Source organism: Camelus dromedarius, chromosome X (genome assembly GCF_036321535.1).
Source record: "Camelus dromedarius isolate mCamDro1 chromosome X, mCamDro1.pat, whole genome shotgun sequence".
NCBI lineage: Eukaryota > Metazoa > Chordata > Mammalia > Artiodactyla > Camelidae > Camelus > Camelus dromedarius.
Genome location: NC_087472.1, coordinates 6,658,673 through 6,730,761, shown reverse-complemented (window position 1 = coordinate 6,730,761; position 72,089 = coordinate 6,658,673).

The window sequence follows — 72,089 nt, the reverse complement described above, 5'->3', positions numbered from 1 at the left end:
GAACCCAAAACAAATAATTAAAAAATAACACACCCAACAAAACCAAAATTAAAACATTCACTAAGCAAGTCAAAATTCTAGCAAAAAAAAAACCAATTCCTTCAAGCATACAAATAATACCAACCCAAAATGCCATGCATACTGAAACAGAAACAAAAAACACTAACTTTGCACACAGACTTCAAATGAAAGCATAACAAACAGAATAATCACAAAAATAAATAAAAAATCGGGTACCAAAGTCTAAATAAAAAATATTACTAAGCAAAAACAATCTGAAAGCTCTAACCAAGTTCAAACAATATAATATGTACATGAACAAAATAATGAATTCATGAACACCAACACACACTCATAAACTCTCACACCTTCTCAAAAATAAGCACACAATCCAATCTAAGAACAATCTACAATCTACAATAGCATCACTGTCACTGACTGGGACAAATCTGGGAATGTAAGAGTTTCTGCTCAGGGAAATCTATAGAGCTCATGAGAGGGTAACACACCTTTTAAGCAGTAGACATTGATTGTACATAGGTAGTAATGTAGTAATACTGGGACATAAAATAGAGGAATTCCTTTCCTCTTGGTCACACTATAAATTTCCCCCAAGATTTGTAGTGAGGTAATACATGTAACTGATTTGAAATGACGGCAAAATTCTAGAAATTTCTACTTGTCCGTTCAATGCACTAATGTGATGTGGGTTATATGAGCTCATCTGGGAGGAGGCATCAGGATGACAGTTCCCCACTCCCATTTCCCAGAACTATAGTGTATTCAACCTGCTTCTCAGTCACTGCTCCAGTCCTGCAGAAGGTCTCCAGGGGTCTGGTGTCATCTATCTTCTCTGATTCTTGATTTTTCTTTCTTTGCAAAGACTCTGGCTAAGAAGGAACACCTCAAGGAATACGAAAGGGAAAAGACAAAGTGCCATTCTCATTCTCAGGAGGTCTGAGATGAGTACCTTCCCTTTTCTTCATCCTTTCACAGAATTCAAAAATCAAAATGTTAAATAGAGTAAAAGGAACTACCAAATTAAATGTTCTAGGCATCTTCTTAACCCCTATGGTTATGGTGACTTCAAAAAGAATTGATATAGATATACAAAAACATGAATTTAAAATAAATACTTAAATATATGAACATATTGACATACATATGCTTTAGAAGAAAGTTTTCCAAGTAATGAAGTGCATCCAAATCCCTGAGGAACAACTTATCTTCAATCTTGAGAGAGTAAAGAGCTTTGGGATATGGAAGGAAAGCAGGAAGGAATTTGAAAAGCCCCAAAGTAAAAGGGAAAAGCTTGGGAAATATAAAGAATGCAGCTAGGAAAGAACAGATTAGAGGTTTGGAGGGGCGTAAAGAGTACTTGGGTTCTGCAAACAGTAGAAGCTCTGAATGCACAGAGGGAAAGCCACATCCTCACTACAAATTTTATGCCCATGTGGGCACATCTCCTTTGGACAAGGATATACAAATCCTTGGAAAAACTCCATGGGCGACTTTTCCAAGGAGCCCTCAGTCCCTAAGCCTTACTCCTCAAAACCTGCTTATGAGAGTCAATTAAAGTAGCCTAGCAAAGGGAGATGCTTCTTGGACTCAAGGGAGGGCAGCTATGCATATGCAGCTATACACATATACTCACCTCCAGAGCCACCACGTATTTCACATATGATGTGCATTACTCTACTCCAAAAAGTGACAATCATGTTGTAGTGTATGTGAATGACACTCTCTGGAGTAGGGCACTACACTCAGCTGAAGTTGGTGGCGCTGCCCAAATACACACATGTGATTTGCATCCAATGTTGAATTTCCAGCATGTGACTGACTGCCTCACTGTCCCTCTCCCACCCTTCCTGAGTGAGTGTCCCCTTTCTTCAAGAAAATGAAAATAAGATTACCATATGATCCAGCGATTCCACTTCTGGATATATACTCAAAACAACCGAAAACAGACTGGAACAAATATTTGTACATCAACATTCATAGCAGCATTATTATTCACAATAGCCAAAAGGTGGAAACATCCCAGATGTCCATAGGTGGATGAATGTATATACGAGACATGGTATACAATACAATGGAATATTATTCAGCCTTTAAAAGGAAGGAAATTCTAACACATGCTATAACATGGATAAACCTTGAAGACATTATGCCAAGCAAAGTATGTCAATCACAAAGAGACAATGTATTATTCTAATTATACGACGTACCTAGAATAGGTAGATTCATAAAGACAGAAAGTAGAATAAAGTTATCAATGGCTAGGGGTAAGGGGTCAACAGAGAGTTACTGTTTAATGGGAACACAGTTTTAGTTTGGGTAGATGAAAAAGTTCTGGATCTGGATGGTAGTGATGGTTGCACAGCAATGTGAATGTACTTAATCCCAATGAATTGTACTCTTAAAAAGGGTTAAAATTTGTTATATATATTTAACCACAATTTTCAAAAATTCCCCTCCCAAAATCCCAAATATATAACACCCAGAAAAATATAAGCACCTCATCAAAAAAAAAAAAAACCCAAACTAAAACAAGAAATAATAAAGAAAAAAAATCACACATCCTCAATACAAAGTAAAACCATCCTAAGTACACACATGCTGTTCAGAGTTAGCAATGCTCATAGATGAAATAGAGGAGTTTTCCTCTTCTTTCCCCTTTAACCTAAATTCCTCTGTTTAAGGTAGGCAGCAAATTTCCCTAAAAAGAAGTTGTCAAGTCAATCTCTAGTGTGGATTAAAAGAGAGGAGAATCCGGAAGCCCTTATGTAGAGATGTAAAATGTACAGCTTGATTTTCATGCACTGCTCCACTCCCAAGGCTGACAGCACTCTCTCACTCTCTGAAGCTCTCTCCCCAACTAGGTTAAGAAGAGACATCAAAAGTGGGATATAAAAACCAACTTAATATTTCATCGTAGAAGGCTATCTGAGCACTGGTTCCTTCTTGCCCTTCTCCCTTCACATATACATTTGAGGGGAAAAAATGACAAGAGTCTAAAGAGGGAAATTTTGGATCATTTGGTAATATCATCTATAATTTAAAAGCATATCTAAAAGAATGGAAATATTTAGGTCCATGAAGAAAAAAGTGGCTTCAGTTTCTGAGATTCAATAATGTTTTGGTCCAACTGTGGGGAAACTGAGAAGCAGGAGAGAATTTAGAGAGTAACAAAGAAAAAGTTTTGAAAACAGTGAAGGGAATTGATAGGTTAAAAAAAAAAAGTTAAGAGTTTGGGGAGAAGGAGAAAATTGGGTTCTACAGAGTGGAAAAAGAGTGATAAGACAGAAAGGAAGGTTATGCTATTCTAGCAAGTCTTCTTTCCATTTGGTCAGGCCACTTTCAGACAAAGGAATTTAAATCACTGAATAACCTATGTGGGAAGCTTCTCCCATGGAATCTTAGCCTGTAGGTTTTAACCTTAGGAGGCACTTAAGAAAGTTTTCTGAAGTAGCCCAGTATTGAAGTGGGGAAAGAGTACCTAGGCTCTAAAGAAAGGAGCTCTCTGAACGCTGATAAACACCTGCCAGTCTTAGGGCCACCACCTATTTGTGTGTGATTTGCCAAGACGATGTTACAGGGAACTAATTTATCCTCCCACCTGAAACAATGGAAAAACTGCCAAAATGTAGGAAACAGTTTATAAGATACCAGAAATCAGGCAGTGAAGGACAATGATCCCTGAGACATGGGCAGCAAACTGTAAATGACATTTTGATCTACTAGGAATGAACAATTTTGATTTAAATATTTAAAATAGCACCATTTAGTGTAGAGTAAAAATTATAAATGTAGCTATAAACAAATGGAGACATATTGTGCTCATGGATTGGAAGAGTTAGTGTTGTAAGATGTCAAATCTTTCTACATGGATCAGTGAATTCAACTTAAAACTAATCAAAAATCTCATCAGGAATTTTTATAAATATCAACAATTTAATTCTAAAATTTATAAGGAAGTACAAAAGAACCAGAATAGCCAAACCAATTTTAAAAATAGATATAAAGTTGGAAGACTAACACTGTCTGATTTCAACACTTACTATAAAGCTACAGTAATCAGAGTATTAGTGAAAGAATAGATAAATAGATCAATGGTATAGAACAGACAGCCCAGAAATAGATCCTCATAAAAATTAAGAAGTAGGATGTGGATCAACTGGAGATATCACACATTTCTGGCAGTAGTTCAAAATGGTACATTGACTTTAAATGTTTAGCAGCTTCTTATAAGTTAAACATTCACATATGGCTCAGTGATCCCACTCCAAGATATTTACTCTAGAGAAATTAAAATTTGTGTTTACACAAAAAGATATACTTACTTATAGCAGTTATATTCTTAATTGCCCCAAATTAGGAACAACTCATATGTCCTTCAATAGCTAAATGGGAAAAAAACAAAACAAAACACTGTGGTACATCCATACCATGGAATACTACTTAGCAATAAAAAGGAGCACACACAACAACTTCAGGGCTACTAAGTGCATTATGCTAAGTGAAAGTAGCCTAACATATTCGGTATGATTTCACTTATCCAAGATTATGAAAACACAAAACTACAATGACAGAATGCAGATTCATTGTTTCCAGAGTCCAAAAGTGAGGGAAAGGGATTAATTGCAAATGGACAGGAAGGATTTTGGAGGCTGATAGAAATGTGTGGGTGTTAACTACATTATTGAATATATTTGTAAAAGCTCATTAATATGTGTGATATGAGGTGAAGTGAGATAAGTGGCTGTTTGGAGACAGAGAGCAATATTGACAAACATCAGTTGCCAACGATTCAAAGGCTGGGGGAATCAGGGTATACTAATTCTCTATCATAAAATGTACAATATACAAAGTGTTTCCCATGAATTGCTGCAGTACTGAAATGGTCTCCAGGGCTGTGATGCTTGCCATCTTTTACTTTCTCTGTTTGTCTCTTTTAGTCTCTCTTTGAAGAAGCTGGATTAAGATAGGATCCATTAAGAACAGAGAGAAAAGTCTATGCAATATGTCTTTAGTTCTAAAGGCATGAAAAGTGAAAGCTCTCACCACTTCAACAAATCTTTATATTTCACACTAACAAAACAAAAAAATTAAAATAAAATGTGCAAAGAGACTAACTGAATGAAAAGTTCTGGTCCCATCTGAACTGCTGCTGATATAGTGATATCATAGAGGATATTAAAGAAGAAGGAGCTTCTAGGTTCTTTAGAAGAGAAGTGGCATTAGTACAGAAGAGGGAAAAGGATGAAAGAGGAGAATGATGGGCCCAACCCAGATCTTGTTCCAATGTCTCAGGTCCTTTTTGGACAAACATATGTAAATGTTTGAAGAACCTGGATGGGAAGATTTTCCAAGTGCCCTCAGATCCTAGGTCTAGTCTTTTCAGCGGCACTTAAGAGTCTTTTGAGAGATTGGTGATTTGGCCAGAGTGCAGCTGTGCACAGACAACCACACCATCTTCCCACAGGGACACCACATGTGGTTGTACATGTTGTGAATTACGACACTCAAAAAAGTGCCAATCATATTTTAGTATACTTGAATGGCACTCTTTGGAGTGGGGCACTTCACAAAGTATGGTTAAATGTGGTGACTCTGCCCAGATCTTCCCAGCCATGCTGCTTTCATAGTCACCTGATGCTTCCATGTGTGGCCCCCAGGATTTATAAAAAAGGTATAAGAAACACCCACTCCAATGCCCTCCTTCTTGCATCTCTCCCTGCATTAGTATCCCCTCACCTGCTGCACGCTTGATTTGCAGGTTTTCAGGCTGAGAGAGAATGATCCTTTCTTCTCTCACTTGGATAAGATATAGCCTCATCTATGAATGAATGGTGAATATTGAATTTAAAGTCATTACAAGTTATGGTTTATATATGATTTGTTTTCCTCCAAAGTTGAAGTTCCCCTCAATACATCCTTTTACATCCCAAACTTCAACCTCAGATTTCCACGTCCCTTAGTGGAAGGCAGAATTCTTGGTCTCCACAAGATGAATCCCCATGGACATGCCCTGCATAAGTTTCTCCCTTTCTGTGTGAGCAGGACTTTTTAATTTTATGGGTTGTCATTCACATGATTATGTTATGTTTTATAGCAAAATGGATGTTACAGATGTAATTAAGGTTATTAATCTTTTGAAGTGATTTACTCTAAAGGTAGATTATCCTGAGGGAACCTGATCTAATTAAGTAAGCTCTTTAAAATAGGATATAGTATCTTCTCACTATCATCTCTCTCTGAACATATTCATTACAACTAGGATATTCTGCGTAGCTGGTATGGTTCACGTAAGTGGGGACAAGAACTTGCCAATATGTTATTAATGTCTTTAGCTTGAAAATACATGTCTGGATTTTCACCAGAGTAAATATTTGTGTCTAATCCTCCCCTTTCCACTTCCTTTTTGATGAAAGGATCTAATGAGTTGTCTGAATGTTTTTCCCAGCCTTGTTGGAAACAATTGAGGTGTTGGCTTGAATAAGAGGGAGAATGAGAAGAAGGAGAAGAAGAAGGAGAAGAGGAGGAAGAAGGAGGTGAAGGAGGAGGAGAAAGAGGAGAAGAGGAGGAGGAGGAAGAACGGGGGAAGGAGAGGAGGAGGAAGAGGAAGAAATAGAAGAAGGAGGAGGATAAGAAAAAGAAGATGATGGATGATGATACAGAGACAAGAGACAAGAGAGAGCAGCCTTGAGAAGCAAACTGCCATGTTGTAGACAGAACCACATGGCAAGGAACAGCAGGGGATCTCCAGAAAATGAGATCCTTAGTTCTATGGGTAAAAGGAAGTAAATTTTGCCAGTTTAGGAAGAGGACCTTGAGCTCAGATGATTTCACAACTCCAGCTGAGACCTTTATTTCAGTCTTGTGAGAGAGACCTTGAGCTGAGGACCCAGTTACATACACACTTCTGACCCACAGAAACTATGGGATAGTAAGTGTGCATTTTTAAGTTGTTAATGTGGATTAATTTGTTATGTAGCAATTGAACAATAAATACACCCTTGTTTGGAGTTTCAAACCTTAATGACAAAACCACAAAAGAAGCAGAGAAATTGTGCATAAATGCCAAGTGAGACAAGGAGGGAGGAATTGGTAGTTGACAAGAAGTAGAAAGCAGAAATTTCTTTTCTTCCCCCTTCCCCAGAGAAGAAACAAAATATAAAATTTACCTGGGTTGATTTCCAAGAAAGAAAATGGGCTTACTACATAGAAATGCCCTGTTCTTCCTCTCATCCCTGAAATTATCAGCCTTCTATCAGAGAGGATCTTTTTCTAAACTTTCCATTCTGAGCCACAGGCCTCCAAGTGTATATATTTTTCTGGCCTGGACAAACACTCTAAGATAACATGGGAGGAAGTAGGCAAATAGATTCCAAGACCAAAAAAATTCTTGTTTTAAAAGCATGAAAACCAGGTTATGGAAAAGCTTATGGATTAGGGAGTTGGAAAATTTGTGAAAACGCATACCTGTCCATGTTACTCACAATGAGGTTAGAAAGCAAGTTAAGAGGTCAGGAACACTTAAACTGAATTTCCCCAAGCCCTCCTGAATTCAGGGTCTTATCTTGGCTTCATTAGCCTAAAATGAGTTAACTCTGCAGCTTACAGAAATGTAGGAAGTCCCACATTATCCATAAATATAGAAGACTCAAAGTATTTATATTCACCCAATCATCATTTGCCCTGAAGTTGGCTGCTATGTGTGGTCATAGCCCCTTCTTCTTTATTCATGATAGGAATATTATCAGATGAAACAGAGTAGACAAGAAATTTTCCCAGTATCTATAGACTCTGAAGGTCTTAGAGAACTGTTAAGCAGAAAATTTGATCTCAGTCTCCCCCACCCACGTCCTCAATCTTTCTTTACATTCATATGTTGGTCTGGCTTAGTTATCTAATTCACCAGGAAGAGGATTTAACAAAAAAGCCAGATTTATCCACTGTTTATATATAAACAATGAGATTATGGTGGCTTCAGTAATTTATACCTATTTATAGCTACCATTATCCACTGTAAAAGGAAAGAGGCAGGGTCAAAGGTAGGCCTCCCTCTCTAGCAAGCCAGGGAAAAGTGAGGGCTTTCTATTTGTTGAGATCCAAACTGCCATGGCCTGAATGTCAGACAACAAGAAGAATGGTATTCTAGTTCGAACCCACATAAAAATGTAACTAAGTAAAAATGGGAACATATATCAGCTTCAAATCTAGATGTATCTCTATTCTTCTTAACTACAATTTCCCAAAGGATTAAGGTAGGGTATCCATACAATTTATTCCTTATATTTGTCACAAAATGTTGCAAAGAGTTGTTTCTAATTCAACTCCCTGACCAAACTTAGAGGGAGGCACTAGATCACCTCCCTCTGTACAACATAAGAATGTGAAATTAGTTTCTTATTCCTAAAATGTTTCTCCAGTTCACACGATGGCACTCAGGCATATGATGCTTATCATCTCCAAGCCTCCCCTCTCCAGAAAAGCAAAAGATACTTAATTTTTAAAATAAACTAAATAAAATAATACCAAAGAATAAAATTGGGTGCTATGTACAATCCTTGATGAAGTGATGACTTAGACCAGATTTAAACATATTTTTATAAGAATGGGTATCTTCTAGTCCTGTGAAAAAATAAGGTCCTTCAATACCCAAGAGAAAAAAAAAGTAAGCCTCAACAGGCTAGGGACCTGAGAAGCAGAACGTAATTTTCCATTGTCTAAAGTAAAGTCTTGAAAATGGGAAGGGGAGAAATGGGTAAGAACACTTTACCATTTTGGGGATTTGGGGTAGGATATAGGTACTAAAAAACTAAAACCTACAAGTAGTGAGGAACACCATGAAAGTGCTGAAAGGTTTTGTTCTCATTTCAGTCACACTACTTTGGTAAAAGGGATAGGAACTCCAGACGAAACTCAATGGGAAGCTTTTTCCAGGACCTTCAGTTCCTAGGACTTGCCTCTGAGCTAGTCCCACAGACGAGAGAGTGTTAAGGGAAACGTTTGCTGTTTGCAACTGAACACTCCCAATACACCCACAGTGCCACCATCTGCGTTGTACATGTCATGTATTACTCTACTCACAGAGGTATCAATCACATCTAATTATACGTGATTGCTGCTCTCTGGAGTAGAGTACCACAAAAAGAACATCTAATGATGGTAACACAGCCTAATCACCCATTCATGCTCCTTTTGCAAACCCCTCAGTGTTTTTAGGCTGTGAGTGGCCACTGGCATTTGTACTAAGGACCACTATAGCACTCGCTCAACTGTCTTTCCCCATCCATCCTTCTCTAAGTGTTAACTACTCATAGTTCAGAGTTTTCTCAAGACACTTTTTAGAACTAAGAACCATTAAGCCCTCCAGTTAGGTTCTTCTCTTACTCATGGAAGAAATAACTTTGGATGCCTTAGCTGGTTTGTTTTCTCAGTGTTATATATAAAGCATTAACAAGTAGTTTGTATTATCCAAATCCAATCATTTATCAAAAAATACACTGTGTATCACCAACCCATGCTTATCACCCAAAGATCTGAATCTTTCCACCTGAATACATATCTCAACTATTGAACCACAGAATAAGCAGGGAAAATACACAGGATCATAGAAGCAGAGAATGGGAGAATAATCATGGTAGGTATGACGGAGAGAGTAGAAATCCCCTTTCCTCCTCAGATCCAGGAGTGAAAAAAGACCACTTACCAAGAATTATCTCCTTCTCTCTCCCTTTTCTGCCTTCGCTTTTTCTCTCTCCTCACTGCAGTAGGAAGGGACATGAAAAGAAAAGTAAGAGAAAGATTAAAGATACATGAATTTTTTAAAGACTGACAACAAAAAATAATATCAAAGAGTACAAGTTTCTCAGTATGATTAACAAACCCTAATAAGTTGGTGACTTACATAGGATTGAAACATTCTTTTTTAAAACCAAGCATGTTTTAGACAAGGAAGGAAGAAATACAGACAGAAAATTATCACTATACCTGAGATAGGTAATATTTTGAGCCTCAGAGGGTTAAGGAGAAGCCTTAAAAATGGGGAGGGAAGCTAATAGATAGAACAATTGAACAGATTTGTTCCTTAGGGTAGAGAATAGGCTCTGCAGAATGGGACAGCACAACAGCACAAAAAGCCTTCTTATTTCAGTCAAGCAACTTTAGAAAACTGGATATGAATATCAGAAGAAGTCAGTGGGATGCTTTTAGGGAATCTTATGTTCTTAGGCCTTGCCTCTGATAAGGCGCCTGAAAGAGTTCTCTGAAGTAATCCACTACAGGCATGGAAGGCCGCTCTTATGCGGAAATTAGCCCCCTGCAAGTAACCAAACAGCCCCGGTGCACCTACAGTGTCATCACATAAGCCACACATGTCATGTATTTCTCCACTAGCAGAGATGTCAGCCATTTTTAATTATATATGATTGTCACTCCCTGCAGTCGAGTACCACACACAGCATGTCCAGGGATGGCAGCCCCGCCTAAACAACAACTAATGTGCCTTCGAAGCAGTCCCTTAGTATTTTCAGTGATCAGTGGAATTTGTACATAGGACCTGTACCAGCTCCACTGTCCTTCCTCATACCCTCTCCTGCGTGCTGGCCACTTACATAGTAGACATTCCATATGGCAGTTTTTCAGAACTGATAAATATTAATTCTTATTGTTAGGTTCTGCTGCTTATGGAAGAAATATCCTTGCATGCCTTATCCTATTCCTTTTCCCACTGTTGTATATAAAGCATTAACAAGCAGTTTGTATTCCCCAGATCCATTAATTAAGCAGTAAATTTACTTCATGCCACCAATCCATGCTTGACTTACGTGGTATGAGTCCCTATACCTGAGTTACCTACCTCAGCTCCAGAGAAACAGAATAATCAGGGAAAGTACACACAATCTTAGATGTAAAGAAAAAGACAATAAACAGTAGGTGGTAGGATGGAGAAAAGTAGAAATCGTTTTTCTTCCTCAGACCCCAGAGTGTAAAAAGCCCATGCACTTAAAAGGAGTGATCTGCAAGATGTAAAATGTACCTGACACCGGAGGACACCCTTACATTCCTTTAGCTCTTGGGATTTCTGGGTCATTATCTGAAACGAGATTGTTTAAAACATGTAATTGCATTATTTTCATTCTGAGATATCCTATATGGTGCCTGCATTTCCCTGGAAAATCAGAGTCCAAAACACCACCATATAGGTACACAGATATGGTAAATGGAGACCAGAGGCTGGGGTTTTAGTCTTTAAGGTGACTATGGCGTAAAAATTAGATTGTCTCTATCTCTAGCTCCCTATCAAGAGCTACAGTGTACTCACGGAAGTTGCAATCCTCCAGCATTTCTCTAAACACACGTGGTGAGAACTTCGGGGCACTGTCCCACCACTCCACTTACTATCATAGACTGGAGGTTCTATTGCAGGTACAGTGTCTAAGAGTACTGGATCTCTGATATACTTTGCAGTAGACTGATTATTGTGCTTTGGCTCCACATCAGGTGAGGCAAGTGGAGAAGAACAAGATCTACTGCCACTGACAAGCGCCCTACTTGCATAGCAGAAATGTCACCCTGAGAGAAGCAGTCCTGCCTTTAGTGACAGCTCCAGATTAGTGATTCTACTATTTTTGCCCAGTGTGAGAGGCTGCCCTGAATAACAGAGAATATTAATGTTCTCTCTAAAAAATAAGACTTTATTTGTAACAGAGTGTAGGCTATGTTAAACCCACCACAAACAAGACAGATTTTGATGATCAGTCAATAAAATGAGGTTGTAGCACTCTGCGAGGAATAAGCTGAGAAACAGTTCAGCTTGCTCGCCAGAGAGAACCAGGGGGAGAGAGAACTACTAAGAGCCCTCGTGGTATCTAAACAAACCTCAAAGACTTGCCTCAAAACTACCTGTGCAAAAGGGACGGAATTATTTAGAACAAACTCTGGAGCACTTTTTGCCTATAGCATTTTGAAAACTACGTAATAATCAGCTTGCAGTTAGGAAGTCTAAGGGCTAGGTGCGATACACATGGAGGCAGATAGATTGACAGAGAGATCATTAAGAAAAGGAGTCGAAGAGAACTCCACCAAAACCACTGTCTTCTCAGAATGACTGTGTGCATAACAAAGCCTGTGTCCCAAAAGGAAAAGCACAAAACAGCTTCATGCCACAGACAAAACTTCACTGATATAGAATTGCCAAGACAATAAACAAACTAGCAGAAAACAACAACAACAAAATAATCCCACGGAGGGGAAATCATCATCCAGAGTTGCTACAATTAGTCATATAAGATGTCCAGCTTTAACTGAAATCATGAGACATGCAAAAGGAAAGAAAAATGCATCCCATACACAGGAGAAAAGCAGACAAAAGAAACTTCATGTGACAGTTTCCAAATAGCATACTAGCAGATAAAGAATTTAAAGTCAACATATTTTCAAAGAAATACATAAACCGTTATTTAAGAAGCAAAGGAAGTTACGATGACAGGTATACCAGGATGTACATCTCATCAAACTGCATATCAAAAATTGGTACCAGTTTTTCCAAAAAGACTTTAACTCTTCTCAACATTATTAGCCTCAATACTCCTCCTTCTAACTGAATGTCTTAAGTTCCACTGATCACCTTATGCCTCTTTTTACTCTGTGCAGATTATCCCAAAATGAGGAAATATCACTTTCCCCACTATTTCCCATGGGAAATAAAGTAAATTATAATAGAGGGGGTTCAATCTCCTAATTGACGCTGCAGATGTGATGAGCTCCATTATCAGAGAGTTTGACTGCAATATATTGTCCAATTCAACCTTCTCTTTTACCACCATGTTTCTTGTGCTAGATCATTCTCAACTTAATCTAGCAGGAATGCAGAAGCACAAGCATTAGCCATCATAGCCACGTACTAGTTTTAGGTTGGTAGTGTAGCAAGTTAGTTTAATACTCCCAGACATACCTGTGCACACGCATCACCAATGTAATAGGCAGCTGCAACTCTTTTAAGCCAAGAAACTGATGTCTCAGTCACTGATCTGGATTTCTCACGTTCGAGGATAATCAGTACAGGCAAAACCATCACATAAAATAGCCTTGGTGGGGAGGGTATAGCTCAAGTGGTAGAGTGCATGCTTAGCATGCAAGACGGCCTGGGTTCAATCCCCACTGCCTCTTCTTAAAAAAATCAATCAATCAATCTAATTACCTACCCCCCCCAAAAAGGAAACTAAAATATAAAAAGAAATTCCAAATGATAAAAAAAAAACCAAAACAAAACAAAGGGGCTATCAAAAAAAAGTCCTCAATTTATTTTTCTTTCCTTATATCATTTTTTAAAAATACACTCAATTTCTTACTGGTGATTTCTGGAAACCTCCCAGGGAAGAGAAATCTCCTCTACATAAAGCATCATGGCAATAGATTTTTTTTTTCTTATTTCCATCAACTCCTATTCTCCTGTCTCGGGGATACATTACAGAGCTTGACAGCCAATTTGTGAGATCCCCTTTCCTTTTCACTTCTTAAACCAAAGTGTCTCAATATTTCCATGAATTTGCATCACAAAATCCCTTGGAACTATTTGGGCTGGAGGTGGTTATAGACAGTAAGAAAAGGTCAACAGGAAAAGCTGGGATGGCTTTCCATTGCCAAGGGAGAAGGAAGCCTTGGAACATTGACAAACTGGAGATTCATTCCATCCCTTACCTAACATAGGACTTTACTCAAATAGTGCCTTCTCAGAGAAGCTTTCTCTGACCACTCTATTTGAAATTGTCACATCCCCTCCTTTCTGGAGCACTGCCCAACTCTCAATATATTTTATTGTTTCTCCACAGTACTTTGGGCTGTTGTGCACAGTTCACATTCTACTCATTTACTAGCTATTGCATATTTGTACCAACAGCTTCTTGAAGTTTTGCCTCTCCTATTGTCCTACTATATTTGCGGCATCTCACGTATGGGCTGGCGTACTGTATGTAAACTTCGTAATTTTTCAATTGAAAAATCAGCGGATATTCCATCTAGTCTCAGCTGCCACATCCATGCCCAATATGGGGTTTTCAGATGTCCTGTGCTATATAAGACCTGTGTAAAACCATGTTGGAATTCTAACAAAGGGCCCACCAGGGAACCCTGTTGCTTCTGTGAAGATGGAGTGACATTATATTGCTAAGTATAGAGAGCACCATTTTGACAGAGTCTCGGTATTAGCTAAATAGGGAATTTTATTTAGCAGAATTTAGGTACAGCTATATCCCCAGTGCATGCCTCCTTCTCAGGGGCCATATCTCTTTGTAATAAAGGGGTATAGACCACTTAATGACGCATTTTGGACAAATTTTCCTTAGGGAATTTAGTGACCAACAAAGTTGTACTTTTGAGCATTACCCTACTCAGAAAGGCTCACTTCATAACATAGTGGATGTGAATAGCGTCTTCCTAAATAGGGCACTGCATACAGCATGGCTCAAGGTGGCTTCTCTGCCGAATCCACTCTACATTAACGTAGCTCTACTCAGACCTGCCCAATCCCCACAGCCATGGCATGACATTCATCATTTTTTTTGTAAGAATTTGGCATTGCCCACCCTAGTGCCCTCTAAATTCCATCTCTAAGTTTCCCCCCAACTGCTCTATGTATCCTTGGATGTTTTTCACGCCCAAGAGAGAATAAGCCACTTCCTGGTCTTCCTTCCTCATTTAAGAAATATCTTTATTCCTTCAAGCTGTTAGGAACTAAGTATTGAAAATATCTACTTTCACCTAAAGTAAACCTAGTCAAACCCCAATAAAACAACAGTAATTAAATACTTACAATACCCCCACACTCCACGGTACCCCCAAATCCCTTCATTCTAAATCCATATAATATTAGTGAAAACACACTAAAACCCTTAGGAAGGAAAGGGAAAATCAGCCAAAGGTGCAAATAATGAGACAGCAGAAATCCCATTTCTTGCATCTCTTGAGAGGAAACTAACCATTTAATATATCACTGTTCAATTCCAAGAGAGAGATGAGCTAAAATCCTAGAGATATCCTTTTCCTACTCTCAGCTCTAGATTATCTTGGCCCTTGATCAAAGATGTGGTTGTTGATAATATATTTTCCCAATTTTCCATTCTGTGACACAGGTGCCTGGCACTCTTAATTTCCGATGACCAACTGAACCTGATAGAAGATGAGAGTATGTAAAGGTAACAGGAGACCACAAACCAGTCAAAGTCTAAGAGCCATGTTATTAGAGCCATGTTATACCAACCCTACAGACAGAGAGGAAGTAGGATTTGGAAACACACTTTTAGCTAAGCTACTTTCTATATATAGAGAAAAAAAGGTCTTAGGAAAGGGGCATTTAAATTGGATTTTCCCAAGTCTTTTTTTTCCTATAGATTTTCAATAGTTCCCAGTTCACAAAACTGTTAGAACTTTCACATCTTCAATAAATATATCTGAGCCATCTGTGATCCAAGTATCTGGTCTGTGATAAGAAGTTTGTTATGGACAAAATCCCCATGGCCTCTTTTAGCTCTGACAGTCTTTTGCCTGGTACTTATTTCTACCTCAGCTATGCCCTGCAGCTGATTATCATTATATAAGGGAAGTATAATGGAACACAGAGGATGTTTCCATCTGGTGAACAAAGAAACAACACCTGCATCCCTTTGTGTTTGTCTTTAGGCTGCAGAGTAAGAATTCAGAGTTCTTTGAAGTGGGCAGTTTAGTACTGAACACAACTGTATAGTAAACTTTAGTATATTGGTTCTGCTAAAGACTAGAATAAAGATGAAAATAATATATTCCCAGGTTGCCAAGCCCCTGGGCTGACTGGTCCTCTTTTCTTTGTGAGACAAGGGGCACCTACTCTGACATCCCAACCCTACTGCTGAACCTAACTTTCATCTTTGACCCTTCTCAAATGGTGTCTACAAGAACCAGACTATGTCTATTATATTTGTCATTTGTGGGTTAAAGTACTTATGATCCATGACAAAGCCCCAAAGCAGCAGTAACATTTTCATATTCCATGGAACATATTACTTCTATTTAGAAGCTGTACCGTAGCTATGTTTGAAATTGATCATTTGTATTAGCTTTCTCCACATATCTTCTCCCAAAAACCATCCAGGGCCACCTCAGCATCAAACAAGAATCCCTACATATTCCAGAACAATTATACAGAGATATACTCACATATAAACTCTCACAACTTCTCAAAAATAAACACACAATTAAATCTGAGAACAAACTTCAATGGTGTCACAGTCACTGACTATACATATCTGGAATAATGAGACTTTCTGTGTAAAGAAACCCTTAGATCATGTGAAGGAGGAAAGAAGATACCATAAGTAGTAGACACATGTTGTACATGGGTAATAATGCTAGTAGACAAATAGAGAAATCCCCTTCATTTGGATCACAACCTAATTTTTTTGCCAAGGTTTCAAGTGGGAGTGAGGCCTGTGGCTGTTTGAGATGTAGGAATACCTAAACTCTAGTTTTCAATAACCACTGATTTGGTTAAAGAGGGCTTACCTTTGTACATCATCAAGATTCTGTTTCCCGCATAAGAACGTAAAATGTATAACTGGCTTCCCGTGCACTGCTCCAGTTCTGCAGATGATCTCCAACTGCTGGCTATCTTCTTTCTCTCCTTCAGTGCACAGGGGGTTGAGAATAGAAATCCAAAGGTGAATAAGAGGGGGAAAAAGGTAATATTTTATCATTATCCAGAGTTCTACAGTGTAGTTCCTCCTTGACCATCCATCACATAATAACTAAAAAATAAGTGAACAAGTATACACATAATAAATCAATAAATAAGGCTTGAGAACTATACATCAGATTGACAGAGCTTCAGCTAACTTAGCTATAGTTAACCCCTAGTACTTTGGTGGCTTCAAATATTACTGAAGGCAAATCCAAGAAAGAGGAAATTTGGTTTTGCAGAGAGAAATATCAATGGGAAGACAGAGGAGTGTCATAACTATACCTAATGCTGTGGTCTCATATGCACAGCCCCTTTTAACAAACTTTTAAATCCCTGAAGAATATACATATGAAGATTTTCCTAGAGGCCCCTAATTCCCTATGTCTTACTCCTTAGAAGGCACATACAAGGGTCACATAATGTGGCCTAGCACTGAAAACATGGTGCCTTGGCTCAAGGGAAGACCCAGGTAGCCATTCCTCCTCCTCTAGGACCACCACCTATGTTGTACCTGTTGTGCATTACTTCACTCCAAGACATGCCAATCATATTGTTTTAGCCACATGAATGACACTTCCTGGAATGGGGTACTACACACAGAATGGCTGAAGCTGGCAACATACCCATACTCAAATATCATGCCATTTCAATCAGTACCCCAACACTCTTAGTCCATTACGGATCAGAATAATATACTGAAAAGCATGGAAAACAATCACTTAACAATTCCCCTCTCTCTTTCACCCATCTCTGAGTGTATATCCCTTCACCTACAGTGCCTCTAATATGACAAATTCTAGGACTGAGAGAAAATAAATTTTCCTCCCTTTACCTCTACCTCTGGGACTTAGAATATTTGCCTGCATTATTCTGCTGAGTTTCAACTTAATATAGCTGGCCATGAAAAACTAGTTTGCATTCCCCAAAAGTGAGTTGCTAAGTGGAAAGGATCACTCTACTCACCCATCACATCTAGATATTGCCTGCCAGATAAAGCTCTAATTGGAAGAGAGCTGGAAAGAACTCTCTCCTTCTTCCCAGCTTGAATATTTCTTTATACTAGCACATGAGGCTGACTTGGGCATCCTCTGGTCAAGAACAGAGAACTGCAGTAGCAGAAGAAACAGCCATGTACTTCATTTAGGAGAACAAGGCAGTTTCTTCCTCTTAGTCTTTCTTGTGTCCAGCCCCAGTCTGTCTACCAGGCTGTTTTGATATTTTCATCACAGTTCTTAGTCTTGGAAGTGGATCATGGTCAAGGAAACATTGTTTACCCAACAAAACTATTCAAAATATCTCAAATCTTTCTATTTAATTTATTGAGGTCAATGAAAGAGGCTACAGCTATATTCTTCTACAATATTTACACATACAACCTTCCCTTTCTATGTATTTCTCTCATACCCTAAAGTTTTCCCCTGGACTGCTACTTCAGTCACCACAATGGAAACCAAATACCTTACAATAAAACAAACATACCTATTTATCAACCACTAGGCATAGTGCCATTTCTTTTCCTCTTCCTCTGTCTCCTCTTTCACAATAACTTCAAAGAAGGCATGGCCACAGCCAGACACATCAGGGATAGTTGAACCTAAAAGCTCAGAGAAGGGTGAAACTCAACAATTCTCCACCTCTTTCATACTTAAGGTCCAATTAGAAGGAAGAAGCAACAGTAATTTGAACAATAAATATACAATATAATGAGTTGGTAAGTAAACTAGGAGATTCAAGTAAGGAGGATTGGATAGTATAAAGTAAAGAGAACTTTAAACGATGTAGTAACACCAGATACATAATAGCAGATGTGGCATTATAGCACTATATAAAATTATATAGAGCAGCCACTAACCCTCAGGCAACACCTGATTTATCTCAGTGTTGGTGTCTGGTCAATTTGTTGCTTGCCTTTTCACATTCATGTTGTTATTTACTGGTTCTTGGTATGTCAAGTGATTTCCTGTTAAACACAAAATGGACATTTGGAATATTACTTATATACTGTGATGCCTTATCATATTTACTCTTTTTTGTTAAGCAAACAGTCTCTCCATTGAGGGGCATGTAAAGTGTGTATGTTCAGCTTCCTTCTGGGCCCTGCTGACAACACACTAGCAAAAGTGGGATACTGATTCCTTGAAGACAGGTGGGGCAGAAGTACCACTCCCCCACCTCAGCCCCACTGACACTATTCCAGAAAAAATTGGGGCACCAACCTGCGTGGCCTAATTACCTCAATCTGGGAATGTAAAATCAGATCCCTATCAGGCCCTGCTTTCACTAGACAGAAAGGAAATGGGTGCTAACTCCCCTGCTTTACTGCCGTTTTGTGAGGGTGGACACTCAGCTCCTCACTGGGCCCTATTGCTCTAAGGAGCAGAGGAGAGCAGAGTGCCAACTAGCACTGCCTCCCTCCACCTCTTTCTGCCTCTTTGATGTGAAGACGGGGCAAATACTCAGTTCCCCATTAGACTCTTGATATTCTCCAATAAAAGGGACCAGGGCTCCTTGGATAAATGGCTAAATTTGTGTGGATAGGGCAAGGAAATGACAAGAGAAGCCTGGAGCATCTTATAGTGCCAGAAAGTTATGGAGAGCTCAAAAAACAGAAAAATGGGGCCATATCAAGAGGATACAGGAGCCAACCTGAAAGAGTTCCCAAAGGCCAAATCTGGAACAATATTAGCAATAAAATGAATATTGCAGTGTTTGATTATAACTCCAAATACAAAGTAAATACATTTAAGTCCATACTGATACAAAAAAAACTTAATAAATAAATTGAGAAGATAGAATCTTTTTTATAAAATAATTCCAAATAATATACATAGTGCCCCTCCCAGAGGTGGGACTTAATCCCACTTTTCCCCTACCCCTACAATCCTGTAGTATAGGCTTTACTTAGTAACTAACTTTCAAATAATAAAGAATGAAAAAATATTAACTTTTCAGTGGAGATATCTGACAAACACTAATATAAAAAAGCGATAGAGGCTGATGTCATCAGTGATGTCATGTATATGTCATGGACCCCCTGATGTGATGTGATGGGAAGGGCACTTCACCTCTGTAGCATCTTTCCTTAAACTCAACATTCTGAGTCTAATCTTGAGGGGAAAAAACTCACATGACCAATTCAAGTTGGAGGACAGTCAATGGATAAAGAAGTTGTGGTATATTTATGCAATGGAATACTACTCAGCCATAAAAAGAATGAAATAATGCCAATTGCAGTAACATGGATGGGCCTGGAGATCGTTATTCTAAGTGAAGTAAGCCAGAAAGAGAAATAAAAATACCATATGATATCACCTATATGTGGAATATTTAAAAAAAATAGAATAGTTCTTTACAAAACAGAAACAGATTCACAAGACATAGTAAACAATCTTACAGTTACCAGGGAAAGGATAAATTCGGGAGTTTGAGATTTATAAATGTTAGCCACTATATATAAAAATTGATTTTAAAAAGTTTCTTCTGTACAGCACAGGGAACTATGTTCAGTATCTTGTACTAACCTTTAATGAAAAGGAATATGAAAACAAATAAATGCGTGTATATGCATGACTGGGACATCATGCTGTACACCAGAAATTCACACATTGTAAACTGACTGTACTTCAATAAAAAAGTAAAAAACAAATTGGAGGACAGTCAAGATGGGACCTTACTAGTATTCCTCAATACTATGAAGGTCACAAAAAACAAGGAAAGATGGAGAAATTGTCACAGCTTGGAGGATATGGGATATATGAAGGCTAAATACAATGTGATATGCTGTATTGGATCTTGGGAAAGAAAGAGGACATTAACAGGGCGGTGAAACGAAAAAACGAAACTAAGCTAGTGAAATTAGAATAAATTCTGGACTGTAGTTAATAACAATATACTAATGTTGGTTTCTTAGTTTTGAATAATGTATCACAGTAATGTAAACTGGTAACATTAAAAGGAAATTGAAGTTGGGTGAAGGACATATGGGAGTTCTCTGTACTACCTTGAAACTTCTCTGTAAATTTAAAATTACTCCAAAATAAACATCTGTTTTTAAAAAATTAAGTGGTATATTCTGAACTAAGATTGGAAGACTCAATATTGTTTAGATACCAATTTTCCCCCAATTTTAGATCTGCAGAAATGTAAATTAAATTTGCCAGCTATTATTTTTTGGTAGTAATTCTCCAGTTGACTCTTAAATTTCTATGGAAATCAATCTAATTTGTATGAAAATAAAATATAACCAAAATAATCTTTAAAAAATGTATTTGTAGGTGTCACACTATTCAGTTTCAAGATTTACAATAAAGCCAAAGTATTCAAGAAGAATACAGAGTTCATCAATGGAACAGCATAGAAGAGTTTAGGTTTACTTCTATGTATATTTAACCGTATGCCCAATTGGTTTCGACAAAGGTAGCAAGGCAACCTAATGGTGAAGTCTTTACAATAGATGTTAAAGTGAGATCTGGATATTCTCAATAATATAAACCTTGTCTTCTTGGAAGATCAATCATAAACCTAAACCTTAAAGTAAAACAATAAAGCCTCAAAAAGAAAACATAGCAAATATCCTTGTGACCTTGGGGTAGGCAAATGTTTCTTAGAGAGTACATAAAAGCACCAAATATAAGATAAAATATTGATTTTAAATGTTCATTAAATTAAATTCTGTGCTCATCAGAAGATATCGTTAGGAAATAAATGGTTAGACCAAGTATTAGGATAAAATATTTTGAGTGTACACAGAATACATACAGCATTCTTGCAACTCAAATAAAAAGATCAACACCTCAATAAAAATTTGCAACATATTTGCACTGTTATTAAACAAATAGTCAGCAATCACTTTAAAAGATGCTCAGAACCATCAATTATCACAGAAATGCATATTATAGCCATAATTAGATACTACTGCATGTGCATTAGAAAACCTAAAATTAAACAGACTGACAATGACCAAGTGTCAGTGAGAATATGAAGCAACTGGAACTCTTGTGCATTGCTGGTAAAAGTTTAAGTGGTACAATTATGTTAGAATATTATTTGGCAGCTTCTCGTAATGTTAAATATTCACCCACTTTATGATTCAGCAATTCAAATGCCAGCTATACTTACCCAAGAGAAATCAGTAACAATTAAAAATGAGTATAGAAGATAGAATTCAAATTACAAATAGTGACAGTTACCCACAATATCTAAATATATTTCAGAGTACAACTGTACTTTAAAGCATCCCAGATAAATTTTTCTTGATTTGACAATATTTTGCAAGGCTTCTCACTCAAACGTAGACAAAATGAGATATAACGCTGTACAATCACTTAGTAACTATGATTACTTAATAAGTATGATCAAAGGAGAGAGTCAAAACGCACATAAAGAAAACATTTTCTGAAAGAGTAAAGGGGAAGAGAGAGGAAATGGACAGAATGTTGGCTGAGATTATCTCAACAGTTACCTCTATTTCCTGGGTTTGTTTTTCCAATTTGCCTCCTGATATGTACAGTAAGGCTTTCAGAAAAAAGTACCATTTAATTGCAGAATCATGTCACAAATGTTTGAACAGGGTGATTAGTGTACAATAATATTCCCCAAGGTTATAGATTTTTCTTATAAGCAAAATCTTCTGGAATTTCACAGCTAAGTCTCTTGGAAGTTTCAGGGCTCGAGCCATTAAGTTAAAATTTGTTCTGTCAATGGTGAATTCACCGTAACCACTTTAGTTGAAAAGGCTTTGGCAGGCATAAATAATGTAAAGGTAATGAAAGGGGAAGATAACAGAAATGAACATGAATGTCCACATGTTTTGACTAGAAAACCCAATTTCACACGAGAATGCCAATCACTGCATGCATTTTTCTATTTTTAATGTTTAATATTCAAAACAGATGCCTCAATTCCTTAAGCCTAATCCAAGTGAATTTTATTCTGTCATTTGTTTTTGTGTGTGTGATTATGACTATGGGGAACCATTATATCATCTAACTGTGCACATTTCACTATATGATGGGCCAAATAACCTTTCTCTAACTCTTTCATCAACAACCATTCAGTGAACCACTGAGCAGCCAGACAACATCATGCCTACAGTAAAAATGAAGGGAAATTCACAGTCCCTGACCAGCCAACCACCACTTGATTCATGAGATTCTATTCCCTAGCCTCTATAATAACCCTATCTGGTTCTCATCTGGTTCTCATTCTGATTCAAATAGCTTTGAACCTCTTTTTGTTTCCCCTCCATTTGACTCTACTTTCATTTAGTATGAAATCATATGATGATAAACAGAAATTTACCTTTTGTAAGTCTATTGTATGTCACTGGGAATTGTGGAAGTATATTAGTAGACCGGTACCACCACTGAAATTATTCATAGTTAGAGATCAAGCCTCGGTTTGTCTCTGAAGATTAATGTTTCTCACACAGGTATCATCATAATGACTCTGTAGGAAAGTAAAAAATTGCAAACTCTGGTTCAGAAATTATAAAAACAGGATTTACTCTCCAAACCTGTTAATAGCCTTTTAGAAAATTCATTCCATGGAAAGATTTCTGGTATAGAAATGAAAGACTCTGACTCTAGCTAACTCTAGGATCTCATGAATTTTCATTTTAGTTACAAATTAACACCTGCTGGCAAAAAGTACTAATTATTTAGCAAATTGCAAATTAGTGCTTGCAACTGCAACAGGGATGCTAATTTTCAGTTGCTAAACGCTATTAAAAAAGGTTTTTGTAAATCAAGTCCTTTAACATTAATATCATCATATTTTCACCATTTTTTAATTGAAGCTTGTTACCTTAATTCTGAATTTCTACATAAACCCCAAACTGAAATACAAAAAGGAAAATAAAATTATCGATGGAAGGTCTGTTGCATGTGTACGTAATTGTACACATTTGTGCGTGTGTGTGTGTGTCCATACATGTATGAGAAGGTTGTATATGGGGATATGGTTAGAGGTGTGTGTGTGCAAAGGAAATATATTTAGACTTCACAATGGTTTCATAACCTGTTTTATTCAAAGTCATAATTAATTTATCACTGGGGGTGTGTGAGATGATTTCACAGAATCACTTTCCTTGTTTTGAACTTCCTGTGAGAGTCACCAGCTGCAAAGGTACTGCTTAAGCTGAAGGGAGGTGGGGCAGGGACGATCTTATCAGGATCTCCTAGAAAGAGGGAGATCTTTATAACGTCTGTCCCCTCCTAACTAGAGACTCTGATTAGGCAAGTATTTGCTGCAAAATACCCCAACATATTCCTAAGTGTCCACTATAAGATAGTGAATCAAAGGTCAAATACTCAATCTTATATTATATATACTATTTTTGATATGATTGTTAAGTGAGGAAACTGAAGCTCATGAAAGTTGAGTAACTTATTCACCATTACTTGTCAGGTAAGTGGCAGAGAAAAGGTTTAAAACCTGGTCTGTCTGGTCAAAATCCCATTGATTTGTATGCTACTGCATTTTTTCCCCAAATATGTTTATTTGAGGTATTACTAGTTAAAGTGAGAAATCTCAAAAGATTTTCTTTATTAAATAGAGAACACTGTTTAAATGGATTGAATAAAGAAACAACAAGAATATGCTTATGTGGTAGCTCCACTTGTACACATTTTCATGAATTTTCTTGGGTAATTTGCATTGGGAAGTCATATATCCATTTTCCTGAATTTTAGCACTATGTAAATTACAGGAAAATCCCTCTTATTACAATGTCATATTTAGAATTTTAATTGATAATATATATTATATGATACCCACTATAAATAGATGTGAAGAATTCCTGGTAAATATCTGTGTGCAAACCATTTCCACATCATCCACTAACCAAATTTTGGACTGTATGCTCCTTTGAAATTCATACTTCCTAATTCTCTCCTCCCCTCGCTGGTACCCCAAACAATATGTTGACTTTGGTCCTCTCCATGAAACTGCCTCTTTCGTTTGCCAGAGACCTACTTCCTATGCCCTTTTGTCCTTCAATATACTTCCTGTGGGTTCATTTCTGTATTCAGTTGTGTAAGACAAAGTTCTTTGGTCATCCTTGGAATCTAAGATTCCTGTCTTTGCTGTCCTTTGACCTTCACAAGATCAGCCACTTCTCTGAAACTTCTCTGATCTATTTATTTATAGCAAATATTTACTGAGGGCCTATACCATGCACGGCACTGGTGATAAAGCAGAGGTATACACAGGACAGCAGGATTCTTGAAACTGTTATCTATCAGCATTGTTTAATTCTATGTGTCCCCTGCCAGACTGTAAGCTTTAGGAGACCTGGGAGTCTGTCTCCCCTACGCCGCCATCCTCTGCCTCAGTACTTCTCACCCACCTGCTTTGGCAGCTAGAATTGTAAACAGTCTTTTTTCCCCTGGCTTGTCTCTACCTGTTTGCGGGTTAGCGCCAGATTTGCTTACAGTTTTGTCAATTTACAGCTTTTCCAAATCTGTGCCTAGTAAGATTATGTTAAGATGGTGTTGATAAAGACTCCTTACCTGCCTGAAGTGGGCTCTCATCTGAAATGATCATGAAACTTTATTCATTGCAATTTATTTTGACCATGAAACTTTACTCATTGCGATGCATTCATTCCTTCATCAAATATTGTTGAGTGCCCATCATATGCCAAGCGCTGTCCCGGAAACTGATGCAATTCCAATTTCAAGCTCACCATATCCTCTCCCTTAGACATGGAACAGTACATGGACATAAAGGAGATTGTAAACAATGGTGCAAATGAGACTATTTCCTTCTCGGCAGCACAATACCATAAATTACCTCATGATATCTTGCTTCCTTTTATTATTGGCGTTGAAATCATTTCATATTCAAAACTCAGCAGATCATGTGCTGCAAAGCCCAGATGTTTATGACTTTATTAACTGAAATTCACTTCTGTTATAATTCATTGACACAGACACGTAGCCAGTGCCAGTGCACATATGCAGACAAAAAACACACTGACAGTGTGAATGAGAGATTATTCTCTAACTATTACTGCTCTAAATATTAGCACTTGAATTTAGGTTATTTTCATCTGCACTTGTTCTTGTATGATTATGTACTTTATACAGATATATGTTAGCAATATGAATGAATTATCTCTACATGCCTGGCTTATAGCATATATCATGTGGTAAACTTCATTTTCTCTAATTTAAAAAAAGAGATTGTGAATCCTTTCTGAGGTATACCATGGGAATACTGTTGTAGATACGTGCAAATTAGTTCAAAGCGTTACATAAAGGCTTATTTATCCTACCAACTTTCCCCAAATCAAACTTAAACACCCTTCAGAAGAGAGGAGAGCATTAGAAAATTGAAGGAAAATTTACTCAAAGCTTTCACAGCGCATTACACATGATAGAGTCTCATTAAAAAATTGTCAATTTGATGAAATGAGAGGCAACTCAACCTAACCAATGATGTGGGATCATGTATCATTATGTAGTACATATGTAATTAAGATTACGTTTGATTTTTTTCCCTTCAGTTGAAGAGACAAGTTAGAAAGTCAGGTTTTTTGTTTTGTTGTTTTTGTTTTTGACAGAAAGTCTAAATGTAGTCATAAATTTACATAACATTTAACAAAGGGCTTCAGATGAAGACCAATCAAATCTCAGCACATTTGAAGAGACTGGATTATAGCTGAGAATAAATCTGTACTTGGAAATAGGGAATGCTCATCTCATTCCTGGGAATTATGCAGGAAATTACAATTACCTCTAATCAATGAGAAATTCTTAACAACCCCATGTATATTCAATTTCTGCATTCAGATATTTCCAACTGGACATATATTTGATATCCTTTTTTACTTTAGTGGATTTTATCCATTGATTAGTTTGCTGTCAGAAAACATAATTTTCTATGAAGATAAAATATCTTTGTTTTGAAAAATATTTTAGTCCCTTTTAATGCAATATGCCATTGACTTGATCCTCAAATATTTTTACTAATGAACACCAGTTCTGCTTCTTGCCTGAACTCCATAATTTCAGTGATTTGTTTACTCAATGATTCATTTTGCATCCACTTCTGAATCAGATATTTAAGGAGATCTTACTGTGTGCTAAGCCCTGACTTAGGCATTTATACATGTAATCTTCCATGTACCAACCCATCTCACAAAATACTTGATTGAGTTTGATTCCCCAGTGTCCTACAAAAGGGTCATGTTAATGTGACATTTCCAGGCATCTCCTTACTGTTTATTTTTCTATCCTACTGTCTTAATCATGGAGACAACCTTATCTACCAGATAAAACTCTCCTGATTTTCTTCTTAACTGACTGTTGTGGACAAAATCAAGGATGATCCCCAGTTGTCACTGCCTTTGGCAGTCAAGCCCTTTTGTGATATACTCTTTCTGAGTGTGGGTGAGACCTGTGACTTGATTCTGACCAAAGGAATATAGTAAAAGTGATGTTAGTCCAGTTCTGAGATTACACTATATAGGAAAGTGGCATCTGTCTAGTTACAAGATTGCCTCACTTGCTAGCTTTGATGGGGCAAGTGGCTATGCTGGGCAGTCCCATATTTGAAGAAATTGTTTGACTTCCAGCTAACAGCCATCAAGAAAATGAGGCCCTCAGTCCAAAAGTATTTACAGGAAGCTGAATTTCACCAACATCCACATGAGCTTAGGGATAAATTCTTCCCCAATTGAGCTTCAAATACGACCACAGTCCCAGCCAACACCTGGATTTCAGCCTTGTGAAACCCTGAGGGAGATGACCTAGCTAAGCTGTACCCAGACTCGTGACTCAGAAACAGCGAGACAAAAAAATGTGTGCTATTTAAGCCACAAAGTTTGTGGTAATATTGTCACACAATAGATAACTAACACCAGTGTTTCCATTTTAGTGCTCTTCATTGGTTCTCCTTTTCTTCATCCTTTGTTTAAATATACATGTCCCAAAGTTATACACCTCATCGATCTAGTTTCCTCTTCCTAATTTCTATGGGTGCTATTCATGTAAAGCCATCATTTCTTGCTTTTACCTAATAGATTCCAATTGGATTCCATAACAGTATATCTCCATTTTTGTCCAACCTCTACCCTGTTTTCAGAACTGTTACTTCAAAGATAGGATTATGTCATTTCCCATTTTTAAAAAAGCATTTGACCAAAAATAAAATTGACCAATGTCTCACACATTTAACTCACAATGGATTAAACATAAAACTATAAAACTTTGGGGGAAAAACAGCATAGAAGAAAATCCTTGGGATTTAACACATAACAAAGAATTCATAGGCTTGATATAAAAAATCGATAAAAGGAAAAATTTAAAAACTTTACCTCATAAAATATTTTTTCAGCAATTTTTTAAATCAAATTTTGCTCCAAAAGCACATTTGAAGAGGATTAAAATACAAGCCATAAACTGAAAGAAAATATTTGCAAACTACATATTCAACAAAGTACTCATATATACAATATATAAAGAACTCTCAAAACTCAACAGAAAAAAATTAGAAAATTTGAAAATGACATGAACATTTTACCAAAGAAGATACACAGATGTCGACGAAGCACATGAACAGTTCATCAACATTATTAGCTGACAGGGAATTGCACATTAAAATAACAATGACATATCAGGACACACTTACCATAACAGCTTGAAAAAAAAAATAGTGACAACATCAAAAGGGAAGATGTGGAGAAACCTGAGTCATTCGTACATTGCTTGTGGGAATATAAAACAGTACAGCCACTCTGGAAAGCAGTCTGGCAATTTTTAAAATAACCATGCAGTACAATACAACCCAGCAACTGCACTCTTGGGCATTTATACCAGAAAAATGAAAACATGTTCACCCAAAAACGTGTACAGGTAGCACCTTTATTTGTAATAGCCAAAAACTGGAATCATTCCAGATGTCCTTCAACAAATGACTGGTTAAACAAACTGTAGTACATCCATGCCATGGAATACTACTCAGCAGTGCAAAGGACTAAACTGCTGCTAATATACAACCACCTGGATGAGTGATCAGGTGAGTTATGCTGAGTGAATAAAAAAACAGTCCCAAAAGGCTACAAATTAGATGACAGAAGACAGATTGGTAGATGGGATTATGAATTAATTAGGGGTTAGGGATTAGGTTTAGGGATGGGAGTGGAGGGGGTGGTGTTCATGGTTATTAAAGGGCAACAAGAGGGATCCTTGTGATGCTGGAACTACTCTGTGTTTTGAATGTAGTAGTGGATATGTGAACCTACCAGGTAATGATAAAATTGCAGAGAACTTCACACACACACACACAAGTACAAATAAAACAAAATTTGAATAAGATCTGTATTAATATCAATTTCCTGGTTGTTTTACTATAGTTTTGCAAAATGTTACCACTTGGGGAAACTAAGCAAAGTATACAGGGATCTCTCTGTCTTATTTCTTACAACTGCAGGTGGATCTACAATTATTTCAATAAAAAGTTTATTTTTAAAAAACACTTTAGTGGTGCGTCATGCTCTTAAGGCTGAGAATAGTGGAAGCAGTGTTCTTGCTGCAGACATATGCACATGAGTGATACAAAATTCCACAAGATATCCTGCACTGAATAACCTGTACTGAAGTTTCATTGCATCGTGGACACAGGACATGCTATGGTATTGCAGATGCAGACAGATCACACAGAAGAGGGAAAGCTATACTGTACTCAACAATAATGGTGGTTGACCTCAGTAATCTATAACGGGCATCTTTGTTTTTTCCTTCTTAATTTGATTTTTAGAAAATAATTTTTGGTTTACATTAAATTTACTTGGAATTTAATCCTTTTTAATCTACAAATGTTTTCAAAACTGAAAATAAAATTCTTCATAAATTAGAAAGGACTTGTTAATGAATAGCAGCAAAAGGAAACAAACCAGAAGTGCCTCAGAGTCTTGGTAAGCCCCTCACTGTTAACAATGTTTGCATTTGCTGCCTTTGGTCTCAGCTTCCTTGTTCCCAGCTGGAAAGTTCCTCTGCACTATCATGGAGATGAACAGGGTTTGTCTGATCAGATTTTGCTCTAAAATCCCATGACAGTTGTGTAGGCTTTGGAACAAATCTACAAAGAAGAAATACACACTATAGGCTTACTGTACATGACAGTGAAATCATCAGATCCATTTCATATGATTGGCCTTTAATCAAACTCAAAGCAAAGTTGGAAGATAATCATTCTTGGGAGCTTACAGAGGGCCATATTTGCACACAGGCACTCTCAAAGGACTGGTGTAACTATTTTGATCCCTGCTCTTTTTAACCATCATGCTGTAAGGCTTTGTAGAACAGAAAACAATGTTTTCCCTTTGAAGATAATGACAAAGTTTGAGCTGACTGCTTCTAGTTTACCTATTAAATTCTTTAATATATACCTGTAGACATAGAGTTAAACTAGTAACAATCTACATGCCCTGAACAAGGCTGTGGTTAGAAACCTTTCCTTGCTTCAACATGCCTATGGGTCCCTTTATCTATATTTTCCTCTCTCTTCCAATATCAAGAACTATGAATAGCTAACAAGTCTTCTCTCCCTATGACCCTCAACCAAAATAGTGTACAATGAAATGTAATGATGATGATGATAACTGTAATTTCTTTACTACGTCTCAAGCTATAGGCTCATTAAAGAAATAATTATATCAATCATTTATTTCAATTGTGAAATAATTCAACTGAGAATGAAATTAGAGGTTTTGTGAGAGTGCAAAGTAGAGGGAGCTAATCTAGTCTGAGGTCACAGAAGGCCTTTCCTTAAAAGTGATATTTAACTGAGAACTAAAGGATGAGTAGTTAAGCAAACATGGGTGGAAAAAGAGTGAGTAAAACATTCCGGGTGGAACAAAAATCATCTCTAAAGGTGAGGAAGTCAGAAAGCAGCATTGAACATTTAATGAAGTTAAAGAGTGTAGAGACAAAGGGGAAAAGCAGCAAGAGAAGACCCTGAAGATGCAAGGATGGCCCGAGTGATGCAGAGAACAGGTCAATGTAAAACTTGTGATTTTTTAACAAAATGGAATGAAATAAATTGCACGTATGCTTTGAGACTAGATTATAAAGAGGGTATAAGTATGGATAAACAAAGAATAGATAGGAGGCTACTGAAAACACGTGAGTCGGAAATGATGGTGGCTTGAATCAGGGTGGTAGCAGATTGTACAGGGTGGTCAGATTCTAGCTGTTATAAAGGTAAAATAGACAAGACTTGATGGAGAATACGTGGGAATGGGGGAGGGGTATGGATCAAGGACTGCCTTTAGGTGGCTGATTTATGTAGCTAGATTGATGGTGGTCACATTTGCTGAAGTTGATATGTTTGGTGGAAAGACTGGGTTCAATTTTAGACATATTTAGGTTCAAATGTCTGTTAGATATCCAAATGAAAACATGTGATAAGCATTGTAAAAAAAAATTAATAAATGGAAACCACAATTAAATAGCACAGGGATTCCTTCATTGTCTTGGCTATTATAAACAGTGCAGCTATGAACACTAGGGTGCGTGTATACTTTCAAATTAGAGTTTCCTCTGGATATATGCCCAGGTGTGGGGTTGATGGATCATAGAATAAGTCTAGTTTCAGTTTTTAAGGAATCTCCATACTGTTTTCCATAATGGCTGAAACCAACCTACGTTCCCACCAACAGTGTAGGAAGGTTCCCTTTTTTCCACACCCTCTCCAGCATTTATCATTTGTGGACTTTTGAATGATGGCCATTCTGACTGGTGTGAGGTGATACCTCATTGTAGCTTTGATTTGCATTTCTCTGATAATTAGTGATATTGAGCATCTTTTCATGTGCCTATTGGTCATCTGTATGTCTTCCTTGGAGAATTGTTTGTTTAGGTCTTCTGCTCGTTTTTTGACTGGGTTGTTTTTGTTTGTTGTTGGCTTGTTTGTTTTGTTATTGAGCTGTATGAGCTATTTGTATATTCTGGAAATTAAGTCCTTGTCAGTTGCATTGTTTGCAAATATTTTCTCCCATTCCATAGGTTGTCTTTTTTCATTTTATTTATTGTTTCCTTTGCTGTGCAAAAGTTATTAAGTTTTATTAGGTCTCATTTGTTTATTTTTTATTTTATTACTATTGTCTTGGTACACTGACCTAGGAGAACATTGCTAAGATTTATAACAGAATGTTTTGCCTATGTTCTCTTCTAGGTGTGTTATGGTGTCCTGTCTTATGTTTAAGTCTTTAAGCCATTTTGAGTTTATTTTTGTGTATGGTGTGAGGAAGGGTTCTAACTTCATTGATTTACATGTGGCTGTCCAGCTTTCCAAACACCACTCATCGAACAGACTGTCTTTCCTCCATTGTATATCATTGCTTTCTTTGTTGAAGATTAATTGACTGTAGGTGTGTGGGTTTATTTACAACAACCACGACATGGAAGCAACCTAAATGTCCATCAACAGATGTCTGGATAAAGAAGTTGTGGTATATATATAAGATGGAATACTACTCAGTCATAAAAAAGAATAAAATAATGCCATTTGCAGCAACATGGATGAAACTGGAGATTGTCATACTAAGTGAAGTAATCCAGAAAGGGAAAGAAAAATACCACATATAGTGGAATCTAAGGGGAAAAAAAAGGGCACAAATGAACCTATTTACAAAACAGAGACAGACTCATAGACATAGAAAACAAACTTATGGTTACCCAGGAAAAGGGGTTAGGGAGGGATAAATTAGGAGTTCAGGATTTGTAGATACTAACTACTATATACAAAAGATACATAGTAACAACAAGGTAATATAACAACAAGGTCCTACTGTATAGCAGAGGGAACAATATTCAATATCTTGTGATGGCCTATAACAAAAAAGAATACGAAAAGGAATATATATGTACACCAAAAATTAACACAAGATTGTAAATTGACTATACTTCAATTAAAAAAAAAAATAGAGTAGTGAGGCCAGAAGGGGGAGCTCTCACACCCTGTGACAATAGCCAAGCCCAAAAAGAAAAAAGATTCCTATTCTTTCCTAACAAGGATTCTGCCAATGAAAAGCCATGAGCTCTTTGTTTACTACAGCAGCATCACCACCCTCCTCACGTCTTTTCCCTTTTTTTTTTTTTCCATTTTTTTTTTATAAACGGTTCTCCTTTCCTTGCAGTGCAGGGACTTGCACTTGGCTTGCTATTGTTGCAGACCCCAAATTGCAATTGTCTGCTGATCTTGAATAAACCAATATTTGCTGGAGAAATACCTGGCAGTCTCTTGGTTTCAGGTCAACAGCATCTAAATATGGATCTTGAACTCAGAGAAGAGGTCTGACCTAGAAATATTTACCTGAAGATGTTTTTTGAAGAGTGAGACTCCTAGGTGAGATCACCTTGGAAGAGAGTGGAGTGAGAAGAGGGCCTAGAACAGAGCGCCAAGGAACTCTCACATTTAAATGTCAGGGAGTGAAGGATGATCCTATAAATCAGAATAGCAAAAAGAAAGAAAAGAACCTAGAAAAGTAAAAAGAAAATAAAAAATGTGTGGAGGTCATATATGCCAAGCGTATCAATAGTGAAACTTTACCACAATTTACTGAAAGGTTAATTAAAATGAGGCCTGAAAAATATGAACTGGATTTACATACAGTATTTTTTGTTTTTAACACACATAATACAACTACTACCACTACTACTTCTGCTTATAACAAAAATCAATATATCTTGAGTACTTTGTTCATCTTTTCTCATTTATGCCTCACAACAACTCTACCATTATACCCACTTTACAGAAAAATAAACTGGGTCACAGACAGGTTAGGTAATTTGCCAAGGCCATGTTGTTAAGTAAATGGTAAAGTTGGGAGAGGAACCCAGGTATGGCTTAATTCAACATTTATCAACTTAAACTTTATACTGTAACATTTTTTTCCAAGGAAGGAAAACAGAGCAAAATAAGAGCCATGGTAAACAGAGGTGCAGCTAAAAGAGGGATGAACCAGAGACTGCAGAAAGAAGATGTAGATGCAGGAAACAATGGGAAGAAGAAGGGGAATCTTTCTCTGTAGAATAGTCTACTATCCACATACCTTTCACTTGTATCCAGGGTGCAGATGAGAATGGCTCCTTGAGACATGAATCTTTAAGGAAGAAAATTCAGTACTGGGTTCCTGTTATGTTTCCTAGTGAGGGGGCCTAGCAACATGTAGGAGGTCTCTTTTCATAGGGACCAATGTGATGCTTGATATGGCATCTCAGATTCCTTTAATGTCCTCTCAGCCTCAACTCTGATTCAAGTAAGAATTCCCCAATGAAGACATACAAATGGCCAGTAGGCACAAGAAAAAATGCTCAGTGTCACTAATTGTCAGAGAAATGCAAATCAAAACTACAATGAGGTACCACCTCACACCAGTCAGAATGACCATCATTCAAAAGTCCACAAACGGTAAATGCTGGAGAGGGTGTAGAGAAAAGGTAATCCCCCTACCCTGTTGGTGGGAATGCAGTTTGGTGCAGCCACTGTGGGAAACAGTGTGGAGATTCCTCAAAAGACTAAAAATAGACTAATATATGATGTAGCAATCCGACTCCTGGGCATATATCCAGAGGAAACTCTAATTCAAAAAGATACATGCACCCCAATATTCATAGCAGCACTATTTACAATAGCCAAGACATGGAAACAGCCTAAATGTCCATTGACAGAGGACTGGATAAAGAAGCTGTGGTATATTTATACAATGGAATACTACTCAGCCATAAAAAATAATAAAATAATGCCATTTGCAGCAACACAGATAGACCTGGGGTTGTCATTCTAAGTGAAGTAAGCCAGAAAGAGAAAGAAAAATACCATATGATGTCACTTATATGTGGAATCTAAAAAAAAAAAAAGACAAACTTATTTACAAAACAGAGACAGATTCACAGACATAGAAAACAAACTTATGGTTACCAGTGGGGGAAGAGGGTGGAAAGGGATAAATAGGGAGTTTGAGATTTGCAGATACTAACTACTATATATAAAATAGTTCATCTAACAAGTTTATACTGTATAGCACAGGGAACCATATTCAATATCTTGAACTAACTTGTGGTTAAAAAAATATGAAAATGAATATATGTATGTTCCTATATGACTGAAGTACTGTGCTATATACTAGAAATTGACACATTGTAAACTAACTATACTTCAATAAAAATACATTTTAAAAAACACATTAAAAATAAAAAGTAGGAGTTGCTGTGGAAATTTCATGAGGACTTCAACTCACTTCATCTTGACACTTCATCAAGCACGCAATGAATCTTTTGTTTCCTGCCCTGGGCCTTCTCTGAGGCCATGAGCTGAGACAGTGGTTAGAGCTTACTGATCATGTATGAATGTGAACCCCAGAAATTCAGGAACCTCTGCCTAAGTGCTTCTCCCTGTCAATCCCAGGACAGACAATTCTGAGGAGCAGCTTTATATTTTTCTCTGGATGCCCTGATGATCTGATGACTTTAGTTTTCTCTTGAGTTTTGACAGTGTTTTCCTTGGTCCTCACTTTTTCAAGATAAGTTTGGCTCGAAAAGTCTGATAAGAATCTGATTTTCCTTCTCTCTTAAGGGACTTGATGTTTTTGCCTAGATGCCCAAGAAGTTATCTCTATTTTTCTCCTTTAAAATTCAGCAGTTTTACTGCACAAACCTTTTTGTTTATTGTTCCAGGTTACTTTTCCCAGGTCAGTGGCGTATTCTTCCCAATATAGTATCGATATTTTTATTTCATAAAAGTTTTATTGGATTATATTTTTTATAATTTATTTTTTTAATTGCTATATTTTTTTCTTCAGGAATCCTATTACGTGACTATCGTCAACAGCAGCGTTTCATGTCACATGGCAATAGCGAAACTAATTTAAAAAATTCAAGAAAAGAAATATGAGGCAAGAATTTTATATTAAGCCAAGAGGAAACAGAAGAAGAGAGGGGCTCCCTTGCTAAGAATAGCTAGGAATATATAAGACTAGGCAAATCCTAAACTTCCTTGGAAAATCTACAGGGTCTGTTTGAGAACAGCAGCTGAAAACTGGAGGAGATTTTTTTGCACAATCCATCTTGTGGGTGGATGCAAGGAGCCTGCTGTAAGGCCTGAAAAAAATATAACAGTCTGGGTCCTATGAACTTTCAGAACAAATCAGCTAAACTTTCCCTTAAATTCTTTTATCTTCTTCTTCATTTATTTTTTAAGTTTACCCTTTTCACATTTTATTTCTCTTAAGAAGCATCATCTTATGTTTATTTGCTCTTGTAATCCTAATATAATCTATTTTTGAAATGATTTTTGCTTATAATTATTTTCTGGGTATAACCACATCATCCTAGTTTATCTAATTCAAATTTACATTGTTCTTTCATATTTTATGTTATTTTGTTAATCCTTTTTAACCTGTTTTGAAATACCAGATAACACATTTTATTTGTTTTGTGGCTATATTTCTATAAATGCTTTCATTGTCTATAGTGGTATTATTCTGCACCTTATCCTATTTTCAAAATTACTCACTGGTATAGGATTCTCTCATGATAAGTTTTGATTATATTTATGTGAAATTCATTTTCCTAAACTTTTAGGAGGCTGGGGTAGGTTGGAATAGATTTTCTTGCTTCATGGCTATGAAGTTCCTTTTCTTCAATTTTTGCAAAGGGTTCAAACTAAATGACCATATTTTTTCAGTAGTCTCTTTGCTCTTTCTCCATTGTTGTATCAACTGTCTCTTTCCTTTGCCCCTGATGCCCCTGTTTTTCTGAATTGGGACTCTGCTACCAAGGATTGCTCTTCAGTGTAGGGCTTTTTACTGACTGATAAATTATGAACATATTTTTAAATTAGAGCTAACAAGATTTGCTAATCACTAGGTATGGGGCATGAAAAAAAGAGAGGCTCAATGATGACTCCAAGGTATTTATTTGGCCTGAGCAGTAGAAGGATGGCGTTTCCTTTAACGGGTATAAAGGACACAGATTGAAGAGCAGATTGAAGTGCAGGAGGGATGGGGATTGAGAGTTTAAGTTTAGGCATGTTGATTTTAAGCAATATGTTAGACATAAAAGTGGACATATCAAGTAGGCAATTGGGTCTGGGATTCAGGGAAGATGTCAAGACTGAAGATATATATTTGGGCACTGTCAATAAATACATGGCTTTAAAACCATGACAGTGAATGACACTTACAAGGGAGTAAGTGGAATTTATACTATGTAAGTGGATAGTAAATGTAAATGTGAATCTCCAAACAAAGGAGACTAAGAAAGAAGGGCTAGTGAAACAAGGGAAAACTGAAAGTGTGGTACCTTAGAAGTTAAAGGGAAGAAAGTATTTACAGGATGAGGAAGCGATCAACTGTGACAAAGGCTGCTCAAATCTACATCAAATAAGTGGGACCTACGGGCTAAATTATGCTCACTTCATGCCAGCTTTCTCATTAGTCTATCCCTGTCAATAGAGAAACTGATTGAGTCCCTGGATTGGGAAAGTATCTGTTTCAGTCTCAGAACTAGTTAGAGGAAGGCCTGCTATTAACACTCAAGTCATCTTACACCCAAATCTAGTGTTTTTGTTGCTTTTCACTAACAATCAGCATTAAATCATCAAGGTTTCCTTTCTGAGAAGTCTTGAATTATATTAATGAGTTGATAGTTCCAAAACTTTAAAATCCTTTCTGAATATTAAGCATTAGGTTTAACTCAGTTCATTTAAGTCTAGGGAAGGCTGTCATAAAAAGCCTTCCTTAAGAACTCAAATAGAGGGATCCTAGATCATCTGAAATCTCACACTACCAGACACCTGGAAGACCAGTGTGCAGTGAATTACAATAATCAATTCCAAAAATAAGGAGAAAAAGCACTAATTAACCACATCACATCTTTTTTGAGCAGGGGTTGTCATCTGGTAATACTGGGAAGATGCCGAAAGCATGTCTTAGTGTCAGCTCTAAGATAGTTATCAACCTACAGATACAAAGAGGATAGTGCTCCAACATGGAGTTTGAAATTCAAAGATGGAAGAAAGAGTTAGTGAGAACAATTCCCTCTAATGAAATCCTTCCCAGCGCTGCAAGGATTAATCAATAATGTTTCACAGAGAGAAATACTTGAAAACCTCCTAAGGCCCATTTGGAACACTTTGCTCTTCTGTCAATGTAATTAGCTTTCTCAGCTGCATGCGAATTTACCTGTGTAGAGCCACATATTTATTTACCTGGGTTATTTTACACAATTCACATACCCCTCTGAGCTTCAAGATACTTGTTTTCAATTTGGAAAAAAAAGGTTACAATGCAAAAAGTACAGAGACTACTATAGCAAACACCTATTTACCCATGGCCTAGAATGTGATACATACTATTTTGCTATACTCATGTCATATTTTTTTTAAATATAAGCAACTAAACTTTTCTGATACTTTCTGTCTCTAGAATTTCCTCCTCAATCCTATTCTCCTGCTTTAGCCCCTCCCCAGAGGAAACCATGAATTTTGTGTTTATCTTACCAATCCACATTTTATAAATATATACTTATTTCCATAAGTACTATATATTGCTGTTATATGTTTTTAAATTACATGAATGGTATCCATACTAGGTGTATCTCCCTATAAATTACTTCACTCCACATTATACTGTGGAAATTTATCCTGTTGAGGCATAGAAATCTAGTTCACTATTCTTAACTGCTACATGGTATCATACTTCATGAATATACCAAACTTTATTTTGGTATTTTTCTATTGATAGACATTTATTTCCAATCTTTATCACAAACTGTGCTGTACTGACTTCATGTATGTCTCTGTGCACTCAAATAGGGGAGTTTCCCTAGGAATTATATCTAGAAGTAGAATTGTTGAGGTTCAGTGTATGCATATCTTCAGATTTTCTAGCTATTTCTGAATTGCATTCTGCAAAATAGTTGGCCTAATTTACACACTCATCAGAAGTATCTACCTGTTATTGCCAGATTTTATAATTTTCCCCAGTCTGAAGAGTTTGAAATGGTATTTCACTAATGTTTTTATTTACATCCCCCTGATTACTATAGAGATGTAGCATTTTTTCATATATTTATTTGTCATTCAATTTTCTCTAGCATGAATTACTTATTTGTATGCATTGTCTATTTTTCACCTGGATTATTCACATGCTCTTTATCCACTTGTAGAATGTCTTCATATATTTTGGGTTCTAATCCTTTCTACATTGTTTATGTTGGAAATATCTTCTCCTAAGCTGTCCTTCGTCTTTTAAACTTTTATGATATCTTTTTTATTTTTCTGTCACAGGAATGTTTTAAATCTTGATGTCATCATTTTCATTGTCTTTGTATATATGTATTTTTATTGACGCATAGTCAGTTTACAGTGTGTCAATTTCTGGTGTACAGCACAATGCTTCAGTCATACATGAACATACATATTTTTGTTTTCATATTGTTTTTCACTTAAGTTACAAGATATCAAATAGTTCCCATCATTTTCATTTTAAATAAATTTTTTAAAAGAAATCTTTTAAAAGAAGTCCTCTTTCCCACAAGATCATGAAAACATTTTCTTACACACATTTTATACCTGTTTAAAGTTTTTTGGTTCACAATTAGGTCTTTAATCCATTTGGAATTTATTGTTGTGTATGGTGTGAAGTAAGGATCTAATTTTAGCATTTATGTTTTTCAATTATCTAGCAACTAATCACTCTGATTTTCAGTTTTCTAATATGTAAAATGGGGATGAAAATGCCTAAGAAAATACTTGTAAAGATCATGCAAGATACATAAATCCATTTTCTAAACTAAAGTGCTATCAATATTAAAGTATCACCTGTCAATCATCAATATCATAAGGCAAGATGCAAGGAATCAATATCTGAAACATTCTCCTCTACAATAATAACGGAGAGGAAAAAAAAACTGACAACCCCAAGACCTCCAAGATTAAGGTTGCTAGATTTAGCAAATAAAAATACAGGATGCACAAATCTGAATTTCAGATAAACAAGTGATTTTTTAATATATTTCCCCTATAATATATGGAATTCTATACAATAAAACTTTTGTTTACATCAAATTTAAATTTACTATGTGTGTTAGAGGTCATGGAGAGGATCCTGGAGCTGGATCCAGGCAATCATAGGCTCTTCACCCCCTGACCCTAGAATGTACATTCCACCCACTGTCCCCACATCAGGAATTACTTCAAGGATGTAGCCCTGAAAGAGTAAGGTGTTATCGAGACCATCTGCAGTGTACACGTGACTGCGCCCTGTTAAGGCCTCTGTATATTCTCTTAAGATTCTGGTGGACACATGCTGAGACCTACTTGTCTTGCAGGCACCCAAGACAAGCCTGTAAGTTCCCTTGCTTATTAATACTGCCAACTACCGATATGGAGTAGTCTGCCTCTTTCTTCAATCATTCTTTGCCCTCTCTGTATGCGGTTCAGTTTTGAATTTCACCCAGGGAACTCATGAGGTTATGAAGCAATAGTATCCTATATTTTACCAGGTAACCATACTCAAAAAGCTTACATTCCTTGAGATCAGGGAAAGATGATCCAATGTTTCAATTCTCCTCAATCTCCAGTTCCTTCTGCAACACCTGGCTCCTAACTTCTGCAAGTGAATGACTTCTTTTACTTGACTGAAAAAATATACCTTACCCCAGCTCAATTTCCACAGTACTTACACCACGTGGGCATGTCTAAATCCACGAATTCTCCATTTGCTCCTGCTGGTGCCATTAGTCTTTCATTGTCAGCTGTCTTACAGAAGACACATACTAAACTAATTAGATTCTCACAGAAATTCTGTGAGGCTGAGGCCAGGTATTATGCTATAGTCACTGGAACAAGAAAGAAGCTGAGGATCTGAAAACTAAGTGAAATATGTAATACTGGATAGAGAAAAACCCAAATGCATTTTCTTGAGTCCTAATCTAGGGCTCTTTCCATCCCATCACTCACACTCGCACTTCAATCCCTGGCAACCTACTCACTGTCATCACCAGAAGAAAGAGAAAAAAAGGAAGTTATTATCAGGTCACATAGGTAGAACTGAATTAAGAAATCAATGGGCATTAATATATATAACTGGGAGCTAATTGAATGAAGGAATTGATGGCACTTGATATAATGCTTCAAGGTGAAACAAATCCATCCATTTCAACTGATGCATCTTAAAGATTGAAGCCCTACTTGAGGACTTTCAGAATTTTCTATGGCTCATTAAATACACTTGACTTGCTCATATGGCAAGTTCAGCCATGCGTACAGAAGAGAAAACAAGTAACAGCAGGGTTTTCAGTGTTCAGCATAGCAGCAGGTTTTTACATTTGTGCTTCCAAAACTTTTTGTTATTGATTGTTCAGTTTGGAATTGTTAGTTATCCTGGTGCAGAAAAATACATAGACCAAAATGCAACCGAGAAGCCAAATGGATTTTACGCTATGGCAGAGCGTTCCACAGAGAAGTCTCAAGTGTATGCTTGATGTTTTTCCTATTATCTTTTTTTCTTATGATGATCACACAGCAGATAGCTCCATTACCTCCTCTGGCTCTGTCTTTTCCTTAATTTCTCAAGTTTTAATAAGGTAAATACTGAAAGTCTAGTTCATACCTGAGTAGAGAGATGTGTAAAGTGCAGACAAATCCTGCAAAGCAGTGGTTCCAACTTGGCTGCATATTGGAATAAATTTGTGGAGCTTGAAAAATAATGAAGCCTGAGTCTCACCTTTTTATTTAATTGGTCTGTGGTGTTGTCTGACCATCCAGGTATTTACCTAGTTCATTAAATATGCAAACAATTTTGAGAACCACTAATTTAGGAAAGCTTGGCTACAAATTAGAAGCATTTGAAGGAGCTTTTAAAAATCCCCAATGCTTGATAGACCTCAGGTCAATTAATAAGAATATCTGAGGGTGGGATCCAGACATGTAATTTAAAGTTCTCTCAGTGATTCTAATGTGAAGCCAAGGTTGAGGATCACTGCTTTAGTTTTAGTGCCTTTTCATGCCCTTTTCTTGGCATTTAATTCATTTGAGGAAGAAAGAAAACAATTATGCGTTAATCTATTTAAACTCACATTTGATTAAATACAGTGAATTCTGACTTATCCTGAGTGCTTGGAACATATTTGTTTAATGCATGACCGTATTTGAAGACCTTAACACACTGAAGACACAGTGGGTTACAGGTAAATATGTATCCTAATAACATGATTGATCAAAAAATGTGTACTATGTATCATATGCATAGTATAATAAACCTAGGTATATGTAATGTTAACTCAATGCTTGAGACAGGAGGGAAAGGGGAAAGGTACAACCGCTGAAGTAATGACACAGCAATTGAGGACAGGACAGACTGGTAAAAACCAAGATGGCAGAAGATTCAACTTCTAGTAGACCTTGAGCCTCATGGCACATCCACATGCACCATGACAGTTCCTAGTCTAACCATAAAAGGTCAAAAAGTGGGTGGGGGCCCGATTCCTGGAAATTCCCACCCCTTCCCCAAATTAGTTGGAATAATCCTTCCACTTATTAGCATATGAAATTACTGAGGCCACAAAAATCAACAAACCCGCACCCCATGGTCGGTCTCTTGCTTGACTTCTGAGACGGCCCACACTCTGTCTATGGAGTGTATATCTACTCTTACTTTAAAATAAACACCCCCACACCTCATGGCCTCTTTCCCTCTTGCCTTTTGAGATGGCCCGAATTCTGCCTATGGAATGTGTATCTCCGTAGCCACTCTCCCTTCTGAATGAGGCGGAGAGCACTCTATGGAGTGTGTATCTCCCTGAATAAACTTGCTTTCACTTTACAATGTCTCGCTCTTGAATTCTTTCCTGCACAAGGCAACAACATACTCTCCATCAACATGCTTATTCTAATTTCTGAATTTTACTTTACACATAACTGCTAAGATGAAATGCGGGTGCTTGTACCTGCTCCCTATGGTTTTACCCAGTAGTCAAAACAAAAAGAGGGTGATGCCCTACCTTTGTGTAGGGTTGTCAGATTTAGCAGAAAAAAGAAAAGAAAAGGACTCCTAATTAAATTGGAATTACAAATAAAAACAAGTATCATTTTTAGTGTAAATATGTTCCATGCAGTATTTTGGACTAAAAAAAACCTTATTCTTTGTTTCTCTGAAATTCAGTTTAACTAGGTGTCCTGTAGTTTATCTGGCTACCTGAGACCAGTCCAGACTGTTGAGCATGCAAATGCCTTTCAAATAAAAAGTGAGAAAAATGAAAATATTAATAAAACATGTCTAATGGCAATAAAACTTCTTAGATGTTACCTTTTAAAACTTACCTTGCACTCTCTAATAAAAATAAGACTTTTACTTATCAAATTCTTTTTTAAATTCAGTGACTAATATTTTATAAACCTATCAAGCACAAGGCTTCTAATTTAGGACATATTTAAAGTTTACAGGTGGTAAGTAACCACCTGCTGAAGCACCGTAGTTTTCAGAAGCAACTTACTTTAGATTTTCATCCTATTTAGTGTGCAGTGCATTTGGGAGCAGATTCAGGAAATAACAATATCAATATTACTTAATCACCAGCAGAATTACAAGTGGAATATTAGTGCACAAGATAGAACTAACCATAAAATAAAATGTATTTTAAAATCATTGATGAGGCTTACTTTAACATAACAAAATGATATATACGTCATCCAATGGATTTGATGCATATATGTTGATTTTTTTTCTATTTAAAAGCATCATTGATGTGAGCAAATGCAAAACACAAGATACTACTTTAGCAACTTGCTAAATGTAAAGAGGACTTACTGAGGAAAGGGATTAAGCAAACCAGTTTCTTATGAAACACCCCCATTCTACAAGCAAGACCACGGGAGAATATAGATAAGACTGAGTCTAGGACTAACGATACCAGTGGGTGGGTCAGTATCACTTGAAACCTTTTAAGAAACACAAATTGCTAGGCTTCTACCTACACCTACTGAATCAGAAACTCTGACCCACAAGAGAGCTTTAACAACACCTGCAGGGGATTCTGATGGATACCAATCTTTGAGGACAAAGGTTTGAATCCTGCCTCAGTCGTCACCTACCTAACTTATTCACATCCTAAATTTATGGAATCTCAAGTTCATCATTTCTAAAAGGAAATAAACATTATCTGCACTGTAGGCAGGCCTGTGAAGAGAATTCACAGAGATAAAGAACATGAAAACACTTTGTAAACCTAAAAGACCATAGAAACATGGGCAATCTATTATCTGTCATGTGGAAATTTTTTTAAAAAGCTTTTGAAACTCATAATGATATGTATTCAATATATGATAAAGCATGCATGTTTGTCTTTATCATTTTTTTGGATATTTTGACCATCAAATATCAGATATATAAAGGAAAATCAAATATTCAAAATTAAAATGCCATTGGTCCTTAAGCCATTGTTTCTGTCTGCTAAAAGCACCTTATTTAATTTAATTTCAAATACTTTACTCAAAACTATATCCCTTACTACCATTTCTAAATGGAACAGCTCTAGTGATGACTTTCCCTATATGGGAGTACATAGTGGGAAAAACCTATAGTGAGGACCAGTTTTACTGGGTTCAAGGACTGGCTCTGCGGTTCACTCACTGTGTAGTATTAGGCAAGTGTTGATCAATTTAACAAAATGAGTTCTGTGAGCTCTTTACACTCTAACACTATGCTGAGTATATTTTAACATCTTAATGCACCCTATAGTCTTCCGTTGCCAGTAACCACCTGAATTATTCTCATCCCATTCATATTATTTTAAACTTTTAAGGATTCCAAGATGTCTTTCTTAAAGAGTCCAGGGAATCATTAAAGAGAAATGAATCTCTAAAAGCATTTATACATCTTTAAAAATTTTAAGGTATTCACACTGACGTTTTATCTAACCAAATTCGTAAGACAAAGACTTAAAAAAGCGAGCTCTGAGCTCAGTCCACTGCAGCTGTGTCACTGCTTCCTGAAACCAAATCTCTACTGCATGGAGACAGAAGATTCCCATTTAGTAGGTATATTGTATTGCTACTTACAGTAAAAGCTCTTAAGTAAAATATGCCTTCATTCTCAGACATTTGGATGACTGCTTTAACCAAGAAAAATCTCAAGGTCAGAGGTAAACGTTTTGCAAGAGAATCATAATCAAAAATCAATGTTTCCAGCAAAATATATCAGCTTTGAACATGAAAAGCAATAAGAATTCAAAAATATTCATTAATGTATAGGCATCTCTCCAGAATATTCATTGACTACTAGAGGAGTGTTCATTTATTGCTTTAATAACTTCAAGGAGTTCTCAGCCTTTAGAAAATGCAGAAGGATACTGAGATCTATATTTCAACCCTTTTAAAGTACCATTTTAAGGAGCTGTACATAGTGAATTTTCTCATTAGAGAAAAATTTTTGACTATTTACTGTAGTTCACTTTAAACTGAAATATGAACTATTATTAGCCTATGTCTATAGAATACCATTAACCCACATCAGGAAAAAATACATATATAAGCATTATCTATGTAGATTTTCTCTTTGAAGTTATTCTCTTGTATTTATTATTTATGCCCACATCTTCCAAAATGAATCCTAAGCAGATAGTGAGGTGGACAATACATGTTTATTCAGTGTCAACTGTGTTGTTAGTCCCAGGCCAGGTGTTATAAATGCAATGGATAATAAAACATGTATGATCTCTTCTGTCACCAAGTGTATCACCACTTGAGAGAGAGAGACAATAAAAAATGCAGAAATAGATTAACATAGAAATAAAAGTCACAATAAGTTAATTAAATGAAATAGAGGGTGCCCTAGTAGTGAGTTGGATGGGGATCTATTTGGAATAGTCAGGAAAAACTCTGTGGATATTGTGGAGCTGAAACATGGATGACAAGATAAATGCAAGCTAGGTATGGCATAGCCCTGAAAGAAAAAATAAGATGTCTTTCTGGATGAAGAGAATAATGGCCAGTAAAAATGAAAACTAAAGGAATACAATAGTGAACAAAGTTCTATCCTTATCCTTATGGAAGACATGGAAGACTTCAAGGAGTGCATATATTAGACAGACAATTACCAATAGATATAAATAAGTCAGCTAGGTCCTACAATGGAGAGTTATAGGGAACTTTGGGGACATAAAATAATGAGAAATGCCAAACACGGATTGTAGAAATCATGAAGGTCTTGAGACAATAATGTTTAAATCTGAAAATTAGGAGTCAAACTAATAAACTGCATACATGATAGAAAAGATGGACCATCACTGGAGGATTGCAAAAATGTCTATGTAAGTGAAAGTATGAGGTCTCAGGAAAGAGCCACAAAGTAACTGCGAGTGAAACGCAGTACCTGTTCTCATTATGATCCTACCAACCCCCAAATTCTGGTAATAATTTGGCTTTGGTGAAAAATGAACACATTGATTAATATTAGTCAAAAGCCCCCCCCCCTTTATGGTTAATACTCTCACTGTAAATTAATGTAATTTCTCTTTAATTATAAAAAAAGTCCATTCAAATAGAGAAATTCTTAGAAAATGTTATCAGGATTAGCTGTGTTTGTTAAAATTAAAAAAAAAAAAAAACTTCCTTACAATCTCTAGGCTATGAAAAAGTAATTTGGAGCATTTCCAAAGAAGATTATTCTCCACAAATGCAGGCACCATGATGACCATGTGAATTGTGTTTTGGAGGCTTTGTATCTGTTTTAACAGGTTTTAAAAAAAAATTGTGGTAAAGTATGTACAACATAAAATTTACCATTTTAACCACTTTAAGTGTACTGTCAGTGGCATTAATTACATTATATAACCATTATTATTATTTATTTTCAAAACTTTTTCATCACCCCAAACAGAAACTCTGTAATTATTAAGCAATAATTCATTTTTCCCTCCAAACAGCCCCTGGAAACCTGTAATCTATTTTCTGTTTCTATGAATTTATCTATTCTAGATGTAAAATGGTTTTGTAACTGTGGGTAGCTGAGAACATTTTACAAATAAAAAGATTGGAACAATCTTATATATATATGTCTGAACTATATGCACATGGTTGCTATTTGACCAACTTCACCAAGAGTGAGTATGGGTAGTTAAACTATAAAATTCCTAGAGTAAAAAGTTCATATGCTATATAATAAACAAAGTAAATAAACATAGAAAGTATAATACAATGAAGAAAAACAAGGGTTTGGGACTCAGGTGGAACTAGACTTGAACCTGGCTCTGCAATTTACTAAATATCTATATATACTTCAGCAATTTATTTAACCTCTCTGCCTCTTTCATCATATGCATATTGGATGATGTTGCTGATAACTATGAAAGGGAAAAATACCAAATTGATGTTCATGGATCAATCTTAGGCAAATAAGGAAAGCAAAGAAGTCACTGATAAGCTTGGTCATCTAAATCTCTCTCAATCAGATCTAATAATGCATAATGTTACTTGCCATTTAATACCTTTCAAAATGCCCAGGAATTTCAGATCTGTAAGAAGTTAAACTACAGTTTCTGAGAAACTCCATCATCACTCTGTACATAAAATGTTTTTGACACAAACTACTCTCATGACTGGGGTGCAGGAAAACTGGAGTTATGGTTTCCCATTTGTTTTATCTCTGTGTTTGTTTTGTGACCTTGTCCAAGTTAGCCTCTTTTTTTTTCCTTTTGGTAAAATACCCACACTGTCCAATAAGAGTATTCAAATGATTTATAAAGTAATAAAAAATTAAAATACATTGGAAAAAAATTGTTATTTGGAAGACCAAAATATTATCTATTAAGTACTCAATGCAAAAAAATCTAGACATATGAAGACTTTGAATTATAAAACAAAAGGATGAGGAGAGATAAAACGAGTTTTCTAAGTTTCAATTTTACCCTAATATTTCATCTTATTTCATTTAACCAAGGTACACATTTAGCAAAAGAAGCACATCCAAAAAGCCTCGAACGTCATGGAACTTGGTAAGAGAGCTTGTGTTTATACAGTAGCAACAGCAATAAATATTCTCAGCAGTGGTGATAGATTATTCACAACTCTCTCCAATTCCACATCCAGTGACGTCATGTTGTGAGCTTGAAGTCAGCCATGGTGGGAATATTCACACCAAGGAAACTGGGAAACTATAGGAATCAGGACATTTCTTTTTTTCAGGAAGTCACCACCATACCACTGGTTCTTGGCGACAATTACTTACATTATGGCTATAGAAGGAAGAAATGTGGAGGCACAGATCTCTACTGGGCCTGAAATCGTCTACAAAACTTTTTCTATGATTTGGGAACACTTTTGGTAATAGTGTTTTTCACACTTTAATGTGCACAGGAATCACCTCAGGATTTTGTTAAAATGCAAATTCTGATGCAGGAGGTCTGAGATTATGTATTTTTTACATTCTACCCAGGGAAGTCTATGCTTTTGATCCAAGGATCACATGAGTAGCAAGAGATTATGGGACATCTAATTAATTCCCTTCAGCCAAACAAAGCCCCATGGGGAAGGGAGGGAACTTTTGTCAGCAAAATTCTTTGGCTATTGGTGTTGAAACCAAACTCTTGAAAATCCTCTACATAAATATTTTTGGTTATTGTTTTAGTGGTGGAATAGTACAAAAGTATATTGTATTTCTTCTACAAAACATAACAATTTCTCCTCCCTAAATAATAAGCTATTTATTCTACTAGAAATTCTACTTAAGTTAATACAAATTCTCCAGTTAAAAACTGAAGAGCAGTGTTGCCTTACTGTTCTATTTCCCTCTCTCAAAGCCCACCAAGAGCACAGAAAGAAGAAAGCAGAGTGTGTGTATGCAGAGGGGGGTAGATCTGTCCTCAAAACCATGAGGAAATGACCACAACATCAATACACAACTCTTGAAACAAGTCCATGAAACACTATGAAATATGATGCAAAACAAGAGAGAACATTCAGACATGAAGTACACACCTGTTTACACCTTGAGAAGATTCACAGCTTTTCCAAAATAATTATTGCTAGCCTTAGCATTAGATTCAATAATCCTTTTGAGTAATTAGGTTTAGAAAGATGGACAGACAACTGGAGCAACAGAGAATATCTCTGCAAAACTGCAGAATGGCATGAGATATGAACTTGAAGAAGAAACATGTTTACTTCTGATCTAACCTTATATCCAGCTGGGGCTGCCAAAGGGGAAATGGAATAAATGACAGAAAGGAAACAATAATCATTATAGCACACAACAAGAGAGCCCACAGCTTAAAGGATTTGCTGTCAATGACCAATCACTTGAATGCCGGTAACTGAGAAAAGACATGCAACTAGACAAAAGGTGAATAATAATACCAAAGAAATAAACATTAAGTTAGCCAAAGTAATTGAGAAAAATGTTATTTTTAATTAAAAGGAAGAATTAAATGCAAGCAAAAGGCCAGAAAATAACATGTCACAGGAAAAGTTATCCAAGGAATGAGAAGCCAGGTTCAGACAATTATTTCTTCAAAGTCTCAAAAGAAAATTAAAAATAGCATGAGGTAGATAACAAAAAAGATCTCTAATAATGAAAGTTCAAAACTTAGTGTATACAGTGATGAAGATGAAAAGCCAGTAGAACCTAGAAAATAAGTGGGAAAGAAAATTCTAAACAGTATAGATGCAAGATCATATTAGAAAAAACATAATTGTATATAAACTTCATTGAAAATATACCGAGGCTTAATGGAAAAGTATGAATAAATTGCACTAAGTAAAAGCACAAGGCAAAAAGGATTATAAAATATTAAAAGCAATACCTGACAACCGGACAAAAGATTTCCAGCTCACACAGAACTCGTATTCCTGAAGAATGAAGCAAGACACACACATCAAGGCAAAGAGAGGCCTAAATACACAGATAAAAAGGATATACTGTATCTCAGGGAAAAATGGTACAGAACATTCAGCGTGAGAACCTATCTGGAAGAAGTTACTGAATTTCAAGGATAAATAAAGATACATGTGGGCATTCAGGAAGATGTAACAAGTCAATTACAAAGAGGGCTCTATTCTCTACTTGCCATGACAGATTAACTGATACTAGACTTCCTCTCCTGCTCTGAAACTAAAAAACTGGGCAGAATGCATGGCACAGCTATTTCCAGACAGGGGACAACAATCAGTTTCGGACTGTGATCTCCAAAATGAGGAAAACAAATGAACTAAGTACAAAAATCACCACAGTTGTATACCTGGAGGCAATTCTGGACCACAGAACAGGGGTGGAAAAATAAAGCTAAAATAGTGGTCTTGCTGATTTAAGGAAGCAAAGGTCAGAGTTTGGGGAGGATGAACTATCTATAAATGACAGAGTAGACAACTAGAGAGACAAGAAATATGCAGAAAGAATTGAAGATTTCTGCATAGAGTTCTCCTTAAGATTTGGGGTAAATATCAAGCTCTGCATGTATAGCATGAAATTCCAAGAGATCAAGTAATATCCTGGATATTGTAAGCTTAACAATTCCTAGAGTTCACATAGGACATGGAGACTTCTGAGTTCTAACCAGCCAGATGAAGAGACTGGGTCGAACATCCAGAGCATTAAGTAGAGACCCCAGATGGACTTATGCTTTGGGAGTAAGTCTGAAATAGCCGTAGAGTAAAATTTATTTTAAACATGGTGTAAGAAAATCTAAATACCAGCTTCAGAAGGGTCAAGCAGGTCTGCAAGTAACCTAAATCACTGCCAAAAAAATAAAAAATACTAACACTCTTTTAGGAAGATATCAAAATCTACACACTTAACCGTGCAAAATGACAATGTCTTATATACAATAAAAAGAAGCAGAAAAATATACTCACTCCTGGTAGAAAAACAAGTCATTAGTAACAGAGTCAAATATGACAGAGATGATTTTAAAAAGCAGAAAGATGGATTAAAACAGTTATTACAGCAATGTACAAGTAGTTAAAAGTAAGGCATAAACTAATTTTAATATAATTGATATTAAATGAATACATTATTATTAAAATAAAGAAAGAAAATTAAATTCTTAGAGAGTCAAAATACAACATTTGAAAGGAAAAATTTATTGCCTGGATGCAATAACAGTTAAAACACTGCAGAAAAAGAAGTAACTGAAACTGAAGACATGACAATAGAAACTAAATCTAAACCACAGACAGAAAGAATACCATAAAAACACAAAGTGCCTCAGAGATGTACAGAACATGTAACAGTCTAACATAGATATAATTGTAAATGGAGAAAGCTAAGGGGCAGAAAACATATTTAAAGAAGGCTAAGGTTATCAGCAAAAATAGTAGGAAAAAAACCTTCAAAAATTATTTTCTCCATAAAAACAATGAAAAACCTGGCAAAAAGTGCCAGAATCACCAATTTCCAAACCCTAGAAATTAACGAAAGGCTTGCAGAAACCGAGGTAGCATTTTTTCAAGAAAAAAATGGCTGAAACTCTGTAAGGCCACTCTTTCATAGCAACAATAAGAACACTGGCCAAAAAAAAAAAAAAAAAAAAAAGAAAGAAATTGACAAGGTTCAATTTAAATAACTCTAGAAATTAACCAAAGGCTTGCAATAATCTGAGGGGCATTTTTTTTTTCAAAAAAACCTAGTGAAATACAGATAAGAAGAGCATTTCTTGTTCTATTCCCATACAAAGTCATATCTGCAAATATTTATAACAGTTATTAATAATCACCAGAAACTGTGGGGAAAAATCTAATTTGTATCAAGTCATGAACAGACAAACACATTGGGATAGAACTTCATCTTCCCAAATACATGAAACACATTCCAGTTTCTAATGTGTTAAAAATAAAGAATAAAAAACAAGAAAACCTCCCTCATTGATTTAGTTTCTCTAGCCAGCACACTACCTCTCCCTTTCCATTTATTGACAACTTGTCAAAATCTGTTTACAATGGCTGCCTCTTCGTTTTCACTTTCCATTCATCCCTCAATCCTTTCAGTCCTATTTCTGCCCCATCATGCTACTACTGATGGCCTTCATGTTGCTGAAGTCAATAGAAACTTTTGAAATATGGTGGGGTCTCAATCTCTCAGTGACATTTCCATATGTTAATTCAAACCTATTCAGTTATTATTTTACTAAATTATATTTTTTCTTACAAGTGAAATCATTAAGATTTTTTTAGTATTGTATATAAAATACAGAACCTTATAAATATAATGCCTTCATAAAATATAATTTTCTCATAATATGTTTCATCAGTTACTATGGCTAATATTCCTTTCAGGTAATATGGATTATATTTTTGAAATTGAAAGTTAATAGAGTTGTTATGTTAAATCCTGCACCACAGCAACTTTCTGGATTTAATCCCATTGTGCTGTAATTGGATGTATTTTGTATTTATTATATTCAGTGACTAAAGTAACAGAAAAAAAGGATTAAATGTGTTTACATTCCTCTAAAAAGGGCACCAATGCCTCTTCTCAACCTACTTTTAGAATGTCTGTATATAACCTGAAGATTTATTAAAATAAAGAATTGCCATAGTCAGATTGAAACTGTTCTATATAAATAGCATTAGTGTTGATGTTATTTACCAGATTACAACTTTGAACAATAAGCCACTTTCTTTATAAAATGAGATAATGCATGTGATAATGCTTTAAAAATACTTAAGTTTTAATCCATAAATTATAATTATGATGACAATTATATTCTGTAAAGCCAAAGCCAGTACAAGACATTTTGAAGTAAATTGCTGTGAAGAAGTCCTGTTGCATTGCCAGTCTGGAGTTGTTCAGCTGGCTTGGTCTGTCCATGCTTGGTAGCAAGATAGCATTTCTAATTGTTTGTTATACCCACCCAATTCAGATTTTTCTTTTACAGCCATATTTGAAGTTTACTATTGTCATTTGTTTGTTTTCCTTTTGGGAGATGATAAAGACAATAACAAAGATTAGTTGAAAAGAATGAATTCATTCCTGATCAAGAGGCTTAATGTGATAATCAGAATCAAGGTAACATATGATTTCTGCTCTTCGATACCAAGCTCTCCACTCTTGAATGCGGGCAAAATCCTTGGCCAAAATGGACATAGAAAGGTTTCCATGCTAGTCCTGAATTTATTCCCTTGCACTTTTATTTTTACATCATTATCTTTTGATACATCACTATCACTGATTCATCCAAAAATACATTTTTCATCATCATATCACGTGAAACTTACCTAGCTTAACTCTCAGAGGAAAATTTATTTCAAAGTTCTGAGAAATTCCTCACTATCATGCCAATGTACAAATGAATTTTCTTCCAATTCTGCAAAACATTTCATGAAGTCTAGATACATCTTACTATAAATCATCTTCTGCCACTGCTGTGGGAGAAGTTTCATAGACATCTCTTTCCTTTATCAGGAAAGATAACATCTTCCAATTTGAAAGCTAAATGGAAAAGTCAGCTCCTATTCTGAAATAATTTACACTGTAATTACTCCCTATGCCATGATATCAGTAATCCATCCATTCTACATCCTTCATCTAATAGCAGGAACTCTAACTCAAAACTTTCCAAGTATGGTGCTAAACATTTTTCTTTTATTTCTCTTTTGTTTTTTACTATTAGTGTTTTAGGTACAATTATATGAACATTACCTCTAGAACTCAATCATGTGTCCATAGCCTACCTTTTCAGATCCTTTACATCAATAAAATTGAAATATTTACTCCATATTTGATTTCCTCCCACTTTTCTGAACCTCTGCCTGTGATCAACTGTTCCATTTCACCTCTACCCCTGTTCTGCATAATATAACAGAACCAGACAGATTTTGGTTTTAGCCCCAGGTTCATCACTTATATGGATGTATGACCTTGGACAAATGATCTAACGCCTATGAACTCAATTTCTTCACATGTAAAACAAAAGTGATCATTGGTGCTCTCTGTAGAATTGTTATAAAGACTTAGCAAAACTACACATGAATCAATTAGCACAATATTTGGCATAGAATAGACACTGATAAATAGTAATAGTTTGTAGGGTGCCAGTATATACCACTTCTCCTTTCCATGTGCAATGACTGAACCAATAATTGAAAGAGAACAAAGAGTCAACAGACAAACAACAAAGAAGCCCCTTATTCCTGATAATACTAATATTGAAGAATGAAGCTTAGATGTTTGACAACAGTGGGCTTCCTAATACTCTACTCTAGAATTAGGCAGACTTACCCCAGTCAGTCTTAGGCAGCAGTCAACAATTATAGGCTTATTCTTACAAAAGGCATCATGTAAAATTTGTGGTATGGGAAAACATGACATAATTTCCCCTCTCTGTAATCAGCCTTACTACTGAAGGAGAGCAGTGTCATCCCAAAATATGCCTCTTTGGCATTAGTATTATCTCGAACTGGTTATTTTTAAGAAACAGCAGATACAAGAAAAGCTCTGAAAACTGAGTTCAAGTACCTTTTATAAGAGTCATTTACATTTATAAGGGAAATATCCACTTGTAAGAGTGTCTTCCTCTCTGTACTAGAAAGAAGTGTTGACTAAATCTCTAGAAACTTGTCAAAGGAGAAGGCAGGGACTTAAATCTGCATAACAATTGTATCCTTGTTTATTGGGTATTGTTTTATAGCCTACTATAACTGACTTCCCATCTCACCCCAACATCTTTTATCTTTAGCTGAAGTTAGTATTTAAGGTGGAGGCTTGGGCTTTGGGGGGGTTATTTGGTTTTCCTGGGTCTCTCCCATATATAGGAGGTATACTTGTTACTGAACTTCTGTTTGTTTCTCCTGTTAATGTCTTATTACAGGGGAATCTCAGCCAAGAACCTAGAAGGGTAGAGGGAAAATTATTTTTCCTCCCCTACACTACCAATAATAGCAAGGGGAGAGGGAGAAATCTTTATATGCCCTGTTCTTGATTCTCCAAATTCATTAGTAGGATAAGTCACCTTACCTCCCTTAGGGAGAAATGAATGAGTGCCTGAGAAGAGGCTCCTTTTCCTTCAAGGTCCAGTTCATATTTTATCTCTACACAAAATCTTTCCTGACTCTTGAACTCTGAAATAATTTTTATCCTTCCTTGGTTAATATGTGTGCATTTCTTAAAGCACAGACCACAGCATTCAAGAAATGCTCACTATCATTTATACCTATGTTATTTTCATCCACTGTGCAACAATTATTTCTTGATAACTCTCACTGTATCAGGCAATGTGGCAAGTGCTGGTGACCATGACATAGTTTCTATCCTCCTGAAGCTTAAAAGCTGGTTGGGGGAATGGACAATAATTTCCTTGAAAGAATAATCTGTATCTGTCCTCTTCTTTGTAATCCCTAATGTTTGCTCAGTATAAGTTCATGGAATTAATCATAAAAAATTAATAAACAAAAACCTCAATTAAATAGAGCTGGTAGACTGGAAGCAGGGCTCTCTGGTCCAGTGATAATAGCAGAGCCAAACAGGAAGAAGATTCCTTCCCAGGCAAGGACTCAGCCAACAAAAAGACATGGACTCTTTGTCTACAACAGCCCTCCCAGCTTCATTTTCCCCTTTAAAAAAGCCTTCTCCTTCTCTTGCCATGTGTGAATTTGCATGTGGCTTTCCATGTTGCAGACCCCAAATTGCAATTCTCTGCTGATCTCAAACAAATTCAACTTCGCTGGAGAAATAACTGATAGACTATTTGTTGCAGATCAACAGGATAAATGAATAGTTCAAGATAAAAGTCACCATTTGCCTCAGTACTGGGAGTCAAAATAAAAGCAAACATATTTTCTGTATTTGAAGTGTCATATTTTAAATTAATAAGTACTCAAATTATACTTGAAGTATTTGAAATATTAGTGATTCTGCAAAACATGTTCGCATACAAAACACGAAGTGCTAATAAACACAACTAAATATCATTAATATAATGACATTTATACACAAACAAAGCATTTGATGTAATAATTCCTAGTCAGAACCAGCTGGCACAATCTTACAGATAAAAAGACCCCAGCATCCAAACAGATGAGCAAATCACTGAATAAACCACTGCATTATTAGCATGCAGGCGAATCCAACAGTCTGAATGGTCTCATGATTCAAAACTTGCTGCAAAACAAATCTACAAGGTAATTATTGAAGTAAAAATCTTGCTCAGTGTTATAAAAATTTAGGGTAGATCTCATGCAATATAAAAATATAATTCAAGCTCATCTACTTTTACACTAAAGTACAACCTTGATTACTCAGACTTTAGTGTACACATGATTTACCTAGCTAGCACAACTTTTTAAAATCTCCTTTCATGGGCTCTACCCACAAAGATTCTGGTTGCTTTGGCTTGGGATAAGATCCCAGTATTTGGATTTTATAGGCACGGGGGATTCTTATGCAAGTGGTCACTGGACCACATAGTATTTGAGAAATACTATCCTACATTAAGAATCATTCTCCACACATCTATACAAATTAACTTTCAAATAACTTCTTCTGAACTTAAAATAGAACACTGTTATGGGGAAGAAAAGATGATTTTCCCTCTACCTTTCTAGGTTCTTGGCTGAGACTTCCTGTAATAAAGAGATAGATTAACAGGAGAAAAACAAACAGAATTTAATAACATATATCCCTCCTGTATACATGGGAGAGCCCCAAGAAAACTGATAACTCCCTGAAATGGCCCCGAGTCACCACCTTAAATACCATCTCCAGCTAAAGACAAAATAACATGCTGGGAGCATTGGTGGGGGGGCAGTTATGGGAGGTGACCAGGAAGAACACAATAAACAAGGGTAAGGTTGTGATGCAGATTTAAGTCCTTGCCTTCTGCATTGATAAGAGTTTCTAGAGATTTAAAGTCCTCCTTCTCTTCCTATTATAGGGAGGGATACACCCTTACAAATGGAGATTTCCCTTATAAATGCAAGTATCTCCTACAAAAGGATAACATCTACTCAGTTTTCAGAACTCCTCCTATGTCTGCTGTTTCTTAAAAATAATCCTTAGGCCAATGAGGCATATTTTGGGGTGACAATTCTGCTCCCCTTCACATAAAACTCCTGAGGCAATTGATACGTAAAGATACTGTAAGGCAGTGCCTCTAAAACTTGACGGTATATTGGAATCCCATGGGAATATTTAAAATATACCAATAATTAGATCCCTCAACTCAAAATTTTAATTTAATTGATCTAGGGTGTGCCCTAAGAATTAGAATTTTTAAAAATCTCCTCTGATGCTTTTTATGTGAAACCAAGGTTAAGAACTTTTGATATATTTGAAGTGCTTCTTAAACATTAATGTATGTAAAAGACCTTGTTAAACAGACTCTAGTTCTGATATGACAATTTAATCTGTCCAGAAACTAACCTTCCCGCTGATAAGAAATATTAACTGTATAAAATACCACCCTCCCCCCCCAAAAAAAACACAGGACAATAAAAAATATACTATCAGAAGATTATGAAGAGGATAAAACTAGATTATGGAAGGGAATCAAAACTTGAAGAAGCAGCAAGTAGTCTGAGTTTTCCTTCTTAATTTTTCCCAGCCTTGCCCTGAGAATGGACCATGGTACCGGAGTAGCACAGCACAAGCAATTAAAACTCTGATAGAAACTCTATTATTTTTCTGGCTAGAGAACCTAAAACGAAGAGCCTGAGTAACCATGCCCAAACTCTGGCAAGTGAGAGAGGACCTCCTAATTCTACGTTTAAATATGCTGTCTACTGAAAAAACAAAATAGCACAACCTCAAAGTTGAGAATTTTGTTTTATTCAGTGGACTTTCTGAGGACTCAAGCCCAGGGGGCAGCCTCTCAGCTCACTCTGAAGAGGTAAGGGAGGACCCAGGATATATAAGAGTTTTTTCAACAAAAACCAGGTATTCAGAACATCAAAAGATTATTGTTAATTAAATAAAACCAGACATCTCAAACTAATGAATTTAATGCTTTTCTATGTAAGGGAAGATGCAACAGCCTGGCCTCACTGAAATCATTCCTTTGATATGCACCTTAACTACCTAGGGCCAGCATCCTGTTTTTCTCCATCCTGAATCCCCTCAGGGTGAGCTGTTGGAGGTGGCTGCAGTGCCTGCTGGCTTGATGGCCCCAGCATCCTTTGTTTACTGATATGGCAGGTGATATTCTTAGTACACACAGTGTTCATGTCTCAGACTAAACCCTGAATGATGCATTTGCAAGACTATTCAAAGCAGCACGAGGAAGGCTTAAAGAACCAAACTGACATTTGAACCACAGTCCACCGAAGACAAGGCAGAACTTAGTTTGAATCTAACTAGATTAACTGACACCAAACCAAATGTGTCAATCATCTTCAGAGAGTCTAAATAATATCACATTTACACTGTGCAGAATAAAACTCAAAATAACACATCATAGTAATAACTAGGAAAATGAAACCCTTTTGCAAGGAAAAAAAGCACTAACGGTGAATCCTAAAATGTCAAAGATATTAGAATTATTAAACAAAGATTTTAATGTATCTATTATAACTATGTTCAATGAGGTTAAAAAAAAAAGAATACACAAAAAGAATACAAATAGGAAACAACAGTAATTAAAGAAAAAGTATAAAAAATAACCAAATGGCAATTTTAGAATTGAAGACTGCAATATTTTAAACAAAAATTTCACTAGGTGAATTGAATTCAATATCAGAGTAACAGAGATGACAAAGAAAAGGGCCACAGCACTTGAAGACAGAATAATAGTAATTATCCAATCTGAGAAAGAGAGAAAAAAAATAGATACATTTTAAAAAAACAGAGCCTTAAGGACTTGAGGATCCCTGGGCTATCCCTGAGGATAGCCTAGGACAATATGGCTATCATATATCTAATTTGATTCCTAGGATTATAGAAAGAGAGAATATGGTATTAAAAATGTTTGGAGAAATAGAGGGGAGATGTAGCTCTGTCGTAGAGTGCGTGCTTAGCATGTATGAGGTCCTGGATTCAATTCCCAGTACCTCCATTAAAAAAATTAATAAATAACAAACTAATTACCTCCCCCACTACAAAAAAAATTTGTAGAAATAATGGCTGAAATTTTCCAAAATCTAGTGAAAGACAAACTTACAGAATCATGACCAGCAATCCCCAAATACAATAAATTCAAAGAACACCATACCTAGATACATCGTAAGTGAAGCGCTAAAGTAAGACAATCAAGAGAAAAATCTGAAAAAAAGACATAGAAAAATAACACTTTACATAAAGGAATCAATGATTCAAATGACCTGAGGACTTCTCATCAGAACAATATAAATCAGAAGAGAGTACAACAATATTTCTAATGTAATGAAAGAAGGGAAAAAGAAAAACTGTCAACCCAGAATTCTATATCGAGTGAAAATATTCTACAGGAACAAAAATTCTTAAAAATCATACAATAGAAAACTAAATCAAAATGTTATTAGCAGACCCACATTCCATGAAATGCTAAAGGAAGTACTGGCTGAAAAAAAATAACACCTGAGAAAAATATGGAATTTCACGACTGAATGGAGATGTTGGAGATGGATATCTGGGTAAATGTAAAATATTGATCTTATCTTAAATTCATTTAAAGTCTTTAAAAATAGTAACACTGTCTCATGAGGTTTTCATATATATCACGTATCTGACAGCTATGACACAAAAGACAGCAAGAAGGAGGGGTAAAGAGTAATGCTATTTGAAAGTTTCTATATTTTATGTGAAGTAGTATGATATTAAACTCTAGTTAAACTATAAGAAGTTAGGAATAAATATGGCAATTCCTAGAGCAACCAGTTAAAAATATAAAAAAATATAAGACCCAAATAATAGATGAAATGAAATTAAATGCAAAATTATTTTAATCATCTGAAATTTGAGAGGAAAGCATTAAGAGGAAAAATAGATATGACAAACATAAAAAAAAATAAAATGGTAGTTTAAAATCCAAACACATAAATAATTAATTAAATGATAGTTTTTAATGCTCCCATTAAAAGGTAGAGATTGATGTGGTAGAAAGAAAACATTTCCCTCTATCCTTTCTAGGTTCTTCTGGCTGGCCTAAGAATTAAATTGACATGAGACAGATTTAACAGGAGAAAATCAAACTTAATTATGCATGTACGTGGGTCCTATAAGAAAAATGAGAATAAGGGACAAGTTAGGCAATTGAGGCTTACATGTCATCTGAGAGAAGAAGGAGATAGTAGTTTGAGACTTCAAAAGGGAGGAAGGAAATTCATTTGGAGATGGAAAAACAAATGTTTGGTAAACAAACATTTGCTATGCCATGCAGAAACAATGGGGTACAGAGAAGACTTTGGTATCCAAGCCCTGCTGAGTTTTTTCATCACACTTAGCCCATATTCTTCGCAAATCTCTGGTGATAATGCATTTCTAGGACCAGGCCTTTTATATAAAATTTTTTAAATACAATTCAGAAGAAGGTAAAAAGAAAGACTTCCTGAGTCTTCTGTTTCTGAAAAACAACCAGCCTAAGATAATCCTCATGCCAAAGAGACACAATTTCGGGTGGTAATTTTGCTCCCCTCAATGTAAAAGCAAGAAATATCTACATTCTGACTATAAGAGATACTCTTTAAATGCAAAGACACAGGTAGGTTGAAAGTGAATGAGGAGAAAAACATATAGAGTTGTCCCTTTATATCCATGAGGGACTGGTTCCAGGATCCCCCAATACCAAAATCAAGGTATGTTCAAGTACCTTATATGAAATGGCAAAGTATTTGCATATACGATATATGCATCGTCCTGTGTACTTTAAATCATCTCTAGATTATTTATAATGCCCAACACAATGTGAATGTTATGTAAATAGTTGTAAATACAATATAGTGCTACATAAATAGTTGTAAGCATGTGGCAAATTCGTTTTGCTTTTTGGAACTTTCAGGAATTATTTTTGATATTTTTGATCTGCATTTGGTTGAATCTAAGTATATGAAACCTATAGATACAGAGGGCTGATTTTACCATGCAAGTAGTAAGCTTAACAAGTCTAGAGTGACTACATTATTATCAGATAAAATAGTAAAATAGGTTTTATGAAAAATAGTGCTATCAGAGATAAAGAGGAACTTTTCATAATGATAACGGAAAATTCATTAGGAAGACTTAACACTTACTGTGGCATGTAAATAATATAACAAAATTATTCTCAAAATAGATGAACCAAAAATTAACAGAATTAAAGGAAGAAATAAACATTAACAGAATCATAGTAGATTTCAACACCTTTCTCTCAACAGTTGATAGAAAAATCACACACACAAAATAGAAGATTTAACAACATCAATCACTTAACTACTTGCTATGTATACAGCATTATACCTAACAAGTGCAGAATGCACATTATTTTGTATTCACATTGTACATTTACCAAAAGGGACCAAATGCTGGCCATAAAGCAAATATCAATAAAGTTAAAAGGATCAACACATAACAGAGTGTATTCTACGGCAGTAATAGAATTAAATTATCATTCCAAAATAATACCAACAAAATCCCAAATATTTCAACATTAAACAAAATACATCTAAATAATTTATGAGTGAAGCAAGAAGTCACAGAAAAATTCAAAAACATTTTGAGCTAAATGATAATAAAAATAACACACATCAAACTTTTTGGAATACAGCTAAAGAGTGCTTAGAGGTGGTATTTAGAAACTTAAATGCTTGCATTGGAAAGAAGAAACATCTAAAATCAATGAAAAGATATTTTACATTAAGACACTAGTTTAAACAAAAAAGAGTAAAGTAAACCTAAAACAAGTAGGAAGGAAGAAATAATAAAGAGAATAAATTAGCATAACAGAAAACAGACAAACAATGGAGAAAATTAATACAATCAAAAGCTTGTACTTTTTAAAAAAGCAACAAAAATGACAAACCCCATAGCTGGACTGATCAAGAAATAAAGAAAAAAAATATAAATAATGAATAACAAAAATAAAATGAGATTTATATCTATAGATCCTAAAAGATCAAAACTAAAACAGGATAATATTATAAATAATTTTATACCAGAAAATGAAAATATTGGTAAGTACACAAATTATTTGAAATATTCAAAACTCGGAAAATGACTTAAGAATAGAAAATCTAAATGTATTTAGTAAAGAAATATAGCTTGTTATCAAAAGTTTCACACAAAATTCCAGGCCCAGATGGTATCACTTGTAAATTCTACCAAACATTCAAGGAAGAAATCTTACACAGAAATCTTTACAGAAAATAGAGGAGGATGAAAATCAAAACATTTCATTAAGCCAGCACAAGTGTGTCACCAAAACCAGACAAAGACATTGTCTTTGATGGACCAAAGACCATTATGAATAGGTGCAAATAAAATCCAATATATAAAAATGTAATGCAACATGACTAAGTATGTTTTATCCCAATAACGCAAGATGAGCTTAACATTCAACAATTCGTCAATGTAAATTAACTATATTAACAGGATAAAGGAGAGCACTATGATCATGTTAATAGATGCACCCATTCATGATTAAAAATAAAATCACTCAGCAATATGAGAGTAGTGAGGACTTAATTCAATAAAGGGCATCTATGAAAAAACTATAGCAATATCTAACATCAAAATTAGTGGAAAAAACTGAATGATTTTGAAAAGGAGCAGGACCCTGTGGGACCCTCCCAGGTACAAATCCTTTTTGTGTCCCCTTTTCTTGTTTATAGGAAATAGGCCTCATTCAGCACCCCGCCCTCCTCCCCCAGGCCTTCCCTGAGTTCCAAAGGGCAGATTCAATCAGTTGCTAATCAGAGAAGAGAATGCAGAAACCAGGGAGGAACAGTTAAGAAACAATAGTGCAGCCTTGCAGGGGCCTGGTTCTTCTTCGAGGCATATACATAACAATATTTTTGAGTTCTTCTGCAGGAACTAGGGCCCCCACCCAGGTGGAGGATGGTAACTACAGGCTGAGCATAAGATTCCTGGAGCACAGCCCTGTTACCTCACCACCAACCAACTAGAAGAAAGCCACACGCCCTGCTTCCCCCATCCCAATTATGCATATAAAAAACTTTCCCCCCAAATCACTGAGGAGTTTGGGACTTTTGAACACAAGCCATCCCTCTTACTTGCTTGGCCCTGCAACACATCTTTCTCTGTTCCAAACTCTGACGTTTTTCGTTTGTTTGGTCTCACTGTGTGTCGGGCACATGAACTTTTGCTCAGTAACAGTTCTGAAGAGCCAGCCTAGAAGTCTGTGCCCAGCCGGAGGCAGAGGCTCCACTGAGTCCCCAGCAGCTGCCAGAGCTCATTTCACTCCAGGGGTCTTACAGGGACTCTCCCTGAGAGGTGCCAGCCGCCCGGCCGCATGAGGCTGTTCGGAGCTGAGTTGTAACTTTTCTTTCATTTCTAATTTTATTGATTTAGGCCCTCCTTTTATTCTTGATGATTCTGGCTAAAGTTTTATCAACTTTATTTATCTTTTCAAAGAACCTAATCTTTGTTTCATTGATCTTTTCTATTTTTTTTTTGGCTCTATTTCATTTATTTCCACTCTGATCTTTATGAATTCTTTCCTTTTACTAAATTTGGGTTTTGTTTGCTCTTCATTTTCTAGTTCCATTAGGTATAAGGATATATTGTTTATTTAAGTTTGCTGTTTGTCAATTATACCTCAATAAATTTTAAAAAACAGTAAGCAAATATATATTTGTATAAAAACACAAATATACTATTCAGAGTAGGTAAAATATTTGCCACTCCACAGTGGTTATTATGCACTACAGTGCTGTAGTTAAGAATGGGGTCTCTAAAATTATTTGGCCTGGGTGAGAAACCCAGCTATTTACTAGCCACGTGGCTTTGGGCAAGTTAATTATCTTGCGTGAATCTCAGGTTCACTGTTTATAAAATAAGAATAAAAATGTTATCTGTAAAAAAGTAAACCAATAGTATCATTGGATTTAATCTAAAAATCACACTTCTTAATATGATGTACAAAGACCTTCATGGCCTTTCCTCTTCCTATATTTTCAGCCTCTTTTAACACCATTTCACATTTTATCCCAGGCACATGCTCTGTTCTTTTTTCTTTCTGTGCCTTAGCACATGCTATAGGTACTTATCCAAAACACTTAGGACAAGATGTTGTACAGAAACTGAATATTAGATTTTAGGAAGTAACACAGAGTATATATCACATATTACATATTACCTAATACCCTAGTGGGGTTTCGAGCAACAACCTCTAATCGAACACATCCACATTTAAATATTTACATGTTGGACAAATAGGCCATAAAAAGGCTCACATAAGTAGCCAGCTGGGTTTTGTCATCACATAAGTTAGGATCAGTTCAAGTTTTACCGACAATTAAGTTTTTAAAATATATTTTCATGGCTTTGATGATTTCAGAATTGCTTATAAGAGATTGCCAACCTATCTTTCTTTAGTGTGGAGTTACCTTCCCCCATAGGCCTTCTCTTCTCACTTTATATTCTCTACCTAGCCTTTCTCCTTCATGCCTGAACTGTCTGGTACAACCTGTTTACATATGATCCTCAATTTTTCTCTCTAGCCTAGAATGCTACTCTCCATATGCAAGTGTTTACCCGGCATTTCTACATAGAAGCCTTACAGATATCTCAAACTTTTCATAGTCATGACTCTCGACTTTCTCTGCCCATCCTGCTTCTATTCCCATCTTCCTCATACATATCTAGCCATCCAGTTGCTCAAGCCAAAAACTAATGCTATCTCTGATGTCCCTAGTGGTCTCGTCCAAAAACCCAAGCGGCATCCTTGATTTCTCAAGTCTTCTTGCAAAGCATCATTCACATAATAGCCAGAGGAACCTTTTAAAAACAGATTGAACTGTATCATTTCCTGGCTTAAAACCCTTCAATGAGTGACTGTTCTCAGGATAAAATCTAAAGTCTGTAACACAGTCAGTAAGACCCTATATATGTCCTAGTGCCAGTCTTACGCTCAGATTCTGACTTGCGCTTCAGTCACTATGCCCAAGGCCACTGGCTTGCTTCCTTTTCTTCTATTTCTCACTTGACTAACTTCTATTCATCCTTCACATCTCACCCTAATGGTCACTTGATCAAGAAACTCTCCTTGACATCCCAGTATAAACTAGGACTCTGATACAGATACACTCTCTAATGCTTCACCCTAGAAAGCACATGTATCTAACAGCAAATAATACAAACGTTAAGACCCCCAAAATATTTAGAGTGGTATTTGAGGAGGAGCACTTTCCTTTAGAGAACTTTTTTAGTGACAAAATGTTAAATGCACTTTTGTTACTAATTTCAGAAAATTTGGCAAAGATCACTTCAATGCCTTTTCTGTTTTTCCCTTCAGAAAATGTGGAGCCATGCATTTGGGAAGGGATTCAAGTTGTAATTAAACTAATTGATACAAAGATTAATGGATAAAGTATGAAAAAGAAAAGGAGGGGAAAAAAGCAAACTGCTCAACCTAGATTACTGAGAAACCCAGGCAGCCTTGTCTAGCGCCTGTCAGCTCTTCTCCAAAGGAGAACAGAGGTCACTGACGGTCTCAGAAGGCAGTTTAAATCCTTGCTCTGACAGTTACTATTTCTGTGACCCTCTACAAAACATTTATCCTATCCATCTGATCTGTCCCATCTCTCTCCCAAAGTTATAGTGAGAACCAGAAAAGATAGCAAACATAATGTGTTGCTAATTCTAAATTGTAGCAAATTGTAAATTAATCCAATGACTCAAAGTGAGAACATCATAATTATAAGAGATAACATTAAATATTCTAAATATCTGGCTCTGAGGCAAGAACAGCACTAAATATACTCTTTTTCTGAGTACATGTTGTAAATGAGGTGCCAGTAAACTCTAAAATGCTCTCTCACTTGTGTCCTGTAGCTGAGAGCCCCACTTCCCTGCCTTTCTGCTGGTGCAATGGCATCACAAATGACTCCAGAAGAGCAGATCTTACCATCTCTTTTTCAGTCCAGAAGCATTGAACATGCTTTTCATGGTTGTTTTTTGTAGAACTGTCATGGGATGCTGCAGAGATTAATTTTCTATTGCTGCTGTAACAAATTACCTTAAACCGACATCCAGTTATTATATCGTAGTTCTGCGAAGTAGAAGTTTGACTTGGGTCTCACTGAGCTAAAATGGAGGTGTCAGCAGACCTCTGTTTCCTACTTGGGGCCCGGGGAAAGATTCTGCTTCCACGTGCATGGAGGCTGTTGGCAAAATCCAACTTGCTTGTGCTTGTGGAACTGAGGTCACTGATTCAATGCTCTCTGTTGCCTGGGGGCCATTCTCAGCTTCTCAAGACCAACCACAAACCTTGGCTTGCGTCCTTTTCCACCATCTTCAAAGTGGATCAAATCCTCATATTTAGAATCTCTCTGACTTTTCCTTCTGTTTCATCTCTTCTCTCACCAGTGGGAGAACGTTCTCTCTTTATAAGGGCTCATGGGAGTAAGACTGGGCCCGCATGGATAATCTGGGTAATCTATCTTAAAATCCATAACCTTAATTACATCTGTTCAATAAATTATACATATGTACGATTCCACATACACGAAGTTCCTTTTGTCACGTAAGTTAACACATTTATAGGCTCCAGGGATTAAGTGTGGACATATTTGAGGAGACATTATTTGTCTACCACACAGTCTCTATTAAATGCTTATGAATTTTTCCTACTAATTAGGACATTATATGAAGTAAAAGTACACATATACTTGAAGAGATATGTTGATATTGCATGGATGATGGTGACAACAAACATAATTCTTTCATTTACTACGTCCATGCAAATAGCCTTTATACGTGTCTGGAGAGGGAGGTGCTGAGAAGAGAAAACATTAAAGACTGGGTCAGTTCTAGAAATTTGGGATTGGTCTATTTTTATTATTTTGTGATTAGTTGTAGGTTCCTAAAACATGTACTCAAATAAGAAAAATAATAGGAAAGAGAAGCCTTCCCAATTATTTTGATTCAAGAATAACTTTTAAGATTCACCATGTGTGTACAAGGCAGAATTTGAGAAAGAAGATAAAAGAAAACTTGGAAATAAAGAGACAGGCTTCTTTGATGACATAAAGGAACAGAGCTCAAGGAAAACACCTGTGAAGAGAAGTTCCTCAGGCCTGAGACCTAGAACCCAGAATATTTATTAGCAACAATGAAACTACTCTCTTGGAGCCTAAGTTAATATGATTAATCCAACTGCTCAGACCATAAACTCCAAAGACTGTATGCCCATTCACAGCAGGGCTCATGTAGTAGGGAAACAGCAAAGAAAAATAAAAGTATATATCCTGTAAGTGATAAAATGGGCCAACAGAATGTGCCTAATCTCTATTACAAGATGGAAAACTCAAGAGAAAAAGATACTTTGCACAATTCAAAAACAGGGAATATCTCTCTACAGATATTAGGAGAATAAAATTTGCATGGTCGGTAGTTTTTAAAAGCATATATTGTGAGCACCTTGTTACTGCCTTTTACTTTGCAGTTAAAATTTTACATCTAAACAGTTTGTCCCTGTTTATTTAGACTTTTAATGTCATCAAGAGAAACTTTCTGGTTTTTATTAGTTCTTAAATCAAGATATTTAATATATAATAGCAGTTACATTCCACTGAACTATTTTTATATTCAATTTACATCATATCATTCTAAAAAGTGATACATTTTTAAACGTATGATTCCATAAAAATATTTTTATAGGAATATGGATTTGAAGCCGTGAAGAAACCAAAAGCATGGACTTATTTATAGGATAACCTTGGCTGAAAGTCTCCTATACCATTTTTGGCAATATATATGTGTGGAGAAAATAACCCTTTTAATCAGAGCTTTCAAATTTATTACCGTAAAATAGTACATACTTATTATCATATTTTATCTGGTTACAATACCAACCTTTAAAAATATTGGATCTTATGTATCTCCACTCTTTCATTTTTATTGCTTCTTTAAACTTATTCATTAATTTGTCTTTCATTGCTATTTTCAAAACCCAGGTCCTTTTATTTAGTAATCTCACACTTTTATTCTATTGGTAATTCAATTTAATGAATTGCTCTGGTATCTTTTTCAAATCTTACTTTTTGCTATCCTTAAATTTATTTTTTTCCCTAGCTTTTTGAATTGAATGCTTCATTTATTTTCAAGTCTTCTTGTATTAAAATAAGAACATTTAAAGCTATTGATTTTTTCTCTAACTATGGAATTTTTCACATTCTCAATGGTTTAAACTGCAGTGTGATTAATTCCTGTGATTCCCTATAAAGTCAAAGGTTAAAGTTTGGGTTACTGCTTTATTCCGAGAGTTATATAAAAAGAGCTTCAAAATTTCCAAGTGATTTTGTTTTATTTTCACCAATTTTTTATTTGCAAATCCATTGCTAGCTGCAGTTTTCTATAGGTTCTTTTTGTTTAATTTGTGTTAATATTATTCCTTTTTATTTTATCACTTTGCTGCTGTGGGAAACAGAATCTGTCTTTCCATTGTATTTTCTAAATAGTTACTATTTGTATGTAGGAAAGTTACTGATTTTTGTGTATTAACTCTGTGATCAACCAACATACTAAATTTTCCTTTGGTCTGTAGCAGGTTTTCAGTTGACTTAGATTTTGGATTACCTAGTATATAGTCTTATTATCTGTTTATGATGCTTATTTTCTGCTCTCTTTCCTAATATGTTTACCTGTTATTTTATTCTCTTGTCTATTTGGTATTTTCATTGACTAGTACTTATAGAACTTTCAGGAAAGCATGACAGTTGGCAACATTGCCTCATTTCTGATTTTAATGAGCATTTTTTCAGTATTTCCCAATGGAGCATATTAAGGAAGCATCCATCTATTCCTATGTCATCAACAATGAGAAGAATCAAAATTGACCTAATAATATGGTGAATTACATAAATACCTTAATATTTTCCCAGTATCAACTAATCCCTACATTCTGAATAAATCTTGTTTAGCTGCAGTAAATTAATCTCTTAATGCACCAATGGAGTCTCTTATTAATATTTTATTTAGGGTTTATATATTTAAATCTTCTGGGATTTTCTTGTCTGCTATTTTTTGAATATCAGCATTTTGCCAACTTTCTAAAGAATACTGGCATTCTCTTTTTATGTTTTGTAACAGTTTAAGTAGTTATCAGGACTATTAGACCTTTAAATATTTGAAATAATTTGCTATGAAATCAACCAGACTAGGAAATAAATTTAAGGGCAAGGAGGTATTTCTTGTTATAGATTCTATCTCAGATTTTATGAAACCCTTCTCCAACATTTTTGGTTTAGCTGAGAAGAAAAAGGAATTTTTAATTTATTATTTTATTAATTATTTATTATTTGCCAAATTTAATTTATTTACTTGCCAAATCTGAGGGCCTCTTTTCTATTGGAAGGAGGAGGAGAGCAACAATTGGAGTCAAACATTTGTCAATGAACCTTACCACTGAGCTGAATTTAGGATTCATTCATTTAACACATATTTATTCAGCACCTACTAGACATTATACTGTATGCTAGGGACAGAGTGATAAGATAGATATGACCACTGTCCTCATGAAACTTAAAGTCTAGTAGAGGAGACAGTCATTTCACAAATATCTACACAAACAGATAATTACCAATTACTGGAAGTGTTGTGAGTGAATGAAATAGTTATATTAAGAAGATTCCTGAAATTGGGGAGCACACTTGAGATTGGGTATTCAGGCTATTTCTTGGTAAGTGACACTGAAGTTGAGATTTATATGATGACTAAGAGAGAGGGAAATGAAGGTGGAGGAAAGAGTGCTCCAGCCGGATGGAACAGCATTGGAAAGGTCCTCAGTTGGGAAACAACTTAAGTTTTCTAAAGGAACTGAAAGCAGTCAGAAAAGCTCATCACAACGAACAAGTAGATGACTGGTGTCAGATAAGGCTGGAGTAATAGGCACGGGGGAAACCTCAGTTTTCCTCTCCCTGAGTCTAAACTAGGGTTCCTGACGTTTGCTTCTAGCCCTCTTCCCTGACCCTTGGCAGGCAGGGAAGCAATATTTAAGCTGAATAATCAAAGTGTACAGAATGCATAATTTCTGTTTCTTCAGAAGCTTTCAGTTAGTTGGACTAGTGCCTCCATTCTCTAACTCAAATGACAACTCATGTTAAGAACCTACGAGAGAAGCAGAAAATGCTGTCCAGGTCGAGAAAATGCTAAGAGGTAGAGTTGGATACTCACTCTCACTGTTCGTACTAGTACACTGATGTATTGGATTTGGATCCCACAAACTACCCAACACTGTGCTCTCTCCTCTAGGCCCTGCTGTTCTGAGATTGGGCTGCTTCAGGTTCTGCCTAGTACTGTGTTCACCAACTCTCTAGGCCAGCTCATCATTCAAAGACTTCTGGGCTACACTGCTCTCCTCTCAATCTTTTATGTTCTCTACTTTAGTCTGAAAAAATAATCAATGTTACCTACCTGTGGGTACCTTTCTTTAGCTTATACCCCTTATATTTTTTCTGAATGTTATATTCCCTTTTAACATGGATTGGGAGAGGAAAAAAGTTAAGCATATTCATTCAGTTTATTTTGAACTAAAAGTTTGAGGAGCATCAGATTTGAAAAGATATATCATAAAAGATAAAGAAGAAACATAATGCTCTTGGGTCTCAATTAAATAGAAGAAAGCATATATTTTCATAAGCAAGAGACAGAAATTGACATGAGACAACAGATGAAGATGCACAGGACATTGGATAAGACAAGCAATAAACATGGATACACTGTAAATGCCACAAAAGAATTCAAAATTGTACAAGATTTAGTATCAACTAAAATTATCACTGTAAAAAATTGAATCAGTCATGTGGAAATAAGGCTGAGAAGCAAACAGTGCAGAGGAGTATTACAGACAAAAGAATACGACAAGAGGGAAGAGGACAGAAGTGGGTGAAGACAGGGGAGGGAAAGTCAACATACGGATAATTCATGTTCCTGCAGAAAATACCGTGATACAATTTATGGAACAAGTTTAAATTATTTTTATAATAATAAAAGTCATAAAACTATTTTAAAGAACACAATGATCATGGGGGAAAGAACGAAAGAAGTTGGAAGGGAGAACTAAGGGAAAGAAAGAAGAAAAGAAGGGAAGGAGGGAAGGTGAGAGGGGAAAAAGGAAAAAGATATATAAATGAAATCTCAAGTGAGACTCAGTATTAATACTCTATTAAGGCAAAATCTATATTCTCAGCTTATCAAATTAAGCTCAGTATTCTCAGTTTTCCCGTTTCCATATTTTTAAAACTAAGCTTATTATATACTATTTGTTTCACTGGAAAGCATAATATATAAAATAAAAATCATCCATAGTTCTCATTTCTGTCTACTCTTTCTTTATATACATATCTGTAACTAGGTTTAGATCAACCTGCAAATAAAATTTTGTATTCTGGTTTTCAATTTTCTTCATTCTGCCATGTCATCAAAATTCTTTACAATGGCTGCTAAATTTTCTTTTGTGTGTATTCACCAAATAATACTTATGTATTCCTCTAATGCTTTGACTAAAGGAAAGATGGTAACATTAAGTTTTCTGCATAAGTAGAGGAGTTCTGATTGAAAAGTGCAATGGGAACATATAGGAATAAAGCTAATGATTAGAGGAAAATAAATTCTCATTAGCACAACTCAGTGCCTTTAGCAGTAGTGTGATGTTTTCTTCAGTGATGAATGGATACTGCACATCAGTCAAGGAGAATGGTTGTGTAACATTATTTCATCAATTTAAGTTATTTATATTATTCTTCATTCAAATTAATGGCTTACATCTAAAATTGTATCATGGGCTATAACATGAAATGGTTACTTTTGAGCACAGAACATCTAATATATGGAGCCATAATGGAAGAGCTCCATATACATTCCTAAGAGAGGAAACTTGTTTAACTTCCAATAAAATAAATCCAAACCCAAAGCCAACATTTGTGTAATACCGAGTAAACGAAAGGAAACTCAGGGTTCAATGTGGTGATTTTAACTAAAGATTTCCTTTGAAATCCAGTTGTAACACTTTAATGATTATGTTCAAGATAATTTAAACCTGACAATTTTAAGTTTATCATTTTCTTCTCAAAATGGTCTTGTCGTTTAATGAGAGCTAATATTGCATCTTGTCAAGTCATAAACACATGTGGTTAGAGTCCCAGCACCACTGCTTGCTATATTGTGATGTATGGAGAGTCACGTGAGTTTTCGGAGAAGACAGCACAGTATGTTTAAACTTTGGAGGCATTCACACCTGTATTCTAACCCAATCTTGTCAAATAACCAGTTAGGAGATATCAGAAAAATTCCTTAACCTCCGTAAGT